Source organism: Pipistrellus kuhlii, unplaced genomic scaffold (assembly GCF_014108245.1).
Source record: "Pipistrellus kuhlii isolate mPipKuh1 unplaced genomic scaffold, mPipKuh1.p scaffold_m20_p_3, whole genome shotgun sequence".
NCBI lineage: Eukaryota > Metazoa > Chordata > Mammalia > Chiroptera > Vespertilionidae > Pipistrellus > Pipistrellus kuhlii.
The window spans coordinates 33,785,671-33,857,759 of NW_023425529.1; the positions used below are offsets into that span (position 1 = coordinate 33,785,671).

At 39.2% G+C, this 72,089-nt stretch overlaps 1 protein-coding gene and 1 pseudogene across 1 annotated transcript; one reads left to right on the plus strand and one right to left on the minus strand.

Moving 5' to 3' along the window:
- Positions 1-42,045: 42,045 nt before the first annotated feature.
- LOC118729429 lies at positions 42,046-44,520 on the minus strand (annotated as a pseudogene).
- An 8,588-nt stretch (positions 44,521-53,108) lies between these two features.
- LOC118729328 (dol-P-Glc:Glc(2)Man(9)GlcNAc(2)-PP-Dol alpha-1,2-glucosyltransferase) lies at positions 53,109-58,266 on the plus strand. The gene is made up of 3 exons (XM_036456781.2): positions 53,109-53,428; positions 55,023-55,220; positions 57,081-58,266. Exons 1-3 carry the CDS (start codon positions 53,246-53,248, stop codon positions 58,134-58,136), a joined length of 1,437 nt encoding a protein of 478 aa, XP_036312674.1. The 5' UTR covers positions 53,109-53,245; the 3' UTR covers positions 58,137-58,266.
- Positions 58,267-72,089: the final 13,823 nt, after the last annotated feature.

A 72,089-nucleotide genomic window follows, 5' to 3' on the forward strand; every position in this document is an offset into this window, starting at 1 on the left:
TAAGAATCAAGGAGGTGATAACCTTACCCCTTCACCTTTTTCTGGTGTTTCTAATACCTATAACATCTAATAAGTTAAGGGGGGTGAGGATCATGACCTGAATTCTGAATTGTACAAACTTTTCCCGCACAAATGGTTGTAAATTGTTTAACAGCATATTCTCTGGATTGTGGCTTCCTGTGAAATCAGAGTCATTGTTCTACTAATAAAACAGAGGCTAATATCTACATTAATAAAAGAGAAACATACAAATGAACCATCACTCTGCTGTGCCCACCAGCCAATCAGGAGGGAATATGCAAATTAGAAGGGGGAAAATGGCATGTCCCTCTCCCCCCCAACTGCTCCAGGTGTGAAATAGCTGGGCGGGGCAGGATGCCTGCTATGAGAGATGGGGCAGCACAAAGGCATCTACAGGAGCAGCACTCCAGTCACAGCGAAGACGAAGATGGCAGACTGGCTGGAGCGAAGGTCTGGGTCTCTGGTGCCAGAGGAAAACCGGTGCTGGAAGCCAAGGGAAGGAATGCCTATTGTAGAAATATCTTTGTGCAATGGGCCTCCAGATTTAAATAAATGTAACAGTTTCCAGAAACTTATAAAAGCCCTCACACTGCAATGCAAGAGAAGACTACCATGGCTGTGATCAGAATACTTAGATTAAAAACATACACATATTAGAAATAGGCAGTTTCAGGGCATATTTTAAACTATATCTGACAATAGAAGGATGGCTATAATGACAATAAAAAAAAACCAAACCTTTAAATGAGTTTTTATTTTCATCTGGAAAGTCCATTTCTCAGAAATCAATAGCATGTGCCCAAATATTTAATTGCAAGAATAGTTGCCACAGTATTATTTATAATAGGAAAAAAATGGAGGTAAATTAAATAGAGGTAACTTAAAGGAGTTTCAAAATGTCCATTCAAGATATAGAAGTTTGTTTATTGAAAAGGAAAAAGATTTGTAATATTTAAGTGAAAAAACAAAGGGTATAAGACAGAATATACATGGCTTTAAGTGTTTATGTATAAGAGATGCATTAAAAATCTACAAACTATATATATAGTATAGTAGACAAATGGATGGTTCTTACCTTCTTTTTGTTTATCAAAAATTTTATGAACATATGCTACTTTCATAATAAACATAAGCTACTTTCATAATAAAGAGGAAAAGTGCATTTATTTTAAAAACAAACCCAGGTTATTAAATACTGTGTTTAAAATTTTACATATAAACCTTTGATCTATTTCAGGTAAAGAGACTGATATCTTTTTAATTTGAATATCAAAAAAATTACCTCGTTATTATCATCAGCAAGATTTTATATGGTAATCACATATAAAAAAATAATTAGAACTTGGATGCTTAAAAAACACAAAAGGAAAAATTGAAAATACATCACTCTTGTTAGTTGGCAAAAAGATTTCACAATTTCTAAGGAAGAGAAATTGACATTATTATCAGAACACATATAATAATTATGTCAAGTTAACTGTACAATAATGTAAATTTAATTACCATTAAATATGTCATTTACTGTCTTAATAAAGTTCTCAGGAATAAAACCCTTTCTTGTTTAATTCCAGCTAGATCAACTCTAGCCAACTTTGTAACCAAGATTCTGTTATCCAGGAAGAAAAATGAAGGTAAGTAATGTTCCTTACAGAAAAGGAACGAATTAGTCAGTCTTAAACCCGGCTGGGTTTAAGGTCTAATATAAAAACAAGTACTAAATGAGAAATTGCAGGAACATTTTAAAGTGGATTATCAACCAGAAAAACAACAACAACAACAAAAAACCCTTAAATTTCAGGAAAATTTTGCTCAAATCCAACTGCTTCCACTTTCAATTCTTTTTATTAAGTGGTAATAGTAATGGATGGACAAAAAAGCCTACTTGTAAATAAATGGAATATTGATCACTAAATATTGATTACGGGTTCAGGAGAAAATCAGTCTTTTCAATGAAGAAGTTCCCTGACTGCTAAAGAAAACAACCCAGGACAATAGGAGCACCTTGTTCTGTCCGGTAAAAGATGGCATTTCGATAATGTTTTGCCCCCTGTGCCTTCCATGAAGCAAGCAGCTCAAGTTCAAAATGTTTCCAGTCCCATTAAAAACTACTCCTCTTGGGTCTCACTGATAGTGGAAGCTATAGAACAGAAAAACCTGACAAACAAAACAGAAACATAGACAGGAATACATGGAACAAACTGATAGCTGTCTGAAGCGGGGGGGGGGGGGGGGGGGGGGGGGTGGGGGGGGGGGGGGGGGGGGTGGTTGGGGGGTGTGGGGGTGTGTGTGGGATGGGATGAAAGAAGGTGAAGGGATCAAGCCAAAAAGCACAGATGTAATACATAGACACAGACAACAGTGATAACCAGAGGGAAGGAGGGGAACGAGAGGTGGCAAAGAGGGGCAAATTGGGGACATCTGTAATAATGTCAACAACACTAAAAACAAAGATCGAAAAGAAACTACCTGTCTTGGGTGAGATGCATTTTAAGATGCTATTCTTTGATAATCTGAGATAGTTTATCTGCCAAATTACAAAAGTTCTAAGAGGCTGCCTCTCAGGTCACAGTGTTACCTCCTAAGGCAAAAATATTTCTTAAGGGTAAGAAATTAAATAATTGATAGATGACTCTAGGACGGATAGGCCAGAATTAATACAATTTTTATGGGGAGAAAACTTGTTCGACCTCAAGATACTTAACGAACCCTTGAATTTATATCACTTCTATGGAGGGTTGATCGTGTTAATAGGTCAGTCCTTTGTCTTCATGAAAGATCCTATGACTTCACCATTCAGGTTTTTGCTTTAGAGAAAATGCACATGAAAACAAGCTTTCTTGTATAATAATAGGCAAGTCCATTAATCCTTGTTAACATCTCTGAAAATAAATGGTGATAAATGAAAACACATGTATTCCTAAGTGTACTGATTTTTTAAAATAAATGTTCAATCTTACCAATATAATTTGGAAAAATTAGGAAAGGAGAAAGGCACATAGACCTTGAAAGCTTCAAGTCAAGGGGATAAAAACACTAAACAGTTCTAAGCACATTTGAGGGAGAAAATGCATTTAATCAGTCCTCCTCACCATGCCACCAAATGTGACTTGACATTTAGTAGTTGTTTTTTTTTTTCTTTTCTTTTTTTTTTCTTTAAACCCTCACATTTTTAAACTTAAATCCAATTTTTTGAGAGGCAAGGCTTTGGTTTGTTTCTGAATAGAAATCTATGATGAATGATTTGCTTTACCTCTTTTCAAAGTCTTTCAGTAACGTCTGTTAAAGATGGACACTTATTTGCTAGATTAAAATATTAAACTAGTTAATAGCAAATAACCATCTTCTTTCTACAAAAGCAAATTCTTTCCACTGTTTTGTATACTTATTACAGTTTATCTTGTGAAATTGGGTTTACTACCAAATTAATGGAGCAGGGAAATGATGAGGTTTTGACTAGTCCAGTGATCAAGAGCCAATTAACTGACAACTTTCCAATGGCCGCCATTGCCCTGGCCCACTCTGACCAGTGTGAAGTGAGTATGTTGACACATTCCCTATTTCTAAGGATAAGGACAGCATCAGGAATACCAATCCTCTAGGATCATTTTGAGGCTTAAATAAGAATTATCCTAAAAAATAAATGTCAGGAGTAAAACTTCTTTAAATGTTGGTTATTATTAGCATTATAGAAAAGCAAATGAGGAAGAAGAAGGGATGAGCTATTGATCGATGAAGATGACATAATATTAATAGGTTACAGGAAGAGACACATTCCCAAATGTGTCTTCTCTAACAGGACAGGCTTAGCATAGAAAGAGAAAAACAACCAATGGGAAAAAGTAACATCAGTTCATTACAGGTAATAATACAGTGAGAAGGACCAGAAAGTTTTAATGTGCTCAAGTATCCATGTCTTGGTTAATTTTATAACAGACAGGAAAAAGAACATTTACATACCATACAAGAACATTTATAATCAAAGAAATCGCATATATTAGGAGAAGAACTGACGACTACTGGTTGGTGACTGTACCAATTTCTAAAAGCTAAAAACAAGTAACTACTGGAAATTACAGACTAGGTCTTGATTTTTGGGAAAATTATAGAATCAATTATTAAATAAATGGTTTGTTTATTAGTATGTGATAAACAAGATGACGTTCAAAAGGCTTCATTGCTTATTCAAAGTAAATTACAGTAAAATACATTTTTTATAGTATTCCTTTATTCATGGATTAGGGAAAGGTCACAAAGAAGCATATCATTGCTGTAACAAAATAGTAATTAAAAGTTTCAGAGTAGTCTTTAATTTAAAGTGATACCAAACACTGAAGTTATTTATTAATGGATATGTAACAATCTTAAAAGATATTCAGTGACCGGCTTATAAGATTCTGTCTTTGGCCATCTAGCTGTTTCATGGTATTATCAATGCCCTGATGGAGATATAAATGCTTCCTAAGATTCATGCAATTTAAATATTTATCCAGTATCTACAAGTGTCAAGCATTGTTATAGAATTGTGAAGTATATGAGTGAACAAAATAAAGACTGCTCTCATGGAGCATACTTTCTGTTTGAGAGAGACAAAGAATATATAAGCTAATTGCATGTAGAATTTATTATGCATAGAGACATTATCATGCACATACAGAGTGATAATTTTTAAGATAATGCAATGCTGCCCTAACTGGTTTGGCTCAGTGGATAGAGCATCGGCCTGCAGACTGAAGGGTCCCAGGTTCGATTCTGGTCAAGGGCATTTACCTTGGTTGTGGGCACATCCCCAGTAGGGGGTATGCAGGAGGCAGCTGATCAATGTTTCTCTCTTATTGATATTTCTATCTTTTATCCCTCTCCCTTCCTCTCTGTAAAAAAATCAATAAAATATATCTTTTTAAAAAAGTATTGTTAAAAAAAAGATAATACAATGTTAAGTTTATAAAGTATGGTCAAAGTTGGAATCTTTGATAAGAAGACATTAAGAAGAGATTGAAATTCCATAAAGCCAAAAGGATACATAATAGATAACAGATTCTAAATTCTAAATTATTGTGGCAGAATGAACTGTTATGTATGACTATAATACATCTGAAATTCTAGATTTTGCATTTTTTAATGTAGTTAGTGAAATGAACTCAGTAAAAATTCTTAAGTAAATGATGGTGAAAATTGCTTGTAACTCATATGATAAAAATATGAGGGAATTGGTCAATCACAGAGGTAATAATAAGTTAATAGCATAATACAGATAGTAAAAAAGGCAGAACATTAGTTTATTTCCAATATAAGAATGGAGTTCTTATTACAGGAATAAGTATTTCAACTGTACTCTGCACCAAAAGCCAAATCAGCTTATTGACTTTTCTTCTGGTCAATATAGTTTTTAAAGGGACAGTAATAAAAACATGGTACTTGTCAGAAAGACATTTAAACTTGCTATGGAAAAGGAAAAAATGTAACATATGAAGGAATTGGGAGTACTTAAGTAAACAAAAGGAAAATGGTAAGACCATCCTTAGATATTTGAACTACTGTCCTTTAGGAGTGGATTCATTATCTGTTGCTTCTAAAGGCAAAATTACAAATGGTCAGGAAGAGGTCAGGAAGAAGTTAAATCTCCTCTCAGCATTAAAAAGAACAATGGTTCCTGTGAGGCGGTGAATTACATCTTTAAGGATGCAATAAAAACTGTTGCATGGCTGAGGATCGGAACTTGTCTTCTCTTTATTGTCCAGCCTCAAGGATGGTGGTAGATCATAGAGGTTGAAAGATTTTGGAGCCAGACTGCCTGGCTTTAATTTCTAGCTTTTCAACATGATTTTGGATAAGCTACTTAATAACACTATACCTCAGTTTCTTCATCTGTAAAATGCAAAAATGCCCAAAAATATGGGCCTCCAGTTCCATATGTACAATTATAAAACCCCAAATTTTTTGAAACTGAAAACTTTAAGTTTTGAGCACACTTATTTGGCAACAAGAACAGATCTGAGCCTTGTTTTCCAATGTAATGTGAGCATTTATAAATTTCTCTAGTGAAATGTTGATGTGTTTGATTTGGAATGCTGCCCTAGCCCTCTCTGTAGGTATTACCTAATCTATAGTGTATGCACTGTATTCTTTGTGAACCTTGAAAATCTCTAATTTTCAAAACACATCTGGCCCCAAGGATATCAGGATAAGAACTGTACTCCTGTAGTACTTATCACTTCACAGGGTGAAACAAATTTATGGATGAAATACATAGTGCAATATCTGGCATGTAGTAAATATATAATATAATAACTACTACCACTACAAAGACTTTAGTTCTTACATTCAAAACAAAGAAGTGAAAAAAACCATTTTTCTTTAACAAACAAACAAAAATTGATACCTTTCACATTGACATTTAAATAAACTGTTTTATAATCAAAAGTTTTCAGTGGTGCTATTATAAAGAGGTCTAATATATCACATATATTATAATTCTTAATTTATAATATTTGAGAAGTGCTAAGAAAACTATTTTCATGGAAAACTCTAAGCCATTTTCTATGAACAGAATCAAATATTAAGGAAATATATTTTCAATGGGTAACTATATAAAATATATTTGTACTAGAGGCCCAGTGCACAAATTCGTGCACCAGTGGGGTCCCTCAGCCTGGCCTGCAGAATTGGGCCAAAACTGGCTCTCCAACATCCCCTGAGAGGTCCTGAATTGCGATAGGGCACAGGCCAGTCTGAGGGACCCCACCTGTGCATGATCATGGCCTGGGAGGGACCATAGGAGGTTTCCAGGGCATGTCCAGCCTGTCTCACTCAGTCCCGATCAGCAGGAACCCAAAAGCAAGTTAACCTACTGGTTGGAGCATCTGCCCCCTGTTGGTCAGTGTACGTCATAGTGGGTGGTTGAGCACTTTAACATATAATTAGCATATTACACTTTGATTGGTTAAGTGGCAGACTGGTTGACTGGAAACTTAGCATATTAGGCTTTTATTATATGGGATTGATTTCAGAGGGGAAGGGACAGGGAGAGAGAGAGAAAAAGAAATCATTTGATTTGCTGCTGCCTGCACACCCCCCACTGGGGACTGAGCACTTAACCTAGGCATGTGCCCTGATGGGGAATTGAATCAGTGACTTCCTGGTTCATAGGTCGGTGCTCAACTACGAACCATGCCAGCTGGGCTTAATAAGTAAATTTTAAAATAGATTTTATTCCAAGATAAAAAGTAAAGTAAGTGATAAAATCTAGTGCATTTCTGTGAATATTGCTATGCTCTTTGCAATTCTAAAAACTGTAATTTCTAGAGAACATGATTTTTTATAAGTGTAAAGAGGTCATATTAACTTTTAGAGCGACCATTTTCATGTTCAGCCTGCAATAAGAACCTGGCATTTAATGTAGGACTGATGCTTTAAAAATAGTCTTTTTCCTTATCTATATATCATCCAATATTTCACAAGGTCTAAAGAAATGTATGCTTTCTACACATATTTTTGAGCATTCCTGTAAATTATAAACACTTTGATATGAACAGGTCAAATGGAAAAATGGAATTCTAAAAAATAGACAGCCAGAAATAAGACTGTAGGATTTAGAGGCACAAGTATCAGATATCACAAAATTCAACTAGCATCATGAAATACAGAGAGGATCAGTTATTTGTAAAAGCGATATTGCTGCCAAAAAGAATGTGTATTTTTCCTTTCTATTTTTAATACTTTAATGATTCATGGAAAACATGCAGGAAAGACAGGAGTTGCATATTTTTATCTCCTTTCTTTATTCTCAGTTATAGGGAAGTGATTGTAATCCCTGAGTTAGTGAGACCAGGAGGAAAAGCAGGCTGAAGTGAGACCGTAAATGAGAGACTGTGATTCTGTTGAATTTGTTGTTCCTTTGGAACATACAATTGGAGACTGCTGGTGAAACCTAATGCTTTCTTTTATAGCTTTAAATTTATTTTTCAATTACGGTTGACATTTAATATTAGTTTCAGCATAGGCAAAGCAGTTAGACATTTACATAATTTACTAAGCGACTCCCCCGATAAGTCTAGTACCCCCTGACACCATACACAGTTATTACAATATTACTAACTATATTCCCTGTGTCATACTTCACATCCCAGTGACTATTTTGTAACTACCAGTTGTACTTTTTAATTCCTTCACCTTTTTTACCTGGCCCCTTAACTCCCGCTCCCATCTGACAAATATTAGTTTGCTTTCTGTATCTACAAATTTTGTTGTTGTTGTTTTGTTTGTATATTGATTTTGTATTTTAGATTCCATATGTAAGTGCAACCATATGGTATTTGGCTTTTTCTATCTGACTTCTAGGTTCTGAGAGATAGATAAGTATCAAAGGGATGCTATTCTGCCCACTTACTACTACCTTCCTCAAACCTCCTTTCTTGTGTATAAAAAAACAAGTTATCTGCTTATCAAGTTAGAGAGTTTGATGTCTGCAAGTGAAAATTCATCTGTTTGCTATCTGCATTTTTGTATCATTGGGTATTAGGTCATAATTTTCCAGTCTAGCCTGAAGACAGAAAGTGTGTGTGTGTGTGTGTGTGTGTGTGTGTGTGTGTGTGTGTGAGAGAGAGAGAGAGAGAGAGAGAAAGAGAGAGAGAGAGAGAGAGAGAGAGAGAGAGAGAGAGAGAGAGAGAGAGTGTGTGTGTAGGAAGTAAGGTTGGCAGGAGAGTGAAAAAGGGGATGGAAGCTTTTCCACATTCTCCAGTTAGAAATTATCAGAAATGTCTAACCTAGGGTCAAAACAAATTTTTTTAAAAAGAGGGAATTATATTACTCCAACCTCAAAGAATTATATCTATTGTAATAAGGCAATGGAAATACAGGTGTATAACCTATAAAAATATACCAGTATATGTAGGTTTGGTAAATAAATAGTCATTGAAACCACAGGAGTGAATTGATCAATTACAGGGTGTGTATCCTATATAATAAAAGCCAAGGTGGTGTCACATCCTTGAGACATAAGAAAAAAATGCTCAAGAACACTAATCATCAAAGATATGCAAATTAAAACAACAATGAAGTACCACCTTACACCTGCCAGAATGGCTATCATCAAGAAATGACAAGTGCTGGCAAGGATGTGGAGAAAAGGGAACCCTAGTACACTGCTGGTGGGAATATAGACTGGTGCAGCCATTATGGAAAACAGTATGGAGTTTCCTAAAAAAATTAAGTATAGAACTGCCATTTGACCCAGTGATCCCACTTTTAGGAATATATCCCAAGAAGCCTGAAACACCAATCTGAAAGAATATATGCACCCTTATCTTCAAAACAGCATTATTTACAATAGCTAAGATCTGGAAACAGTCCAAGTGTCCATCAGTTGATGAGGGGGGGGGGGGGGAAGCTGTGGTGCATATATACATGGAATGCTATGCAGCTGTAAAAAAAAAAAAAAAAAGGATTTCTTACCTTTTTTAACAACAAAGATGGAACTGGAAATTATTATATTAAGTGAAGTGAAATAAGCCAATCAGAGAAAGCCACCTATCATGTGACCTCCTGTATGGAATCTAGTGAACAAAATAAACTGATGACAAAAATAGGTCCATGGATACATGGAACAGATCTCCAAGCGGGAGGAGTGAGGGAATAGGAAGAGATGAACACATGTATGCATAACCCATGGACACAGACAATAATGTGGTGAAGGCCTAGGAAGGGCGCAATAGTGGGGAGCAGGGGGTCAATGGGACATGGGGAGAAAAGGGGACATCTGTAGTATTTTCAACAATAGAGATTATTTTAAAAAAGGATGTGTTATTCTGAAAATCAAAGTCAAAGTGCTCCAAGAAAGGGAGGGTTGTCAAAGGCATCAAATATTGCATAGCACAGGTGAGCACACTTACTGGGTGATTATATACCTGACAAAGGCTGAGGAATCCTATTTCATCCACACTGACTTGGTCGTGAGTGTTTTATTTATATATAGCACAGGTTCCAGCTTCAGAACAAAATGGAATACATACTTGCCTGGGTATGGCCAACTCAATAAAGATAAAGGCTTTCTATAAATCTTTTAAAAATAGGAAACAAAGAGTTTCCTAGATAACAGAGAAAAGAACCAGTCAAGGAATACTTGACCCAGTTTAAAAAAAAAAAAAAGTGGCCTTGGGTTTGGGAGGGGAGATGGAGGAGCAGCTAAAAATGGCACCAAGCAGGAGCTTCTAGATACATTTTTTAAAAATATATTTTTATTGATCTTGGAGAGGAAGGAAGTCGGGGGGAGAGATAGAAACATCAAGGATGAGAGAGAATCATTGACTGGCTGCCTCCTGAATGACCCCCACTGGGGATTGAACCTGCAATCTGGGCATGTGCCCTTGACCAGAATCAAACCTAGGACCATTCAGTCTGCAGGCTGACACTCTATCCACTGAGCCAAATCAGTGAGGACAGGGTAAAACACCAGGAGAACAACAACAACAACAACAACAACAACAAAAACCTTACAAGAGCCAATTAAAGAAGTATTGTCATCACCAGCATGATACTGTTATGCTCATATGTCCCTAGGTCTAGGAAAATTCATGGCTAGTAAGTAAAGTATTTTTTGTTTTTCTCATTAACAACTACATGTATATTGAATTTGTTAAACAGGTTTATAATAACTAAGAACTGTTGTAGTCTTTGATAATATACCTGTATAGACAAAAAGATCCCACCCTGGTAGTTCAGTTGGTTGGAGCCTTGTCCATACATTAAAAGGTTGTAGGTTTGATTCCCAGTTAGGGCACATAGCTAGATTGTAAGTTCTATCCCAGGTCAGGATGCATGCAGGAGGTAATTGATAGATGTTTCTCTCTGACATAGATGTTTCTCTCTCTCTCCCTTCTTCTCTCTCTAAAAATAAATTTTAAAAAATACTCGGGTGAGGATAAAAAAAAATCCCTTTTGCATTTAGTATTATCTTTGCAAATGAGACCAGGTAGAGAAGCATAGTGTTATTCTTACAAATGAGAGACTGAACATACAAATGCACAATGGCTAGATCACATTAAAAAAAAAAAAAATACAACACTGACCCACAATCTGCAGCCCGGGAAGTTCATCCACTATCTACAAGTCAAACTGTGGCAAATCTGACTACTGTCTCCAGCAAACAGTCTAGGAAATCTAACAGTAATTCCTGCAACAAGCTGTTCAAAGATCCAAGACTTGATGAATAAACGGCAGATTCCCCAATTTTTGCCCTCACTTCCAATTTAGGATCAACTAGAAAAGGTCAAATGTGTTCCACCAACCAATCATATAGGATGCTCTACCTTTCGTTAATATAATACTGTTAACCAAAGCATCTCATAACCAACAGCTCTAGTCAGGAAACATCTGAAACCTCCCCTTTTTCTACTGTAAAACTTTCCTTGACTGCCTTTGAGTCTTTGCTATGCATAAGTAATGGTGCCTAACTCTCTTGCTATAGTGAACTCAGAATAAATAGACTTTGTTTATTCTCATATGAGTAGCCTTTGTTTCCACACAGATGAAACTAAAATACATATCTCTGATCTGACAATTCACTGAATGTTATTTATTAATGAATTTATTCTATAAAGAGGCTGTTATAAAATATATTGTGTTCTAGGCAAAAGGGAAAATGTAAAATGACTTTTAGCTCCCTACGGTAACTACATATTTAGTATTTCCTTTTATCCTCATAGTGCACTGTTATCTCCCATTCCAGAAGCAACCATTTTCACATATCTTTTTACTTGAATGCCTTCTGGTAAAAGATGTTGCAAAAAACAACAACAAAATGTCATTTCAAGGCAAGCTTGTAAAATTTACTCCTTATGATAGCTTGGATGGACCTGGAGAACATTATGGTAAATGAAATAAGCCTATCGGAGAGAGACACATAATTTCACTAATATGTGGAATTCAATGAACAAACTGAACTACCAAGCAAAATACAGACTCATAGATAAAGAGCAGACAGATGGCTGATTGGTGGTGGAGGTGGAGGGATTAGGGGGTGGAGGGATTGAGCAAAAAAGAAATGAGAGAGAGAGAGGGGCTTATTTCCCTTATCAAATATTTCCTTGTACTGAAATTGGTATTGTTCTTGGTCTTTCCATCCTAGATCGAGCTCCTTGAGGGCTGTACCACTATCAAGTGCTGGAAATATAATGATAAATAGACAACCCACCAATCTTTGAGGAGCTCACATTCTAATGGGGATGTTATGTATGTGCTGTGCAATTAACAATAGTATCCTCTGACACACTCCCCAGGATCACAAAGGGACTCATTAGTTCTACCTGGCAGGATTCTGAATATGCTTTAAGAGATTAATGCAGGCTTCCTGCCCTATACACTCCCATTTCTATCCCTGCATCCTTCCCTTGGCATCAGAGGGTGGGCCCCTAAAGACATGTTTGAGTACAGACCCCTGCCTCTCCTAGCCAATGTTGGCTTTCTGAGAATAGAAGCCTGGTCCAAGCTAAAGTAATTGATCTGCTTTCCCAAGAAATTTGGAAATAAAAATTCTAGCCCATTATGTTATCAATTAAACTGAAAGGTTATGCAGTCTGTGCTAGCTATTTTCTACCATGTACATTATTATTTTTTTAAGTCCAATCTCTGAGATAGACATTAGAAAGCAGACATTGAAGGAAAGAGAGGAGATGACATTTAGTTTCACAAGGAGAGAGGAAGAGAGTTTTGATTACAGTCCCTTTGCAATTTCTGATTTCAGTTCTCCTGTGGCCTGCCTGCCCTCTTTCCTCAGGTTCTGTGTGATAATTGGTGTGTCCTCCCATTAAATTTACAGACTTCATAAAATCTAGCTTAGGGGAGTCTCTACTATTGCACACAAACAATATTTGACTAAGTCTTAAAAAATGAACAACCATTTGCCAAATATATAAAAGGACAGGGCAGAACACTCCAACAAAGGGAAAAAAATGATCAAAGATATAGAAATGTGAAGTTTATGCTTGAGAAATAGACCAGAGTAGTAGGGGATTGATGAAGTCTTATTAAAAATAAACCTAAAGAGGAAAGATTAACCAAAGGACTTGCATGCATACATATAAGCATAACCAATGGACACAGACACCAGGGGGTGAGGGCACGAAGGGGGGAAGGACACATGTAATACCTTAATCAATAAAAAGGAGAAGTAATAAAACTGAGGCAATGCCATGGCATGGAAAAAAATAAATAAATAAACCTAAACATCTTATTAAAGAATGTGGACTTTATTCCAATACCAGGCTTCTACTTCAAGTTCTCAGTTTTCTAGACAGTTTTGCATGTAAGTTCACATCTTCTACTCTGCACCGTATCTCTCTTTGCCCATACTTTGGAAAAAATCTATACTTATAATAGGATAATATGCAAATTAGTCAGGACACCATCACAGTAACAACCATAAGAGAAGGCAGAAGGGAGAAGGCCAGCACCCTGCAAGAAGGAAGAAGGTGAGAAGGCTGGTGCCACAGGAGAAGGCAGAAGGGAGAAGGCAGTGCTGTGGGAGAAAATGAGAAGGCCAGTGCTGTGCATGTGCATGAGAAGGCAGAAGGGAGAAGGTGGCAGTTAGGCAGTAGGGGGATCAGGCCAGGAGGGGAGAGCAGATAGGCACTTAGGGGGATCAGGCTGGCAGTGGAGAGCAGTTAAGGGGATCAGACAAGCAGGGGAGAGCAGTTAGGCGCATTAGACAGGTAGGCAGGTGAGTGGTTAAGAGCCAGTGGTTCTGGATTGCAAGAGGGATCCTGGATCAGAGAGGGTGCAGGCTGGGCTGAGGGGCCCCAGACCCTGTGCACAAATTTTGTGCACTGGGTCTCTAGTCACTTTATATTACCATTAAAGAATGCCAGTGGAAGACCCTTTAGGAACATACTCAAATCAAGAAGCAGTACACAAAATCTCAAAGGAAGATTTTAAAGTAAAATTAAAAAGAATTAGGTTTAAATTCTTTCTCAAGATATCAAGCCTTTGAATGAATGTTTTAATAATTATTGTTTTAGGCATAGTGTCACTCTCCTATTTTATTTTAATTAGTTCCAAACTAGCAATATGATCTACTTTATGAAACACAAAATGTTATACCAATGTAAGCATTATATATCAAATAAGTACTTTTAATTTTTATTTGGAATTTTTTTATAATAAAAAGAGTAGAAAAAAGTTTTTGATACTCTCTCCTCTGAGAATCGTTTTTGGAGAAAAAACAAGCCCACACAATTAGTTTACATTACATTGTCACAAATCACCAGAGCTCCAAGACACAATTCTTTTTAGAATGTTGATTTTTTTTAATCATTAAATGTATTAACTTTACATTAATAAAAGTTACGAACAGTTACTATTAATGACCTAATAATTAAAGTTAAGCGTTTAATTATTTTCTTCATTTTTTTCTTTTTCAAAAACCATTTCTATAGCATGGTTTGCCAGAATAATTGTTCGCCAAAGATGACCATGCAGTAATCTCCAGGAACTGTGAATATGTTATACTACATAACAAAAAGGACTTTGCTGATGTAATTGAGATAACTGGACCTTGGACCATAGACTTGATGATCCTGATGGGCTCAATCTAATCCCATGAGTCCTTTAGGTAGAAAGCCTGTCTTGCCTGTGTCAGAACATTAAGACAGAGGAGAGATTCAAGTGTGAGAGAAACTTGATCCACTAAACTTAAGAAACTGGCCCTGAAGATGAGGGGGCCACGAGCCAAGGAATGAGGTAGCCTCTAGAAGCTGGTCCTGCCTCCACTTGACAGCCAGGATTGGGTACAGAAGCCTCTCCTTTCCTGTATTAACATTCTTCATCATCAGAATCACAGGATAATTCTCGTTTTTGTCTGACACTTGACTCGTACACATAGACAAGCCTCAGCATTCTGACTATCAGAAATTAGCCTCATGGGACATTTGACACCATTATCTCTGGGAACCTGAACCTCTAGATCATTTATTGCATACAGCCACTGAGATGCATCCGTCACTCGTCACTCTATTTCTACACTGTGTAAAAAGCCACTTGCAAAGCTTGATCACTGCTAACTGTCTCTGCCCAGATTTTTCCGGCCTAAGGAAGATGTTCATGTAAGCTGCCAACACATTTGTTATTTTCACCTAGAGGTGGTAGCATAGCCTCATCCCTAAGTCTGGGCTACAGTGTACCACTTGGTTTCACAGGGTTTGTACCCAGGGTTTCACAAAACTCTCTGACACTCTTATGAACCCATCCTCTGTATATTAATCCTTGCCAAGAATTTCATTAATTTATTTTTTTAAGTTATTTCCTTTCATTTCAATCCTAACACTGGATTAGGGAGACCCCATAACATCTGCATAATCCTCCTCCATTCCATTCATCTCCTTTCTATCACCAAAATGAATTCCTTTCACCCCAATAATCAACAAGCATTCTTACAGATTAGTCCATGCGAACCTCACAGGATACTAAAATGGTGCTCTTCTCATCTCCATTTCAATCAAGGCATAAAGACAATACATACATGTGCAAAATTATATCATTATATTGAGGTCATAAAGTCAATTAAATCAGAAAAGAGTAAAATAACTCATATTGAGGATATAAATGATTTGTGGTGAGGGTTTATGAGAACACTTAATGATGAGGAGTTTTAGAAATGGCTGCTGATGTCTGATAAGTTTTAATCTGCCTACTGCCAAGGTGAAGCAGAAGGATGAGGATTTCATTTCATCATCCCAGTCTAGTGTGAAAGCCATGAGGATGAGCATTGCAAACCTACCATGTCAGGGAGGAAAACTAAGGACCCCAGCGTCTGCATGCTGAAATCTATCATACTACCTCCAGTCAATGGCTGAGCATTCCTGGGGGATATGAACATCCTCTGTTGCTACCTTAGACTTGAGAATGCCCCAACAGCCTTGCCTCACCCTCCTCAGACAGCCCTGCAGTCAATAATCCTTCCAACTTGCCTTTTCTCCTCTATCCCTCAGCAGGAGTCATGCTTTCATTGCCACTTCAGAGCTCTCCTAGGTTTCTCTGACTCCCTCCCAACATGATCTTACAGGCATCTCTCCTAATGAATTAAGCCCCTTTATGTTTAAGCCTGCCTTGTCATCTGCTTCTTGGGGGACTCAAACTAACTTAATGGCAATCATGCAGTAACAGATGGGGGGACTGACTGACCTACTGCCTGGCAGGTAAAATGGATTCTGTCCTGATTGACCTGTGGAGCAGGGAGAGTCCCTGGTACAAGCTGGTAGTCCAATTGCTAAAGCTTTAATTACCAGTGATGACCTGGGAAAATGTCACAGTGGAGGAAAATGCCGTGGCAAGTGCAGTGACTAAAAACTTGAAAAATGGCCCTGACCGGTTTTGCTCAGAGATAGAGCACTGGCCTGTGGACTGAAAGGTCCCTGGTTCGATTCCAGTCAGGGGCATGTACCTTGGTTGTGGGCACATCCCAGTGGGAGGTGTGCAGAAAACAGCTGATCAATGTTTCTCTCTCATCAATGTTTCTAACTCTCAATCCCCCGCCCTTCTCTCTGTAAAAAAAAAAAAAAAAAAAAAAAAAAAAAATGTTCAGGGATAATTCCTACAAAGACAGCAGAGCTGGATGGTTATTATTAAGTTGTATTGATTCCCTGAGGAAGGATAATGACTGAGGGATTTTATCAGTCAGTTTTGTGGTTAAATATAAAAGCCAGAAAGTGTCTCCTGCAGTGGAAGAAAAGACACACTTGAGCAGCTGCCCAAAGGACTAACTGTTGAGTTCTGGAACTTCTGAGATGTTTAAATGCTTACCAAGTCAGGTCTGCTATGCAAAGTTTAGGTCCCTGGTCAGGAAAGACTGGGATAGTGGAACATGGGTCAGATATACCTCAATAGATATCTCAGTGATATTGACACAGCAACTTCTTGGGACCCTCTGGACTTGCAGAGGTATCTCATTTTGCCCTGGTAACAGCTGGCACTTCCACTGTGCTGGAACATTTTCTCACAGAAACCTCTTTCCCACAAGGCAACAGGCACTCCCCATTCAGGAACTGCTCCCACATCCTCTTCTGGCTGCCAGGCTAACAACTTGCAATAAAGCTAAGAATAACCTGGCTAGAGATGTGTTAAGCCTGATGTGGGAGGAAGAGAATATACACCTAAAATGTTTTAAGTTATTTTGACCAAGAAGTGATCACAGAACACTCCTGGCATTGAATTTTGAAGGTTCTTTATTAACGAGGTCCAGAATATAAGACTGAATACACAAGAATTTATTGATTTGGGGGCACTTTCTTATAAAAAGGGACTCAGCGTCCTTTCAAGGACTCAGATCTACTCACTGCTGGGGTAGATCTTAGAAGCATGAACAAAAGTTAATATCCATATGGATAAACAGTCTCCAAATAATAGAGTTTAGGAGTCTACAATTACCATAATAACAACTAAAGCTAGTATGTATCCCCTGAATTTGAGTAGAATGATGTCTTCTTACTCCTAATATGCACCCCTATGTTAGCAGTGCAATTTACAATAGCTAAGATTTGAAAACAGCCCAAGTGCCCATCAGGAAGGGAGTGGATAAAAAAGCTGAGATATATTTATGCAATGGAATACTGCGAAGCTGTACAAAAGATGGAACTCTTATCATTTGCAACAGCATGGATGGACCTGGAGAGCATCATGCTAAGTGAAATAAACCAGTCAAAGAAAGATAAGTATCACATTATCTCACTCGTATGTGGAATCTAATGAAAAAAATTAACAGATGAACAAAATAGATCCAGAGACATGGAAGAATGGAACAGACTGACACATTTCAGAGAAAAGGCAGGGGTGGGGGACTGGAGAGATTAGCTGGGGGACTTATGTGCATACTAGAGGCCCGGTGCATGAAATTTGCACATGGTTGGGGAGTTGTCCTTCAGTTTGGCCTGTACCTTCTCCAATCCGGGACCCATCGGCGGATGTCCAATTGTCTGTTCAGGCTGCGGGATTGGGCCTAAACAGGAAGTCAGACAATCTGGGACTGCTGGCTCCTAACCGTTCACCAGTCTGCCTGCCTGATTGCCCCTACCTACTCTGCCTGCCTGCCTGATCACCCCTAACTGCCTCTGCCTTAGCAGAGGCTTAGTCTGGAAGGACATCTGGAAGATGTTCAGTTTAATTAGCATATTACCCTTTTATTAGTATAGATATGCATAGCCCATGGACACAGACAATAGAGTCAATAGAGTGGTAAAGGCCTGGAAGGGGCAGAAACAGGGTGAAGATGTCAATGGAGAAACAAACAAACAAACAAACAAACGGGGCATCTCTAATACTTTCAACAATAAAGATAAATTTTTTAAAAATCAAAATAACAAAAGAATGGCTGAAGGAGAGGTGACTTTATGGACTGCACAACTAGAGCTTATCATAACAATACACGTGAAAGTTTTTTGTGTTTTTTTAAGGGGATCAATGAAATACTTTATTTATGGAATATAACATAAGCATTCTAGGTTCAATTCATAGAAGTCTAATTTAAATACCAAAACAGGAAGCGATTCCCTCTCAATCAATGCCCAGACATGAACCTGTTTATAGAATTGGAACTCTTTGAACAAATGGGAGGCCAGCTTCCCTTAAGAAAAAAATCCAGCTACACTGCCAAACATTTGTACTGTTTATCTTTCTCCCATTTTTCTTAAAAGTGTTTTATGCCTTCTAGGTTTACTATGGGTTGGGTAAAATGGAAATATTTGGATTTTTTTTTTTAAGGTTATTGGGCATTGGCTTTAAAGTGATACTAATTTCAAGAGATCCATATGTCACTATGGTTTATTACTCAGAGGAAGAGCTTATGAAGGTCAAGTATTCAATGGACACACTTGAAAGTTTTCTGTGAATGAGATGAGAAATACTGTAAGAGACATAGTCAGAATGAGATTGCCTCAGGTCTTGGCTAACAGAGCACAGAGATTTCAGCAGAGAGAAGCTGAGGTATATTTCCACTTGTTTAAAAAATGAGGAAGGAAAAAATGACAGTTCAGGAAAGAAATACATTTACCCAGGGGAAGGGAACTTCAGAAGAATGACTCCTACGGATAAAGGGAAGTCTCTACAGCACATACAATAGAGGCAATTCGGGTTTAACATTTTTTAGAATTCTCTCCTTTAGGAGAACTGAGTTGGAAAAGAAAAAAGGCCTCAATGCATGAGATTGCATATTCTAATTATTCAATCGAGACAGGGTTTTGTGGCCCATAAAGCCATACATTTTTACTTAGGAGCAATGAGTAAAGTGGGAAACCAAATAAACTTGTTTTAAGATTGTGTCACTCCAGACATAATCACCTAAACAAAGAAGATTAAAATAAGATTCTGAAGACTCTGGTTAAACAATATTTTTGCTTTCTTTCGTGGCTGAAATGAATGTAGACTCTATTGCAATGAGACGTTTTGTTAAGGAAAATGATTACCGGTGTCAGTAGGTAGCCTTGCACAAAGGGACTGAACACAGAGCAATGCAAAATAAACAGAAGTTCCCAGGGTTTGGAGCTGAATAAACCACTTCTTGCCTAGAAGATTGTTTCTTATTGCAAACCATCCATTCTTAATATAAGATAACGGTGTTTGAATAAAATAAATTTTTATGGGTTACCTGTCATGCAAGTGCTTGTTTATAACTTAGTTATATCTTACTCTGAATAACATATTTTTTCCTTTCAGTCAAAAGTAAAATCATTAGTTCAATCACAAACATAAAAATTTTATTTTCAAAATGTCACTATAATGTCATTATTTTCAAAATGTCACTATAAGCATATATGTCTGTGGGTGATCCCCCCACATCCCGTATGTTTCAGGGTTCATGTTCAGATTTGGGGTTCTGGAGGAGGGTGCACACAAATGAAAGAGACAAGACAAGAAAATACTAATTTGGGAACTGGGGACCAGGAGGAAGCCCAAGAGAGGACTCTACTTTGCTCTGGCCTTGCCATCCTTTTATTCAGGTTTGGGATACACCCATAGCCCTTAGGCAGGCAATTCCAGTAACAGGCAATTCCAGTATCTTATCAGCAGGGATTTATGTAAGACTAAAAGGTGGAAGTTGCTTCAGCTACCTTTATCTCAACCAGACAGTAGGTGTAAGGCTTTGACCCTGACAGAGCCTCAAGATTGACCAGTCTTCCGGACTCCTTGTCTATTCCTTTCTGCTAGTGAAGGCAATGGGAAACTTCTGACAAATGACACAGTAACCTTCTGAGTTCATGCTGGATCAAAATTGGTATTATTAAACACAAAAGTCTTTAAATAGAACAATGATTGGATTGTTTCTTGCATTTCCAATGTACGGTTAAAACAGTTATCCAGAGATAACTCACTGTGACTCAACTGATCTACCTTTTATGACACCTCTTCGCTTATCAACTTTCTGATGTAGTAAGTTTCACACTTACTGAGAATATATCAGAACGGAAAGTTGCTAAATAAGGTGTTTTTTGTTTTTTTTTTAGTTGAACATTTAATAATTAGAATTTACTTTCACAACTTCAATCTTCACATTAACATCTAAAATAATAATTAGAAATAATAATTCCAGAGTTCACCTTTAAATAAATCATAAAGATTATAAAAGGCTCATTAACTTAATATAAAATATTATATAGTACAGACTTTTTTACTACTTGCTACTGTTCAAATTAAATCATTTTCAGAGAAATAGAGAACATTTCTAAAATATTTTCCTTTGGCATTATGTTAATTCTATCAATTGCAATTTTGAAAAGCCTTGAATAGAAACCTAGAAGAAATTCTTCTCTATTCTATTGCAATCTTTATCTCTTACTTTCAGAAAGATTTGCTTTATTTTGGCACATAATTCCAGTCATGTAGATGGGCATAATAGTAAGACATTGAATGGGCTAATGGGAGAAGTGATGAGTCAAGACATCCTATTCAAAACTATCTTTCCCTCTTAAAAGATAATTTCACTGATAATATGGCACTGCATCTGTGGCTATTTTAGAACTAGAGAATTAGAGAATGTTACGAAGGGAGTCCCCAAGAGATGGACCACCGGAGCCAATTTGATTAAGCATGCTAGAATTTATTACAGATTCGAATCTGGACTCAAACCATGGCTGACGCAACAGCCAGTAAACACCCAGGTAAGAGCCCTGATGGAGGGGCAGTCCCTCCAGAGCGCTCACACAAAAACACAGACAAACACACACCTACGGCGGCCAGTCAGGCTCTTCGGAATGGGGGTCCCTCATGGTCCTGGCTGGGGATTCCAGTCATGATCCCCAAGGACCACCAGGGAGCCGAGTCCGATGCAATAAACAAAAGAGCCATCTCCATGCTAGCATGGGCCCTGTCCCACTCACGCCGGCAGCATGGCGGAAGAGAGCGAAATTTGCCCAGTCCAGGAGTTTTATTCAGGTCGGTGATGTCACTGCCTCGGCTAACCCTGATTGGCCCCTCAGGACAAAGAACTGGCCAATCAGTCGTCTGTTCCTAAATCCTAAAGACTAAATTCTAAAGACTGCGGACAGCCTTCAGGGTTGGTTCCCAGTCACACCCTGCTTGACACTGGAATGTGATCCCATCTTGCCCATAATACAAAAGCAGAACTAAAGGTTATCTACAGTTTCTACCCCTAAAGCTACTGAGTCAGTGGGAGTCAATCTCCTGCAACTACCCTATTGTTCAAGCAAGTAATCGAAGGTCGAAGTCAGATAGCAAGGTTAAAATTCAAACAGCAGTTTTTACCCAAGTATGAGTGCTACCATATTTCAGAGAACATTTCCTCAAAAGGAAAAAATTAAGTTTTTAAAAAATATATTTTATTGATATTTTACGGAGAGGAATTGAAAGGGATAGAGAGTTAGGGACATCGATCAGCTGCCTCCTGCACAACTCCCATTAAGGATGTGCCCGCAACCAAGGTATGAACCCCTGACTGGAATTGAACCCAGGATCCTTGAGTTCACAGGTTGAAGCTCTATCCACTGAGCCAAACCAGTTTTGGCAAGACCAAATTATTTTTAACTCAATTCCCTTTTTTTAAAAGATGGCGAAATCAAATCACAAAGATATTCAATTACTTGGTTAAAAAAGTCACCTGGCTATACAAATAATAACATATACAGGACTAAAGACAGTCTTCTATTCCCTACCAGCACACTTTCACTCCATTAATCTGTTTAGTGTATAGATGCTGAACACAGTTTGAAGAATAATTGAGGAAAGGGCAGGAAGATTTTAAAGGGGCACCAGAGAAAATTTGCAGGGTGATTTTCATTATCTTTATTGTAGTGATGGTTATATGGGTCATATGACATGTCAATACTTATCAAATTACCCCTCATGTATGTGCAGTTGATTGTATATCAGTTATATTCCATAAAGCTGTTTTTTAAAGAAAGAAAAAGACCCAAGCTTCACATATGCCATGATGAAAGTAGATTGAATATGCAGGTTGATCATGAAGGACCAAAAAAGCTCAATAAGTATTTTGTAACTATTATTCCAATGTAGCTTCAATGATTTTAATATATCCTAATTTTAGAAAATGCCACCATTTGACTTTTTTCTTCCAGTAAAAGACTTTTCGGGGGGTAGGGGAAGGTGTTATAACTAGGAAGGTCAAGTTAAATTGAACTGAAACCAAAGGTTTCCATGTCTCTTTACAAACTCAGAATCTACCACGTTATAATTGACCGCATCTATTCTATACAGTGAAGTCAGTTAGACCTTTCTCTGAAGCCTACTGAGATGGAGATTAACAAGCTATTTCCCAGAGAGCTGATCACATTAGTTTCTCAACCTCAAGTGCTTTATTAATAATTTCTTGGGCTGAACCTTCTATGACTCTGAGAATTTAATAGAAAAAAAATGTATAATTCACAAAAGGATTTTAAATTTCTCATATTTTAGTGTCAACTAAGGAAAATGTCATAATACTTAACTCTGGAGTCTCGTATAGATTTAGTATCAAAACAGTATTAATTTGAGAGTAAAAAAATTGATGGGTAAAAAACCATTGAGAATTGTACTGTGCTATTTCTGCACTTCTCTGGTATTTTTCCTATTATTCCTCCATTTGGCTCTATTTATCCTGCCCAACCCTATTCCATTACACTAGGGGTGTCGAACTCAATCAGAGAAGGGGCCAAAATCTAAAATCCAGCCTAAATCGCGGGCCGAATGGTTTACTGAACAGTCATAAACTGTCATTGTGATGGAAACGCAGCGGAGTGCAGTGATGACAGCGCGGTGCGAGCCACATTGCAAGGCCTGGCGGGACGGATTTGGCCCGCGGGCCTTGTGTTTGACACATGTGTATTACACAATTATTTTCTGTGATCACAATCATAGTAAAAAACACTGTGTACTTCACTATCCTCCAAGGTATAGAGGGTCATATCATTCTGAAGATGAAATGTTAGTAAAGATAGAACAAATTGTTAAAGAAAGAATATAGAAAAGCAGGGTTTTTGTAAGATTTGCAAAGATCTAGATAAAATATAATACTTATGATGTTATATAAAGCACCAATATTTGCAAACAAATGGAAGATAGAGTATAATAATTTGTTCTTACATTGTTCAAGCATATCACTCACTTTCAATAAAGTTTTGTGCTATACAAAAAGTAAATCAATAGAAAAAGCAATGCTTATATGATTCAGAATGTCTGTTCATGGGATTTTTATCTCATATTTTATCTAATATTTTAAATCACTTTGTTTCTTCTCTGTGTATTGAGACTCACTACATGTGGTGTGTCTCTCCACAGTCACACATTTTTCTCACTGTAGTGAAAGAGGTTAAGCTATTTGAGGACCTTATTCCTCAGTTTGAATTCCTTTTTAAAATAATAATAATAATAATTATTATTATTATTATTATTACTAATATTGATTTTAGAGAGGGAGGAAAGGAGAGGAAGATAGAGAGAAAAACATTGGTATGAGAAACATATATTGGCTGCCCCCTACTGGTTATTAGGCCTACAACCCAGACATGTGGACTGACCAAGAATTGAGTCAGTGACTTCTTGGTGCACAGGACCATGCTCAACCTACTGAGCCTCACTGAGCAGGGCAGGTTGAATTCTTCATGAGCCTAAATTGAAATCAGACCATTTGAAGCATACTATCTAAGACTGGTGAAAAGTTATATGTTCAAACATTTTAGAACAAACAGATGAAGAGAAAAGAACTCTATATTATTAAACATATTATGTTGGTAGCAAAATCTGAGGAATGTAAGAATGGTGTACTAACTGGTTTCATGTATGACTTCTGCAACATGAATGGGTAAACAAGAAGAATCGAATACCATATAAATATGATTGACATCCCAGGAACTCTTGGGCTTCAGGTGCATATTCTAGAAAGAAGAGCATTCTGAGAGAGAGAAAAAAAGAAATGGGGGAGTGAAGGAATTCCATGCTCATAGCTTGTGTTTTATCCTTTGGCTGAGCTTTCCTCACTGGGTTATCCCATGTGTGAAGATATTCGATAGCCATTGGTATTGGTTTTCTAAGGCTGCCATAACAAAGTAGCACAGACTGAATGGCTTAAACAACAAAAATTTATTTTCTCCCAGTTCTGGAGGCTAGAAGTCCATGAGCAAAGTGTCAGAAGGGTTGATATCTTCCCAGTCCTGGTGCAGGTGACTACCTTCCTTCTGCATCTTTGTTCTATACCTGTTTGTGTCCTAATCTTTTCTTCTGATAAGTGTGCCAGTCATATCAGATTAAGGTCCACCCTAATGATCTTATTTCCCCTTAATTACTACATTAAAGGCCCTATCTCCAAATACAGTCATATTCAGAAGTACTGGGGTCAGAACTTCAACATATAAATTTTGAGGGGGTATCATCTAGCCAATAATACCACTTAATATGATAACCTTCCTACACACACACATACACAAATTTTCTTTTAGTGAGTGCTGGGCTCCAGATTGCCCAATAATCCTTTATTATAACATTAAAAGAATATCATGATCAGGTATCTGTCTACCTGATCCTCCATGTGTATCATAAATTCTAACTATGTTGTTCTATTATCTACTACATAAGGTTTGCTCTCTTTTCTAGGTCTTAGTTTTTAATCAGAGAAAACAGGTCTACTAGCTGTTCTCTGGTCAGAAACTATTGCTGCACAATCTTTGTATATCAGAGTGTGCATGGCATCCAGATCTTAGCTTAAATATTATCTCCTCCATGAGTCTTCAAGTAGTTTTCACATCACTGCCGCCCTTTTAGTTATCTCTACAGCACTTACAATTATCTAATATTTTCTTGTTTATTTGTCTTTAGTTTCTGTCTCTTCTATTTGACTGTATATTTCATGAAAATTTGGACCTTGCCTATTGTGATTAATGTTATCACCCCAAAACATATAACACTACTCAGCATAGAGTAGTACTCAATAAATATTTATTGAATTAAATGACTGGCCAGCTACTGTTCAGAATGATTCTTGAATTTTTAGATGATCATCCAAAATTACCCTACAAATTTATCTCTGTAACTTCTCTGAAGGTTCCCAAGTCACTAAAAGGAATAAACAAGGCCAATTATGTATATATCTTTATTTTTACTTTGAGTCTCTTCTTTGTAACAAACAAGAAGACTATGTTTGATATTTCACCCTCAGGAGCATCTGACTAGTACTCACTATCATCTGATTCATTAACTAAGTCATTAATGACTTTGTGTGACTAAGTCATTAGTTAAGAGTCCTAAAAAGTGAGGAAATTATCTCCTTTGCCCTTGGATATTCATGAGCTGTTCATGCAAGTAACTATTAGCTGCTGAACAGAATGAAAGGAACTTTCTATATAAAATATAGAGAACAACAATAACAATTACAGAATAGAATAAAAAGATTCCACTCTTCTGACGTCCTACATTCATTTCTCCTAGAACTTTAAAAAAAAAAATGTTTTTATTGCTTTTTAGAGGGGAAGGAAGAGGGATAGAGAGAGATAGAAACATTGAAGAGAGAAAAAGGTGGATACATCAATTGGCTGCTTCCTATACACTCCCCACTAGGGATTAGGCCCAAAATCAGGGCATGTGCACCTACTGGGAATCAAAATGGTGATCTCTTGGTTCATGGATTGATGCTCAACCACTGAGCCCCACCTGCTGGGCTCTCCTAGAACTTTCTTAATTAATTAATAAGTTTAAGGTGAATAAGGGGGAACAAAACCTAAACCTTCCAATAACATTGAATTCTGCATAGTTGCATAGATTTACTCTTTAGAAGACTATGAGGAATCAACAGAATTTTTTTTTCCCTAAGGGTAGAATATTATTAACTTAAAAAAGGCAAGAGATAATGGTCATGCTACCCTCTCTCATAATCACTGAGCTCTTCAGAATAGAAGGAGCACTTTGAAGATCAGGCAAGAATTAACCTTTAATGTATTTAAGTAATAAGATCTAAGGTTATTTCAAAATAACAGGATATGAGTTTTGAGGAATAGCAGGTGTTTTTAAATTCAGGCTCATGTTAGAAGTACAGAATTGAATATCCTTAGTTTGACTGGTCCTTTTCCAATTGATAAATTATTTCCTGTTTCTGGTCACTTCATTTGCCTTGTCATGACAAAGGGCAACACGGTGTACTAGTTAACTAGTTACGTTACTCCCAACTAAATCACCCATCTCAAGTAACAAAAATGTTTAAGTTTTTCATTTATTTTTATGCCCAAATTATGACCTTAAACGCTTTGTATTTCCTAAGCCAGTAAGTCATTATTCACTCTCCTGCTGACCTTTTTGGGAATGAATCATGATCTACTTTGGGCTTTCCTGTTCTATTCTTAGTTGCTCTCTGCCTCTACCTTCAAGAGTGGGTTCTTTCTTTTTCTAATTATTCATTTCCCTCCCCTATGGGTGCAGATCGTCTTTCATAAAAAAAAAAAAAAAAAAATGTATGCATTTAGTATTCTTTCACACAACTGCCAAGACAAGAATAGGTATTTATTGAAAAGACAGAAATGTTAAAGTGTCAATTATTTGGAGATTTTTGGATTATAAACCTTAAGAGGTGTGTAAAAAAAAAAAAAGATAATTTGTTTTTCATAAGAGTGATTCACTTAATTTTCTTAGTCAAAGCAAGCAGCATAAAATTTTGGAATGACATTGAATTCCTTTGATCAAGTATCCAGTTAAAAATTTGTTCTCCAGAGAACTCTTCTTCAAGTTGCAATATTAATTGGCTTTCAGTGAGTAATAGTGAATGTGCACAGTTACAAATGTAAGGTAAGAGGTGAGGCAGCTGGAGTCCCTGCTACTTAACAATGACTAGGCCCTGTGCCTCTAATTCAAAAGCCCTACTTGACAGGAAAGACCATACTGTAACAATTGCTCATGGTTGGCAGTGTATTTCTTTTTTTTTTTTTTTTTTTTTTTTTTTACATATTTTAATGATTTTTTTTTGCCCCCCTCCCTCCCTCCCCCATAGCCCCTCCCTCCCCATAGTTTTATGTCCATTGGTTGTACTTATATGCATGTATACAAGTCCTTCGGTTGATCTATTATCTCCCCCAGATCCTCCTCCCCTCCCCGCTGTAATTTGACAATCTGCTTGTTGCTTTACTGTCTCTATATCTATCTTTTGGTTCATCAGTTTATAATGCTCTTTATTATCCACAAATGAGTGAGGTCATGTGGTGTTTCTCTTTCATTGATTGGCTTATTTCACTCAGCATGATGTTCTCCAATTCCATCCAGGTTGCTGCAAATGATGAGAATTCCTTCTTCTTTATGGCAGCATAGTATTCCATTGTGTAGATGTACCATAGTTTTTCGATCCAATCATCTGCTGACGGGCACCTAGGCTGTTTCCAAATTCTGGCTATTGTAGATTGTGCTGCTATGAACATAGGGGTGCATATATCCTTTCTGATTGGTGTTTCTAGTTTCTTGGGATATATTCCTATAAGTGGGATTAGTGGGTCAAATGGGAGTTCCATTTTCAGTTTTTTGAGGAAACTCCACACTGTTCTCCACAGTGGTTGCACCAGTCTGCATTCCCACCAGCAGTGCACGAGGGTTCCTTTTTCTCCGCAACCTCGCCAACACTTGTCGTTTGTCGATTTGTTGATGTTGGCCATTCTGACAGGTGTGAGATGGTACCGCATTGTTGTTTTGATTTGGCAGTGTATTTCTAATGGAGTTAGGTTTTCACCTGAAGGCATCTTATATCACCGGGAAGAAAAGGAAAAATGATGAATGTCCTGAATACCTCTGCCTATTGCTCATATAATTAGCATTTCACTTTAGACATTATTTTATATTTAGATAACATTTGAGCAAGCACTGTTACACAATGTTGAGTAGCCAAAAGGAAGTGGCTTTTTAGAGTCAAACAGTTTGATTGGAAACCCAGTTCTTACATATATTGACAATATGACTTTTGGAAAATTACATAATCTCTTAGTTTTAGTTTCTTCGGTTATAAAACATAGATCATGGTAACTTATTCTATTGGGTTCTCAAGAGGAAAAAATGAAATAATTCTAATAATCCATGTGTGGCACTTAGCTGAGTTTTTAAATAAATTATTATGTCAATAAAGTTTTTGTTACCATTGTTATTTTCTCCAAGAATGTTTACTAATAGTTCAGCAAGCTACTTCATGCTAAAAAAAAAAAAAAAAAAAAAAAAAAAAAAGAGAGAGAGCAAAAACAAAACAAAAAAAATAAAATAAGGGGTTAAATAATTTGCCCTGAGAGTGCTTGCGGTTACAGTAATATTGGATTCTTAGTTTTCTCCATTTGCTGAGGTGATAGAGGCATAACTTAGCTGCAGAACCAGTTTAACAGAGAACCAACTCTAAGATCAACCAGGGCTCTCAAAGTGCTGTGAAATCAGAAGTGAGAATGCTGTTCCCTGGAATTTGGACCCAAGTTTGAAGGCCCAGGTGTGACTGCTTTGGAATTAAGGGATATCAAAACTTAAACTTGGTTTCAGAAGTTGCAGACTGCCAATGCTTTGTGGTACTTAGCAGAAGCAAAGGATATTCTGTGGAGAAAATACCTTCATAATACACCTCAAACTGGTTCACATATAATATTTAATGTACATTAAAAGATAATAGAAAGCACAGGGAACTTTAGTCTATAAGTTAAAACCAGTTGAAAACTGTAAGAAAAGTAGAATCAAAAAGACTTCAGATACCAAAATTATTAAATACAGATGGTAAAACAATCACACATAAAGAAATGAATGTATTTGTTTGCTGGTCTCCAAATTCTTAATAGAGAGAGCTTTATTTTACCAAATTTAGGATAAAAAGAAGAAAAAGAGAGCTTTCATTTACCAAATTTAGGATAAAAAGAAGAAAAAACAGCAACAAACCTAAAAGAGAAATTCATCTTTTCTGCAATAATAGTGTAGAATGTGTTAACATAAACGTTCCAGTGTCCTATTTCTCAACAAATCTTGACATTTAACTCTTATTCAACTAATTAAAATATCCTGCCAGGATATGTAGCTCACTTCAATTAAAAGCCAAAAACAAAAAACAAAAAACAAAAACAAAAGATACCATCAAAACAAACAAACAAAAACAAACAAAAAACAACCCATAAAAGAACCAAAAAGATGGTGAAGGAAATTAGCTTTTATTGAGAACTGATTGTTTTCAGATCTTGTGCTATATTTCCTCTCCCACATATGAATGTTTGATACTCATAATGCCATTTGAAGATGAAAGACCCAACTTCAAAATTAAGATAATTATTCCGATGTCAAATATCTAAGAAATAGTGGAGCTATTACTTCTTCTGTCTCTAAGAGGCAAACTTTACCTACTGTGACCTGCTCTTGGCAAGCAGAACATTGGAGGAGGTAATGAAATGATGTCAGAGAAGTGGTCCAAAAACTTAGAGGAAAGATTAAGGATTAATTTAGTTCACTTATTCTACAGAACATACAACATACTCAGATTCATTTTTATATTGCACTTGGGATCATGTGTACGTCCGGGAGATAGGATGGCAAAGTTGGCACATAGAGACAGCAAGGAGCCTACAGATTACTCACGGTGGGAGTCTGAGAAATGCAAGGAAAAGAGGGCAGTAGCTCCAAAAGCAAACATCTTCACGGTCCTCACAAGTGATCACTTTGAGAACACGTATGCACTTTGCAGATGTGTATGCACTTTGCATGTAGTTAATAGTATTTACAAAAATAGCTACCTTGCCTGGCCATGTTGCTTAGTGGTTAGCGTATCATCCTGTGCACTGAAAAGTTAAAGGTTCGATTCCTGGTCAAGGGCATGTACCTGGGTTGCAGGTTTGATCCTGTTCCCGGCACATAGAGGGGCAACCAATCAATGTGCATCTCTTGCATTAATGTTTCTCTCTCTTTTCCCTCCCTCGCTTTCACTCACTCTAAAAAAAAAAAAATAAATGGAAAAAATATCCTCAGGTGAGGTTTAACAAAAACAAACAAATAAACAAAACAAAACAAAACATAAAAACTATGTTGTCTGTTTTGCTATGAACCCAGGATGGCCTTTAACTAAAACCAGTATGAATTGTTTCCCTTTTCTGCTTCTGGTTGCCACAGAAAACATTTGCGATGTTATATGGTATTTATGTAAAAAACAAACAAAACCAGTTCCTTCTAAGAGACTGAGCCACACACATAATATAGCATTTTGTTTCAGGAATGTCCTTCATCCACTGACCCGAGTTTGCTCGGGACATGCTTCCTCTTGGACTCCTGAGGAGACATGCTGTGCTTGGGTCCCTTTCCTTTGTCCTCAGAGTGGCCTGAGGCTGTGTTCCTTCCTCAGAGGGCACTGGGCACTCCTCATTTCTAGCGAAACCCATGAACTGCAATACGTGTGCCCCCAAACCAAGATCAATGTAGAGATGAGCACATTCTAAGGCCTTGCTATTTTTAAAATGCACATGTAGACATGCCCAATATCCTTGTTAAGAGTTCCCAGAGAGCTTCCTGTAAAATCAAAGACCACCAGCAGGTACAAAGCCCTAGATAAAAACAATAAGCAGAGTACCCAGAGTGTCTTCTAGATGCCTTTCCTGCACTTTTAGCTTCTCAAAAAATGTTTACCAGGGTCTAAAGCTGAGTACGACACTGAATCGTTGTCTCCATATTCATTTATAAAAGTGCATGACTCTCTGTGTGGCGTACTCTGTATTGGAAAACATAATACCATTGAAATGGAATTTCCAAAAACTACAAGATGAATACCAGCATTTTTCATTTCTGTTACATGGCTCTTTGAATCTGACTCTGCCTTATGCATTTTATGACATGCATACTAACCCTCCTAGAATGGTCCAGCAGTATTGAACTATCTTTTCTTCTTTGAATGCTGCAGGCAATTTTACACCTGTCTTTTTTATGCATCTGATACCTTCTGCCTGAAATGTCTTTCTCCATAACTTTTTCTCGGTGAACTCCTATTCATCCCTCAAAATCCAGTTCAAATATCACTTCCTCCTAGTACCTGCTTCTCTCCCAAATATTATTCATTTCATTGGGATCATAATGTTATAACTTCATATGAATTTTTCTTATAATACTGATCATACATTACATTATAGTTGCTGGTCTGCATGTCTGTAAGCAACCATAACTTATTTCTTTTCACCTTGAGTACCTAATATTGCACTCAAATATTTGGGACATCTAAATTGAATTGAAGGACCTAGTAGAAACTTCAGCTGAACTGAGTTCACTGTTGACTAACCACTGCAGAACAGAAAGACTTTTAGCAATCATGTAGTGCAGCAGTCTAATTATACAGAGAAGGAAAATATGGCCTGGGAGGTTTGCTGGCATGAGTGACGGCTGGGGTGGGGGGTGGGGTGGGGGAATGGAGGTATAAGGACACATATATAATACCTTAATCAATAAAGAAAGAAAAAAAGAAAACAAAAACCTCATAGATGGTTAGTGCCATAGTCAGAAATAGACTCTAGTTCTAGGGTATTCCAGCACTGACACAATATTTTGAGCATATAAATAAATGCAGGATAACCTAGCTTTTGAAGTGCCACACATTTTCAAGAATTTGGCACTGTAATTAGTATTTTTTTTATATCCAATGTTTTCCCCATGTAACAAGAAGGTTGTGACATTGATTTCAGCTTTATCTTGAATACAGTGTGCCAGGAAGGATATTCTATTGTACACAATGCCCCTGCTTCTGTTCAAAGTGGCAAACCCTAAAGACATGCATCTCTTTATTACAGGCAACATCTCCCGCTCTCTTTTCCAGTGCCATGGGATTTGTCAATTTCATTTGTCATAAGGCAGCAGAAATTGCCCACATGCTATTTCACCAACAGTGGTGATCTACAGTAATGTCCTTCTGACTGTCACTGACTTGGCATAGGCAGAACATAAAGAGATGGATGATGCTAACAGGTGAGAGTCAGCGAGATTTCCCCTCTCCCTAAAGAACCAGGCATACAGAAGAGAGTAAAAAGGAAGAAAAGAAGCTGGCAGCACACTTCCATTTATTGTGAACCCACCTTGAGCATGGAACAATGCTTAGTTACAGCAGGCTGAAAATCTATGGAAATCAGAAATCAGTGCCTAGCCCTGAAATCTCTAGTCATGTGCAGAAGGCAGCTCCATGATTTTTCAATTTTCCTCACATATAAGAGAGAAAAGATGGACAACAATAATTTTAAAATGCAGTGGAGTATGTAAGAAGCATTATGCTAGGTGCTTTATGTATATTATTTCATTTGAAAGTATAACAACCACCAGAAGTTCATATTATTGTCTCCATTTTACTCATGGATGTTGAAGAAATGCTAGGGATAGGATTCAAGCTCAGATTTGTTATATCAATTTGTTACATACAGTCTTAACCATTATGCTCTTCTAGCTCCAAAATGTGTAATTTAATAGAACCCTGCAATCAGCCTGAATGAATGTTGTGAGTGACCTAATGAAGAACAGCATTCTTCTGGGGAGGTAGCCACCTTCCACTCAGTACACAATCCTTGCACAAATAACATCAAGCAAACATGTTAAGTACAGTGCAGGACTGTGCAAAGCCTATAGCTCCATTTAACAGTATCTAACTACTGAGACATGGAAGTGAGCTCCCAGTCTCCAGCATAAAGCCACATACTGTGGAAGTGCAGTTTGACATGTCCACTTTACCTCCGGTCAATTCCAATTTCATTTCAAAAATCAACACCATCAGCAGCTCCTGAACAATGGATGAATGGATTACTCCGACACAATGTTTGCTGTGAAACAGAGGGCTAAGGGACAGCCTGGACAAAGGGACCAGGCAGCCTGGATTGCCTGCCTGGTTAGGCTTTTATTGATGCAACATTTTAAGATAAAGTTTATCTTTTAGATACAATCAGCAGGGTAAGTAATATTGGGAGGACACATGAGTGTGTAGTGTCCCTCAAGCAAGGACACCCAAAAGAGTAAGCATAAGGATTCCAGTAAACACCTGGGGGTCTGTCTGCATGTGCACAAACTTGTTTGGAAAGGTTAAGGGGTTATTAGGACTGCTGCCTGCAACACTCCCCTAAGTCTCCCCTAAGTCAGAATTCAGATGAACAGGGAAGGTGGCCTTCCACACACTTCCCTTTTCTCAGAATGTCCTCCTCACAAACTTTCCAACTGAGTCTCATACGCTCCCCAACAACCATCTACATTGTCCCCCTCCATTACAAAAAGGAAAGAGTAAGCACAACTGTGGGTAATCTCAGGGCATCCCCATATATAAAATGTAATATCTAAATGAAGGTGCATATAGACAGAAGGGAATTAGAAGTCATTGAGCCTTAGCTTTAGAAGAATGAAAGTGCAAATTGAGATTGGCTTGAGTGAGTTTTAAATGTTTATAGTGGAACTAGTTTCTGTCTTCTTTTTTTTAAATATATTTTATTGATTTTGTACAGAGAGGAAGGGAGAGAGATAGAGAGTTAGAAACATCGATGAGAGAGAGTCATCGATCAGCTGCCTCTTGCACACCCCCTACCGGGGATATGCCCGCAATCAAGGTACATGCCCTTAACCGGAATCGAACCCGGGACCTTCAGTCCCCAAGCCGACGCTCTATCCATTGAGCCAAACCGGTTTTGGCTAGTTTCTGTCTTTTCTAGAAATACCCTTTAACTAATTTATAGATGTTGCCCATATATAATAGGTAAAAATAAAGAAAAAGAAAGAGGAAGAGGAAGGAAGAAAGGAAGGAAGAAAGAAAAAAAGGATGGATAGAGGGAGGGAGGGAGGAATGGAAGGAAGGAAGAACCCTGAATTGGAGCTTAGATTTTTTTCTCTATTTCTGCCTAGGTTTCTGGTTTCTGTGTACCTTTGGTTAAACCTATTTTTTTCTCTGGCCCTCATTTTAGTCTGTAAAATTAGGTTAGATTAGATCATGCCCAAAGCCTTTCTTATTTGTGCTAAAAGTAAGTGCTACTTTTATGAGCTAAACAAATGCACTGGGAAGTTTGCAATACTGAAGGTTGCCCATATATGTGATTTATTGATCCATTCACTCAACAAATACTTAATGAGAGCCTTCAGCATGCCAGAAACCATTCACTGTGATCGGAATACATCAGAGAACAGACACTCGGTGCTTCACTTTATGGGACTGTAACCTTTACCTTCAAGCAGTGCACAGAAATAAGAATCCATGTACATTCCTTTTGAGAATCAAAATATAAAAAGTAAATGAGAGAAATCCTGATAAACAAAGTATCTAGAACATTCTATTTTAGAAAGCAGTTTTCTTCAGTCAGAGCTACCATTAGGAAAGTCATGTTTAATGTGTACCTTCCTCAGGGACAAAACTCTGTTTCCCAGTTCCCCTGTGTTGGTAGTGCCTGAGCGGGGCTAACCTAGTCTGCTGTCTTGTTCGCAGTGGTGCTCTTGTTCATCGGCTGGCTCTGGGGCCATCTCTACCTGCGTCACCTAAGGTCCTTCCTTTGTCCAGTGTTATGGCTTTGGCCAGAGGTTTCCCTAGAACGTTGGCAGTTTTCCTTTAAGATGCTTTGTCATTACCACTTCTATCACTTGGAGGCATCATTCATTTCAGTCACTAGCTATCACTTGGGAAAGGGACCTTTTATAGAAGAGAAATGCCTGCCCCCTCCAAGGGATCCTCTTTGACTTGATTGGCAGAGACCTGGCTTCAAAAAGGAGAGTCGGTGTTTTTTTTTTGGTTGTTTTTATTGATTTTTGGAGGGGAAGAGAGAGGTAGAAACATCAATGATGAGAGAGAATCATACTGGGGATTGAGACCACAACCCAGGCATGTGCCCTGACCAGGAATCGAACCATGGTTTTCTCATTCACAGGTTGATGATCAACCACTGAGCCACGCAGGCCAGACTAAAAAGGAGAGTCAGTAACTCACTTCAAATTCAGTGCAAGGCTGTATGATGTTGGAAAGAGGGGCTGTGGGATGGCCACTTCCTCAGTGTATAAACATGGCAGAGCACTCGATCTCTGATGGATTCTAGTGGGAAAATACTGTGCAACTTAGTGCTGCTGTGAAGATTACATTAGATAATATGCAAATGCATAGCACCTAAAATCAAGCATTGCATAGCCAATACATCCATCACCAATAGCCAGGAAGGACACCAAAACATGCACATGAATAGCCCATTGCAACTTGTATTGTATATAAGAAAGTTCAAATGTGAGATTTTTTTAATGATGGAGAAAAAAACTAAGAAACGAATGATCAACTCACTCACTTACTATTTATATCTATGGCCTCTGAGTTCTAGCACAATAAACTAGATTTTTAGATTTCTAGAAGAGATAGAAACTAGTTCCCATATAAATCTTTAAAACTCAAGCTAATGTCCTTCCTTAATATCCTATCCAAGGTTCTATAATGAAATCAGCTGTTTCTCCAGATGAACGAGTCTCATTTCCTAGGAGTTAGGATCACTTATTTCATTTACTGACTTGCTCACTAATAAATCAAAAGAGCAATCAGGGTGAAGGAATGTGGGCTTAAGTTGTAGATTTACCACTTCTGTCTGCATGTAGACCTTTCTAGGCCCAAATGTTTTCAGCTATAAAATGATAATGTAGAGCTGCTTGACCAATCTTTGCAGGTTTTATGTAAAGATCAAAAACTCATACTCTTTAACTTCCTAAATTTGGGACTAAAATATAAGTGATATTATTATTATTTCCCTAGTATATTTGAATACATTCAAGTAAAGTAAATGTATATGTATATGTATTCCAGATTGATTCTTCTGTTCTTACAAACTGTACCTAGAGAGAAATGAAAGCTTGTAACCTGTGAAAAAGCAGTTAGCATCTTCTCTCTCAGGAACCTGTAGAAACAGGAAACAGCACTGTCAATGAGACAAGTGGAGAGCTCACATCATTTGCTGAACTAAGAGTATGCGATGTGAAGAAGATGCCACTCCCCCACCCACAGTAAAGTGTGAAATATAATAGCAAGTTTGATTTACAGAGCACTTTATTTTTTGGTATTGAAAGTTATTTTATTTTTTCAACTATCTTTGGTACTTATATCAACATTAAAATTCTCCAACAATTGCCAAAATTGGTTTGGCTTAGTGGATAGAGCATCAGTCTGTGAACTGAAAGGTCCCAGGTTCGATTCCAGTCAAGGGCATGTACCTTGGTTGCAGGCACATCCCCGGTACAGAGTGTGCAGGAGGCAGCTGATTGATGTTTCTATCTTATCGATGTTTCTAGCTCTCTGTTCCTCTCCCTTCCTCTCTGTAAAAAATTAATAAAATATATTTAAGAAATTATTCACCAACCTATGAGAGGTACAAACAATTTTATTGGATATATTTAAGGTGTACAATATGATGCTTTGATATACACATACATTGTTAAGCGATTAGCATAATCAAGCTAATTAGTATACCATCACCTTATATAGTTACAATTTTTTGTGATAGTGAGAACATTTAAGGTCAATTTTCTTAGCAAATTTCAGGTATAAAATACGTATTATTAACTGGCAGTCACCATTTTATACATTAGATCTCTAGAACAGCTATTTTAAACCGGTGTGTTACAAGAATTGTTAAAACATGCAATAGTTGACTATTTAGTCAAGGGCACTGACCTCTTTTCCCTTAGATTGTCAAATAAAAAAACTGCAATGGCCAACACAATTGTAGTCATCTGATGTGAATAAATCAAAATTATACCTTTCTTTTTTTTTTGTCATCAGATCAGCAAATATAATACATGTTTGGTGTGCTGCAGAATTATAGTAATTAGTTTATGTGTGCCATAAGGTGAAAAAGATAAAAAAAAAATCACTGCTCTGGAACTTATTTATCCTGTATGACTAAACGTTTGAATCCTTTAACCAACATCTTCACATTTCCCCTACTCTCCCAGCCCCTAGCACCAACATTTTACTCTATATTTTTATGAATTCAACCTTTTTATATTCCTCATATATGATATCATTCATTATGTCTTTTTATGTTTGACTTATCTCAGCATAATGTTCTCCAGATTCATCCATGTTCTCACAAATGTCAAGATTTCTTTCTTTTTTTAAAGCTCCAGAATCTTCCACTGTATATGTATACATTTTCTTTATCTATTCACCTTTAAATGGACACTCAAGTTATTTTTTCTATATTTTTATGTTAAAAAATAAGTTGCAATAAATATAGGGTACAGATATATTCAACATACTGATTTTATTTCCTTTGGACATATATACTCAGAAGTGTTATTGCTGAACCATATGATAGTTCTATTATTATTATTTTTGTGTGTGTGTGTGGAACCTCTGTACTATTTTCCATAGCAGCTGCACAATTTTACATTTCCACCAACAGTTCTAAGGGTTCCCAATTCTTCACATCCTCACCAACACTTGTTATCTTTTCTCTTTTTTATAATAACCATTCTAATAGGTGTGAGGTAGGTATCCCGCTGTGATTTTGATTTGCTTTTCCTTGATGATTAGTGAGGTTAACACCTTTTCATGTACCTGTTGGCCATTTGGATATCTTCTTTTGAGAAATATCTATTCAGGTCCTTAGCCAATTTTAAAAATAATGTTATTTTTTTTGGGGGGGGGGAAGGAGAGGGGGGAGCTATGATGTTATTTGAGTTCCTTGGATATAAACCCATTATTATATAAACTAGAGGTCCAGTGCACAAAATTCATACACTCAGGGGAGGCAGGGGGCTCTCAGCCAGGCCTGCACCCTCTCACAGTCTGAGATCCTTCAGGGGATGTCCGACTGATGGGAAGCCGGCCTAAGTCCTCAGCTGGACATCCTTAGCGCTGCCAGGGAGGTGGGAGAGGCTCCTGCCACCGCTGCTGTGCTCGCCAGCCATGAACCATGAGGCTTCTGACTGAGGGGCTCTCCTGCGGGAGCGCACTGATCACCAGGGGGCAGCTCCTGTGTTGAGCAGGATTGGGCCGAAACTGTCTCTCTGACATCCCCCAAGGGGTCCTGGATTGCGAAGGTGCAGGCCAGGTCAAGGGACCCCAATGGTGCACGATTGGGGCCAGAGAGATGCAAGAGGTTGGCCAGGTGGGGAGGGACTGCATGAAGGCTCTAGAGTGTGTCTGGCCCATCTTAGTTACCATTGGCCGGATCCCAGCAGCAAGCTAACCTACTGGTTGGAGCATCTCCCCCTGGGTGATTATTGCACTTCATAGAGAGCAGTTGAGTGGCCTTAGCATATCATAGCATATTATGCTTTGATTGGTTAAACGGATGACCAGATGACCAGACACTTAGCATAATAGGCTTTTATTATATAAGATAATTTGCAAACATTTTCTCCTATTCCATAGGTGGACTTTTCATTTTGTTGATTATTTCCTCTGCCTTGCAGAAGCTTCTTAGTTTGATGCAATCCCACTTGTCTGTTTTTGCTTTTGTTGCCTGCATTTTTTGGGGTCATATTCAAAAAATCATTGGCCAGATGAATGTCAAAAAGCTTTTCCTTATGTCTTCTTCTTCACAAAACTGTACTTTTGCAGTTTTTGGTATTACAATTAAGTCTTTAATACATTTTAAGTGTATTTTTATGTTTGGTGTTAGATAAAGAAAAAAATTCATTCTTCTACATATGGATCTCCAGTTTTCCTAGCACCATTTATTAAAGTGACTACCCTTTCTCCATTATATGCTCTTGGTAGCTTTATCAAAATCATTTGGATTTATTTCTGGGTTCTCAATTCTGTTCCATTGGTCTACATATCTGTGTCTATGCCCATCATACTTTATGCTACTGTAGGCAGCATATTTTTTATATCCCCATGTTGTTTGTGTTGTAAAGTCATGCTTTCTAAACTGTTATTCCTAAAATATGGTGTCTATCTATAGATAAGTAGATTTTAAGAAGCTGTGGTACATTTATGCCATGGATTACTGTGCATCTGTGAAAAAGAAGAATCCCTTATCCTTTGAGACAGCATGGAGGGACCTAGAAAGTATTGTGCTAAGCAAAATAAATCTCAGAGAAAGACAAATATCACATGATCTCACTCACGTGGAATCTAATGAACAAAATAAACTGACAAACAAACAGGTGGAGAGACATGGAAGCATGGAACAGACTGACAAATCTCAGAGGGAAGAAGGGGGGAGGGGAATTAACCAAAGAACAGGTATGCATATATGCATAACCCATAGACATGGACAATAGTGTTGGGAAGGGCTGGGGTGGGGTGGGAACCAGCTAGATGGGGGGTAATTGGGGGGCATATGTAATGCTCTAAACCACATGTGTCAAACACAAGGCCCGCGGGCCAAATCGGTCCCGCCAGGCCTTGCAATGTGGCCCGCACCACGCTGTCATCACTGCACTCCGCTGCGTTTCCATCACAATGACAGCTTATGACTGTTCAGTAAACCATTCGGCCCGAGATTTAGGCTGGATTTTAGATTTTGGCCCCTTCTCTGATTGAGTTCGACACCCCTACCTAAACAATAAAGATAAATTGAAAAGAATAACATTTTTAAAAAGACTATGTTGACAATATTCTAAATATTTCGTCTGTTAGCTTATTGCATAAGCTTCACATGCTGGTACTGAAAAAATCCTCCTGTAACACAAACAACTCTGATAGATTATTGATGTCCTTGCAGGAAAAAATGAAATGAGCCTATCAATGATGACACATATGCATGCATTCTACTTTATGGGAGATAAGGCATTTCGTTACTTCATTCTTTGATTTATAAAAATTACAGATTTTATTGGAAGTCCCATGAATGTGCCTGGTGAAATATAATGGAATAGTTATATTTCATTAAATCTGTATTTCTCTGAATTTGAAGGAAACAGTCTAAAATCGTGTGCTATCAAAATGCAAATGTAACATCATACTGCCAGGTACCTACTCTCTCTAGCAAAAAACTAGCACAATAATTTAATTCATGCTGGAAAATTATTCTATTAGCACAGATTTACTGTCACAAACAGAATAAAGTGTTGACTTGGAGGTGATTTCAGTCCACATCTTTTAAAAGATTCAACTTTTCTTATTTAGGATGCAACCACTGCCAAAAAAGTATATAAGAAATAGCTATATTTCTCTTAACCACATCATTTTCAGTTTGATGTGAATTATCTTGAGAGATCAGTAAAGTGGGCCTAGTTGTGGACAATAAACATGGAATGCATAAGTACTTTTGAGAACCAATGACCCTTAAAGAGCTGGTATGCCTCTCACTTATCGTGGAACCTGAAATAATGTTGATGCCATTGCACAAAATGATATATTAAAATACTGACTGCCATGGGAATTGAAAGAGGTAAAGAGAAAGGAAAGAGAGAGAGAGAAAGAGAGAGAGAGAGAGAGAGAGAGAGAGAGAGAGAGAGAGAGAGAGAACAAAAGAATAAATGTATATTTATATTTATTTACCTACTCTATAGTTTTCTTCTGAAAATAGAATTTGAGTAAATTTCTTTAAACCCTTCAGACATCCTTACTTTACCATATGCCACTATCTCTAAATAGAATGTTCTCTCACTTTTCTTATTCTTTTTCCTTCTTGATATCTAACTAAATTATATTCTTTATTGTACTCCTGAGCATCTTTGGAAAGTTTCCTCTAACACTAAAACTAAGTGAATCTGGTTTCTGAGTGTTTTTTAGGTGTATCTATTTTCTCTAAAATATGTGAGACAAATGTTTTTGTCTTCTGAGCTAATACATCAATCAACTATTTTATTGAATGATTATGTATCAAAGACATAACAATTTGCATGAAGCTTTTAAATATATATATATTTTTATAGTACTAGCATGAATAATTAAAGCTTGGACTCTATTTTATATTTTCCTTAATTTATTGTTTTGGAGAGCAAATATTGTAATGTTTTAAAATTTTGTTAATTAGCAGATCAAAATAAAACTTAGAAAAACATTTTTAGGAAGACCAAAATGGAGTTACATGGTCTCTTTATAAGAATAGTTCAGTTTGGCCTATTGTACAAGTTATTTTAGGCTTGGGACAACTATAGCATCTAAGACAATCTTCTAAGATATGAATAAAATATGTCATGCTACATTTTATTAGTCTTCCAAAACTTCATCTATAGTTTGAAATAATTGACATATTATCTGCTTGCAATACTGAAAAAGAGAAAATGGTAGTAGTCCCAAGGAGACTGATTTTACATCAACTTTAACTTTTCTAGATGTAAATGACTCATCATTTTTAAAGTTGCTAAGAGAGAAAGTCAGTTATTTGAACTAAGCTATTAGTGCTCCCCTTTTCACTGTGTACTTTCCGATTTATCTTTACAGATTAATAACATTAATATCTCCCACAGCAGAGATTTAATTATACATTCCAAACAAGGCAATAAATTTGTGAGCACACTTAAAGCTATCATAAATAATTAAAGGTAAAATTTATTCTTCAAAATAAATGAATGAAGTAAATTTGTGTTGCTGTGACCTTGATTTAGTCAGCTGGAATTTCTTAATCACTCATTTTTTGATCAAAGAAATGTTATAATCTTTGATGGATTATCCTTGGGTTTTAGTTTATTTCCTTATTTTAATAAGGCAGGATACCTTTTTTCATGAAATGTTTTTTTTTTTTAAAGCATTGCAATAAACAGATATTTATTAAATATTTACTGGCAGAACGTCAAGCACAAGATTTATTACTCAGGCTGCTTCACCAAACTGTTTTCTAGACTGAATTAGTTACAGGTTCTTAGGCAAACAGCATTGCACAGATGCAGGCAAATGGCTTCTTGATGTTTCCTAGGGCTCAATCTTTTCCAATCACTGGAGTAGTCCTGGATGTCTTTATTTATTTATTTATTTATTTTGGCTAGTGTACTTTATTGATGGAACAGGATAAGGTAGGGCTCCCTAAGTCCCTCCCCTTCTTCTGGGGGCCTGGGATGGAAATTGTTGAGGATGTGAAATTCTCAGTGTGGTGGGTGATTCCTCAGCAGCTGAGGTCCTCTCTCTTCCTGCCTCGCCTTTTCTAAGGCTGGTGGCCCAGGAGGCTCTTATTCCTTGGAGGCTATGTGGACCATAAGGCTACAACCCTGTTACCATAGCACAATTCATTGTTGTCATACCAGAAAATGAGCTTGGCAAAGTGGTCATTGAGGGCAGTGCCAACCCTACATCGAAGGTGGAGGAGTGGGTGTCACTGTTAAAGTCACAGGAGATGAGCTGGTCTTCCAGGTGCTCAGAATGCCCTGTAGGTGGCCCTCCATGCCTGCTTCATCTCCAGACAGCAGATCAGATCCATCACTGACATCAGATCCATCTGTGGTGGTAACACAGATGGCCAGACCAGCGAATTTCTTTTTCATCTCAGAAATCACCTTGCCCACAACCTTGGCAACCAACACCAGTAGAAGCATGGATGATGCTCTAGGCAGCTCCACGGCTAACATGCCACAGCTTGCTAGAGGGTCCATTCACAATCTTCTAAGTGATAGTGGTGGTATAGACTGTGGTTATGAGCTCCCCCTCAATGCTGAAGTTATCACAGATTACCTTGACCAAGGGGGCCAAGCTATTGGTGGTCCAGGAGGCATTGATGACAATCTTTTTAAAAATATATATTTTATTGATTTTTTACAGAGAGGAAGAGAGAGAGATAGAAACGTCGATAAGAGAGAAACATCGACCAGCTGCTTCTTGCACACCCCCTACCGGGGATATACCCGCAACCAACGAACATGCCCCTGACCGAAATCGAACCTGGGACCTTTCAGTCCACAGACTGACGCTCTACCACTGAGCCAAACCAGTTTCGGCGATGATAATCTTTTTTAAAATACATTTTTATTGATTTCAGAAAGGAAGGGAGAGGAAGAGATAGAAACATCAATGATGAGAGAGAATCATTGATTGACTGCCTCCTGCACACCCCACACTGGCACATCGACCCCATGTGCCCTGACTGTAATTGAATCATGACCTCCTGGTATAGGTCTATGCTCCATCACAGAGTCATTCTGCCTGGGCCACTGCTTACAATTTTGAGGGAGTTGTCATACCTCATATGGTTAACACTAATCAGGAGCATGGGGGAGACCGAAAAAGGGGCAGAGATGATGATCATTTTGGCTCCACCCTTCAAGCGAGCCCTAACCTTCTCCAAGGTAGCAAAGGCACCAGTGGGCTTAACAACACATTTAGTACCAGCATCATGCCATTGGACGATGGTGGGACCTTGCTCCTAGAAGGTGGAGATGAGTTTTCCATTGATGACGGCTTCCAGTTCTCAACCTTGACTGTGCCACTGAACGTGCTATGATAGAATGATACTGGAACATTTCCTCACCCTGGGTTAGCATGCTTTTTAACAAGCAGTCCCCAGTTGGGGAAAGTATACCTACAGATAAATAAGCCAGGAAAAGTGGTCCAAAATCCCTATTTCTTACAAGTAACAGCTCTGCCTTTCTCTCTCAGTAAAAATATCCAGAGATTCAGTGACCTGGAGAAGCATCCTCGTTAATGTATCAATAGAAGTGTAGCTGGAAAATGAATGAATTGATGAATTGCTGTTGCCCTTAAATTATCTCTCACTAGATTCACTGTCCTAAGGTATCACTAGCTATGAGGTCTGGCTAGGGTGGAGGGAAGAATATATGTGTTTATGTGACTCCAGGTTATAAATAGTAGTTAATTTTAGTGGAAATAATACTGTTGATATTCACAAGATGCATGGGCTTTTGAATGCTTCTCTGGTAAACTCATTTTGTTAATATAACTGTGCTAAGTTTTTTTGAGATCTAAGCCAATAGTGAAGTGGAAACTATGAGGTTTATTAATGTCTGCTAATACCAGGGATTGGCAAACTGTAATCTGTGGGGCAAATCCTGTCTGCCACTCTTTGTGTAATAAACTTTTGTTGGAGTGCAGCCATGTTTCTTTGTTTATGTATTGTCTATAAAGGCTTTCACACAACAACAGAGCTCAGTAGTTGCAACAAAGACCATATGGCCCACAATGCTGAAAACATTTACTCGTTGGATCTTTCCAGAAAATGTCTGTCAACTTTGGCCTTAAAATACATGTAAAATAAAAGAAAATTAACAGTGAAATCTTATATAATAAAGAGATAATATACTAATTAAACCAAACAGCCAAACGACCTTCTGGACATCCTTCCAGATAACCTTCTGGATGAAGCCAGGGCTTTGAGGGTTGGCTGAAGCTGTGAGGGCTGAGCCCCTTGCAAGAATTTCATGCACTGGGCCTCTAGTTATGAAGAACAAATGTAAAAACTAATATCACTCCTCAGAAGTTCTCATACTCCCAGAGCTTCCTGCTTAGATCAGTGAAATTGAATGTAAGCCAATTCCAAAGCGGAATATGCTATTTCTGTATCTATGTCTTTATTTTGTTTGTTTATGTTCAGCTGTTAGAGGGAAGAGGAGGTTGGGGGGCTTGGAGAAAATGTGAAGGGATTAAGAAAATAAAACAACTCACAGATACAGACAATAGTATGTTGATTACAAGAGGAAAACAGGAATGAGGGGAGGTAGAAGGAAAAGGTGATGGAAGGAGACTTGACTTGGGATGATGAACACACAATACAATATACAGTGGATGTATTATAGACTTGTACACGTGAAACCTATATAATCTTATTAACTAATGTCATTCCAATAAATTCAATAAATAATAAATTAAAATAAAAAATTTAAGAAACAAAGTGTGCATTTGCAATGGGTGCTAATGTATTAATGGTAACAGCATTCTACACTAATGAAAGCATGTGATATTTTAGTAAAGCTCTTATATTTTATATTAGACTGATAAATAATGAAAGGTGGGGCAAAAGTAGATTTACAGCTGTTCATAAGGAAAATAACTCAATAATTGGTAAATAATTTTGCATACTCACAACTGTCTACCTACTTTTGCCCCATTCTGTATATTTATGAAAAGGTTAAACTAAATAAAAATATTTGATCAATTATTTAGCATATTAATTATCCTTGAGTCAACCATTTGAGTTTGACTAATTAGCACATGAAAAGACAATATGGGGAACTTGTACTATGCTCATGAAGCATTATGCACAGAACTGTAGTGTTAAAAAGAGTGAATTTTATTGTGCATAGATTATATCTCAATCAAAGTAATTAATTTTTAAAAGATTCTATATCTCTATTTTAAGTTGCATTAATTAACTTAAGTTTTATGAAACATTTTTTATTGCAAATATTATTGCTTTTTAAGTTATGTGTATAGTTAACAGGATAACAGGATCCACTACAGTAGGGGTCTAGAAATAATGATTTTTTTTTTTCTACTAGAAAGAAAGAAAGAAAAAAAGAAAGAAAGGAAGGAAGGAAGGAAGGAAGGAAGGAAGGAAGGAAGGAAGGAAGGAAGGAAGGAAGGAAGAAAGAAAGAAAGAAAGAAAGAAAGAAAGAAAGAAAGAAAGAAAGAAAGAAAGAGAGAAAGAAAGAAAACCTGCCTCGTGAGCTGATTTCAAGGTTTGCCAATTGTACTATAAGAATGTCACCAAATCACTTGGAAAGGAGACATGCCTGAAAGTCCTGGCCAGGATTCCCAACAAACAGCAGAGGAGAGGAACTCCTCCTACCTGAAACAGACTTTATGGCTGCTTTGGCCTTATTAGAGCTAATAAATGTCCATTTTCTGAGGAATTAGCTCAGGCTTTACTTATTCCGCAAAGAGCCATGTGATAATGAGTTTGCAAAGGTGGAGAACTGGAAGCCTCGCCTGCGCGTCCCTGTAATTGCAGAGTACTCATGTTCTTGAGAGAAGATAATTCTGCCACTTACCAAAAAGCCAAATTAGTGTAGGCCAGCTGGAGGGGTAATCTTTAGTCACAGAGCAAAGATTTTACTCAAAAACAACAAAAATATGAGCAAATTTGAAATGGAATATTGAGCATTATATTAAATGATATTAGAAATGGAAGCAGTATGCTTAGATATTTATTATATTTCATTTCTTAAATTACCAGGTTAAAAATAAAGTCACCTTATACATCTCTGGCTATAGTACAAAGCTTTTGTTCTTATTTGGGGGGTTAAATTTGCCTATATCACAAGGTAATACAGTTTCTCAAACTACATATGGTAAAGAACATTATTCTTCCTACATCCTCCAAGTAGAGGTCTATCAGGCTTCTTAAAATTTTTTAAATTTTAATTTTTTTATTTAAGGCTGATGCACTGGAAAAGAGGAAATACAACTTACCAATGTCAAAAACAAAAAGGGTAACTGAAATAATATTTTTGGTACAGATTTCAATTCTCTCCCCAAATAATTACACATATTTAATTCAATATGAATAAAAATATCAATTTTTTGGGGGGTGGAAGTTACTCTCAAAGATACTCTCAAAGAGGAATTACATAATAAAGAGACATGCCTTACCAGACATGCTCTACAATAAAACAATGTGATGTTGTAACAATGACAAACACAGCAATGGGGTAGAATAGAAGGTTTAGAAATGGACACATGCAAATATTGACCCAAGATTTCTTCCTCTGATATGAGCAGCACTGCAGAGCAGTTGCAATAAAATTTTCTTTTAAAAATGTTGCTTATCCCTATCTGGTTTGGCTCAGTGGATAGAACATTGGCCCATGGATTGAAAGGTCCTGGATTCTATTCTGGTCAAAGGCATGCACCCCTGTTGCAGGTTGGATCCCTGGCCTTAGTCAGGGCACATATGGGAAAAAGCCAGTCGATGTGTCTCTCACATATCAATGTTTCTCTCTCTCTGTCTCTCCCCCTCCCTCCCTCTCTCCCTAAAATTCAATGGAAAAATATCCTGAGAATTAACAATAACAACAAATATTGCTTATATTTATGGAAAACAATTGACTAGGTTTATATCTCACAGGATGCACTACCATCCATTATTGGTGAATTGCAGATAAAATTTGAGGGGAAACAAATAAGATTCTATAAAATACTATAGAAGAGTATCACCTCAGAGTATGAGGGATTTCATAAATAAAAATTACTATAAAGAAAAAGACTGATAAATCAGAATACATAAATTTAGTAGTGGTCACATGTTTTTTTTAAAGTCATGGAGAGTGAAAATGACATTTTCAAAGCAACAAAGGGCTCCTATCAGGAATATAATAAGAATTTCTATAAATCAAAAAGTAAAAGACAACTTTATGGAAAAATGGAATTCCACTTAAGAGCTTCAGAAATGAGAATATTCAAATAATCAAAAAACACATGAAAACATGCTCACCTCCATTAGTCATCAGGGGTTTACAAACTAAAGCTACAATGAGATACCATTACATATGTGGCAGAATGGGTAAAATAAAAAACTGACAATACCAAGTGTTGACAAAATCATGAAATAAGTAATATATTCATTCATTGCTTGAAGAAGTGTTAGTTGGTACAACCACTTCAGAAAACCTCTTTTCAATTTCAGCTAGAAAATGCATAAATTTATGAAAAAGCAATTACTGTCCTACATATATATTGTGTAGAAATCCATGCTTATGTTACATAACCAAGATACACACACACACACACACACACACACACACACACACACATTTATACATGTATGTACATCTAGGCTCACCATGGACGTCAATTTCTAGGAGAGGTTTGCTTTTACTTTGGGTTTAAGGATGGATGGGCCGTCCGTGCTAAATGTTTTTTCTCAGTGTATCTGTCCCACTCCCAGCAGTCCCCATTAGCCTACACCGCTGAGGGTCCCTCCCTCTGCTCTTGCCACATCACAGCAGTAGACGGCTTGCCGCTCAGTTCCAACTCACAGTGAGCAGTGAGAAGGGAGGTTCAGTGCCCCTGGTCCTTCTTCTGGGTTACGGAGGCCCCGTTGTCTGGGCCTTGGAGGTGGGCTTTCACATGGTCCCTGTTCCTGCCGGCTGAGGTAGTCACCCTCTGCCTTGTAGTTTGTGGCAGGTTTAGCGTGAGGGGGTGGGTTTCTTTCTCTCCCTTAGTGGCAGCAGGTCTCTGCTTTGAGTTGGTGCAGGACACCGGGCCCCAAAGCTTTCTTGTCGCTCCATCAGGGGCAGGAGGTTCTGACTTTTGTCCTCGCCTTGCCCCCTAGCATCCATGGACCTTGGCCTGGGTCCTGCGGAGAAAGCACCTCACCTTTGCCAGGTGACTGAGGCTTTCCCATTGACTGGGGGAAAGTGTGCAGCGTTTTGTTTGTTTGTCCCCCAGTGGCAGCCAATCACCCTCTGCTCCCCTGTCTCGCTCAGGCTCTCTCCAGTCTCCCACTTGCCCCAACACTTCTTGCGTGATGACATGGTTATTAGCAGGCATCTTCAATATAAAAAAAAAAAAAAAAGTAATGAATTATTATAAGTATTGAAAGAAATGAACTTTTAAAACCACAAACACAGCCATCCTGAGTGGAGGCTTGTTAAGCAATATTTGAGTGCTGATTAGTAAGCGGGCTAAAACTTTTCTGAAATCAGTTTTAGGAAAGGAAGCACATTGGTCCCGGCTCTGCTGAAGTTGTCAGCACCCTCTAGTGGAAATATGTTTTTGAAAAATCACTTCCTTAACCCAGATCAACCTTAGATACAGTATCAGTCATCTAAACGTGGCCGTTAACAGAAAATAAAATTTTGAGACAGTAATAAACAATGTAGTGTTCATATTAATATATTAAGTAATAGCAAGTGACTTAATATTATGTTTGTAGTCTTATCCAGAAAAGCAATACAAAAAAAAAAAAAAAAACAATAAGAAGGGAAATTCAGACTATCTCTGCTCTCACTAAATTAATACCATAGAAATAATTAAAGAATAATATTCTCAACGCATGCCAAACTTTCCCCTGGTGCAGAGCACTGCATGGTCAGCACCAGGATGTCCTCATGGCTTTCCCTGGCTCTGCCTAAAAACCCAAACGGGGAATGAGCAAGCTGAAATCTTCTTCAGTATTTCACATTAACTTGGATGAGCATCTCTTTAGCAATAACAATTGTGTCATAAATCTCAGTCCAAACTCTGAAATTTTTAAATTAGTAAAATCATATTGCTACTTATTAAAAATGTAATTTTAGAGCTCAGACCGGTTTTCTCAGTGTTAGAGCGTTGGCCGGGGCTCCTGTGGGAGGCAACCAATCCACGTGTCTCTCTCCCATTGATGATTCTCTCTCTCTCCCTCCATAGCCCTCCCTCCTTGCACCCTCTCTAAAACAATCAAAGGGAAAAAATATCCTCAGGTGAAGATTAGCAAAATAACAACAGCAAAAACAAAACAAAAACAAAACCCTTATTATAAACTAGAGGCCAGGTGCATGAAATTCGTGCACTGAAGCGTGTGTGTGTGTGTGTGTGTGTGTGTGTGGGGGGGGGGGGGGCCGGCTGGCCTGTGCCCTTTTGCAATCTGGGACCCCCGGAGGATTGGGCCTAAGCCGGCAGTTAGATATCCTTACCACCTGCCTGCAGCAGAGACTGGAGAGACCACTGTCACTGCTGCTGCACTTGCCAGCTGTGAGCCCAGCTTCTGGCTGCTTCTTAATGCTGCCATGGAGGGGCTTCTGGCTGAGTGGCACTCTCCCTGTGGGAGCACCAGGCTTGCTGCTCCTTAGTGCTGCTGCAGAGGTAGGAGAGGCTCCCACTGCCTCCACCACTGTGCTCACCAGCAGGGAGCCTGGCTTCCTGCTCAGTGGTGCTCCCCCTGTGGAAGTGCACTGATCACCAGGGGGCAGCTCCTGCACTGAGTGTCTGCCCCCTGGTGGTCATCACCCATCATAGCGACCAGTCATTCCACCATTGGGTCGATTTTCATATTAGGGTTTTATTATATAGGATTGTCACTATCTTCCTTTCTAAATTTTTACTTTGGTTGATTTAAGGTTCTTACAATTTTATCAGTATAATAGCCCAACTCATTTAATAATCAATTTTCTGATTCTCTTAAATTTTATATAGTGTAAGGGCAAAGGTCTTAGTGAAGGTTCTTTTCCCCAGAATTTTTCTCATTTAGCTGTCAATAACTTTAGCACTATTGCTCCAGATACTCATTTTTTCCCCGAAAAGCACAGTTCCTTTCACATGGATATTATTTAAAAGAAAAACTAGATTTGTCTGAATATGAATACATATGCTAGAAAAGCACTAATCTTGTAAATATTTAAATTACACCTCTCCACCTGCTGAGGATGAAGGAATTTCTGTGTTGCTTGGTGATGAGCTTTGTGGTTTCAGTCGTGTAAAGCCTGGAATTAAAGAAGCCAGAAAAGATGAAAAAATTCAAAGAAAAGATTGTAAAGAGGGGACAAAGCAGCATGCGTGGCCAGGAAAGCAAGGGCAATGTATGTGCCCTGGTGGGGGATCGAACCCACACCCGAGGTATGTGCCCTGACCAGAAGCTGAATCCACAACCTTTCGGTGTACAGGACATCGCTCCAACCAACTGAGCATCTGGCCAGGGCTAGTGGGCTCATTTTATTACTCTTGGCCTCACATTCTAATTTTTACCCACAGCACTGCCACTAATTTCCTATGTGATTTCAGGAAAAACACTTTAGCTTCAGCTTCCTCTGAGAAACGAAGTCAAGTAGATTATTAATGAAGTTCTCAGACAGTCTTAAAGCCCCATCATATTTCCTCGAAACTTCCTAATGACCTCACATGGTGGTGCTATGTAGAGGACAGATGTTTAAGATAGGCTCTTGGTGGCAATTACTGAAGAAACGTCTGGCCTCGATCCACTACCTTTAAACAATGCACAGTATTTCTCAGGAAGGCCAGTAACCTCCGGGGCATTGACTGACGGGGGTGAGAGAGAGGGGATGTCCAGGACACGCTATTTGATTGGCATGTCTAATATTTTTGAAGCTGAAGGGATTTGAGAAGTGGCATGTGCAGGAAGGATTTCCTGGCCCTCCCCTGACGTAGGCCACAAAATCTTCACACGGAGGTGCCCTATCTTCACCCAGAGGAAAGATGCATCCTTATCTCCAGAGTCAAGGAGGGATGGAGGAGTATGAATAAACAGGCCTTGCTAAGTTTCCTCCAGTTTACAACACTTTTCTCGCACCATTTGTCCTACTGTATTCTTCCACAACTTTCCAATGTTCATCAAACCTAGCACAGAAATGCTCAGGTTTACCCATTTCTTTGGTACTTTATTTCTTATGAAATCTTGTGTGTCTCATAAAACCAATGTTAAGTAAATTCGTGTACCTTTCTGTTGTTGACCTGTCTTTGTCCTAGAGATCCCAGTTGAAAATTTAGACCGGAAGAGGAAAAAGATATCCCTTCTCCCTCCAATTCATATGTCACAACTGAACAAGTCATGGGACCTGGGGCCAATTACTCATAAATCGTATCAACCTTTTGAAAACTGGATCATCCTGACGTAATCTCATACAGTACAGTACAGCATGTCCTCAATAATAAAATGGGGGCTAATAGGGAAAACACAGCTAAGCATCACATCAAAGTAGGATCCTGACGTGATTTTATTCCACTATTTTCAATCAATTCCCATCCCACCCCCAATTCACCTCTTAACCCTCTGATTAACGAGGAAATAGCAGATACGGAATAGAGGGGCAGTAGGTTTAATTTGACAAATTGGGAGAGTCTGAATTAGCTTTGACCCAGGGAAAGAGCTGATGTTTGCAACTCTAAACAAATCCTGACTCCTTTGTGAAGTATCCTTGACAAACACAATCTGATCATTTTTTTTTCTACAAAACCTTGCTAACTATGCTCAAGGCAAAATTCCAAGATCTATTTATCTTCAGCGTTCTTCAAATACATTCTGTCCCCTCCTGCTCCCAAGCTCCAATACAAGAAATATGTGAAGTCTGCGTAGCCTGTAAAAAGTCTATAAATTAAGGTGCATAATATGTGAAAGCCATTGTGGGGACTACAAAGGCAAGCCATACATAGTGCTACCCAATGGGATGCTTACATTCATTACATAGCAGGGAAAATGGAATGCTTCAATAGAGATTAACAAGAACAGTCACTCTCACACACACAAAGCCTTCCTTATCGAAAACACCCTAAATTCTAAAATGATTGCTTTCCCCAAATCCCATAGAGCACTGTAACCTGGCTGTCAGAGTGTATTGTGAATGCAGATTTAACTAATCCCCTTGGAGAGTATGGACCTTTTCAAAGACTTCTCTTTTAATTGAAACAATCCTCTAATTAGTGAAGTTCGTTCAGCAGTGAATGGTCACTCCGGACCCCCAGATTAGCAGCTTCCACAACCTGCGCTCCCCTCCCATTCTCCAGAGTTGATGAAATCAAGTGCCTTGGAATTGCAAGTTTTAATGATTCAGATTAAGAGAATACAGAAATCACTGGGAAGAGGGGTGAGGGGGGAAATGAGCCAATTTTTAGCGCTTGGCATTGCAAACGTGGGGCGTTGACGCCCCCTCCTGGTGAGAAACGGGAACGAGCAGGAAAAACAAGCCGGCTGACTTGTAGGATCAGCAGCTTCTAGCCTTTCAACGCCTGCAGCCCCGGACCCGCCCCTCCTGGCGGCTCCGACCACTCAGCGAGCCCCGCTCCACGTGATTGACAGGGCAACAGCCCGGGTCCGTCCCTTAAATTCGTCCCTCCGGAAACAAGGACCGGGTGTTTTCCGGAAGTTCAGCATCCGCTCTCTCCCAGCATGCTTTGCCTTCCGGCGGAGTTCAGTCCCCTCCGGCCAGTCCCGCCTTGCGCGCCCATTTCGATCCGGGGTTCCCAGCCCGACGCTCCAGGCGCGGGAAGGCCGGCCCGGCTCGCGCAGGACTGCGGCCTCGGGCGGCGGCCATGGGGGCGGGCGCGGCGCCGCTGGAGGGCTACTACTTCGCGGCGGCCCTGAGCTGCACCTTCCTGGTGTCCTGCCTCCTCTTCTCCGCCTTCAGCCGCGCGCTGCGGGAGCCCTACATGGACGAGGTCTTCCACCTGCCGCAGGCGCAGCGCTACTGCGAGGGCCGCTTCTCCCTGGCGCAGGTGGGTCCCCGAGCGGCCCCGGGCGGCCCCCGCCGGCCTCTCCCGCCCGGATCCGCGGCCCTCCCCGCCCTCCCGGCCCCCAGACCGGAGAGGAACTGGGCGATCTTTGTTCCTGTTCCTGGAACCTGTGCCGTGTGTGTTAAGGGATGCCTGCGCCGCGGGTCTGTCCCCCTGGGGAGCCGTGTAAGGACATGAGCGGATGCTGAGCCCTGCGGTCCCGCTTTCTCCGCTCGCTCATCCCGGGAGGAGGCGGGGCGGCGCCCGGGAGATGGCAGGAAAGTTCACTTTCCCCGCGTCCGTCCGGCCAGCCCCTCCGCGCTGTGGTTTGGGGACCGGCCGGGGGGTGAGGGGGGTGTTAGGGGAGTGCCTGGCTGAGGTTTGGGGAGGGGATTGGGGGGACCTCGCTGTGGTTTGGGGACGGGACTGGGGGGACATAGCTGTGGTTTGGGGATAGGATTGGGGGGGACCTCGCTGTGGTTTGGGGATAGGATTGGGGGGACCTCGCTGTGGTTTGGGGACGGGACTGGGGGGACCTCGCTGTGGTTTGGGGACGGGACTGGGGGGACCTGGCTGTGGTTTGGGGATGGGATTGGGGGGACCTCGCTGTGGTTTGGGGATGGGATTGGGGGGACCTCGCTGTGGTTTGGGGAGGGGACGGGGGACCTCGCTGTGGTTTGGGGAGGGGACAGGGACGGGGTGGGAAGCGGGTGTCTCCAGCCACCAAGAAGTTGCCAGGAACCTTTATTCCATCCCTGGTGTTTTGGATGGAGACTCTTGTTAACTGGATCAAGTGGCAACCAGTGAAGTGGCATCCTGTTTGCCTATATAATTGGCTTTGTGGCACTGCAGGCCCCGGAATAACTCCTTTGCTCAAGCACTTTTCCTGAGAACCTGGCTGAGATGTGGTGGGAACTGGACCCCTGTTAATAGCGGCGGGTTTCCTCACCTGATTCCGTTAAAGTCGCTGTACAGGGAGGACTCACTCACGGGGGGGCCTGTGATTCACCCGTGTCTGCTGAGACAATGTGGGGCAATGGTCAGAAATACAAAGTCTAGTTAGAGAAAGGCCCTATTTTAAATGCTGGGGTTTATTTCCTAGTTATGTGGCCTGGTACATTTCTGAGTTTCAGGTTACTTATCTGAAAACGACAAATCTGTGGCATGTTGCAGGACTCACTAGGGAGAGTTTAGCACATTACACGTTAGCGTTCATTATGGAGCCCATGGTTTAATCTCTCTAAACGCTTCTTTCCCTCCAAACTCACCAGAGTTCCAGCTGGTGTTTCCACACTTTTAAAAACGGGAGCATTTGTGATTTAATCACCAGGCTTTTGGAAGAGTAAGTACCAGTAGGTCTCTCTGAGGAGCAGATGCTGATTTTAAGTTGCTGCCTGCTGGTTGGTGATGGCTTAATAATCACAGAGCAGGGCAGGGGCAGGTTACAAGCAGCACATCTGATCTGCCGAGGGCTTATGGAGTTGTGTCACGGAAAAGCTTCTAAGCATGCCTGCTTGTTGGTGAGGATGCCTTCGAGCCTGGCGTGTTTGTGGTAGGCCTCCTGCTTTGGCCTCACTGGCGGCCTTTCGTTTTGCAGTGGGACCCCATGATTACCACGTTGCCTGGCCTCTACCTGCTGTCCGTCGGGGTCGTCAAACCTGCCCGTTGGATCTTCGGATGGTCGGAACACGTCGTCTGCTCCATTGGAATGCTCAGATTTGTCAATCTTCTCTTCAGTGTTGGCAACTTCTACTTACTCTACTTGCTTTTTCGCAAGGTACAACCCAGACACAAGGTATGCTTTCAAAATATTTTACTATAAGTTTATATGTACTCAGCTCCACAGTTAGGATGAATTGGTTTTATGAGGTTTGGTGGAAAATGTCTTTGACACTTAGTTTTTTGTGTTTATTTTGTAAAGATAAACTAAGACCCCACCTCCATTTTAGAATAAATTTTTATTTAAATATTTAATAACTTGTCCTACGTATATAATGAAAGGGTAATATACAAATTGACCCTAATGGTGAATGACCCATTGTTATGACATGCACTGACCAGAGGGGGCAGATACTCAACACAGGAGCTGCCCCCTGGTGGTCATTGCACCTACAAGGGGAGTTCTGCTCGGTCACAAGCTGGGCTGAGGGCTGCAAACACATCGGTGGTGGCAGGAGCCCCTCCTGCTGCCTCTGAGGCAGTGCTAAGGATGTCTGGCTGTGGCTTAGGCCTAAGCTGGCAGACAGACATCCCCCCAAGGATTCCCTGGCTGCCAAAGGGATGTCTGACTGCCAGCTTAAGCCTGATTCCCCCGCAGAACGGGCCTGAGCTGGCAGGTGGACATCACCGAGGGGTCCCAGACTGAGAGGGCATAGGCAGGGCTGAGGGGACCCCTTTCCCCCAATTCAGTGCATGAATTTTCATGCACTGGGCCATAGTTGATTTATAAAAACTAAATGTGTTTTTTTTGTTGTTGTTGTTTGTTTTTTTTCACAAATCAAACCATTTCAGTTAATATTTACTGAACTTACTCCATGTGCTTGTCATTGAAACTGCAGAGGTAAATGAGGTGATCATTTTCTTAAGAAAGCTGTATTTTCGTTAGGAGAAACAGACTTTATCTGAGGAATTTTTATGTGATTTAATGCAGGCCCTGGAGGTGAAATGGCTGGGTTTGAATTCGACCACTTACCAATTATGTTAATTAAACCAGGTTACCACTCCGTGACTCCAACTCTTCATCTGTTAAATGGGGATAATATACAATCTACCTTATAGGGCTGTTTTGAAGAATAAAGGAGATTAATAGTGGAAGATGCTTAGAATAGTGCCTGATGTAATGTTAAGGACTCAATAAACATTGATTACAACAGTTAATTTTAACTTACATTATTTCAATCGTTTAAGTTATTAGCAGGGGATAAGTGTAAGACACTTCAGATACAGAGAAGGAGCGGAGATTACAGCAGCCCTGGGAAGGGAGGGTGTGGTGGTGCTGGGTAAGGCTTCAGAGAGAAGATGGTACCAAAGCTGAACCTTGATGCACAGATAGGGCTTTAGGGTTGGGAATGAATCCTGGCAGGAGGAGCATAAGCACAGTAGAAGGCATGAGCAACAGATGCAGGGAGTTGGTGTTTGGAATTAGAGAATTACAATAGTGTGGACCTCTGAGGCTGGAGAAGTAGATAGGGTGAAGTCATGAAAGTCCTTAAAAGGCATGGGAAGGAATTTGAACGTCAATAGGTGATGGAGAGCCCTTCATTTTAATCAAGGCACTGGCGTGGTTTGGCTTCGTGATGTAGAGTAGATGAAGGCCATGCCCTGACCAGGTGGCCTAGTTGGTCAGTTGATTGGAGCATTGTCCCCTGCTCTGCAAGACTGCAGGTTCGATTCCCAGTCAGTGCCCATATGAGAGGAACCTATTGAGGTTTCTCTCTCATCAGTGTTTCTCTCTCTCCCTTTTCTCTCTCTGAAAATTAATATAAACATATTTAAATGTTTATTGTGCCAACCCAGAAATAATATTGAATGATTTTATTTAAATATGAGTCATGTAGTTTTGTATTTTTTAAGAAGTCTCTTCATTATCTCCACAGAAAAAGCATATTTGTTTTCTCATGAAGATAAGTTTAACTGTGATTTCTCTTTCTCCTAGGCCGGCTCCAGTGCCCAGAGAATCTTGTCAACATTAACCCTCGCAGTATTTCCTACGCTCTATTTCTTTAACTTCCTTTACTACACAGAAGCAGGATCCATGTTTTTCACTCTTTTTGCCTATTTGATGTGTCTTTATGGGAATCATAAAACGTCCGCCTTGCTCGGGTTTTGTGGCTTCATGTTTCGTCAGACGAATATTGTCTGGGCTGTCTTCTGCGCCGGGAACGTCATTGCACAGAAGTTAACGGAAGCTTGGAAGACGGAGATGCAAAAGAAGAAGGAAGAGAGGCTTCCCCCAATCAAAGGACCGTTTTCAGAATTCAGGAAAATTCTGCAGTTTCTCCTGGTTTATTCCATGTCCTTTAAGAACCTGAGTGCGCTTTTCATCTTGACGTGGCCGTACACCCTCCTCCTGTTTCTGTTTTGTGCTTTCGTGGTGGTTAACGGTGGGATCGTTGTTGGCGATCGGAGCAGCCATGAAGCTTGCCTGCATTTCCCCCAGCTCTTCTATTTTTTCTCTTTCACTCTCTTTTTTTCCTTTCCTCACTTGCTGTCTCCAGGCAAGGTGAAAGCTTTTCTCTGCCTAGTTTGGAAACGTAGAATTCAGTTTTTTGTGCTCACTCTAGTCTCTGTATTTTTAATTTGGAAATTCACTTACGTTCACAAATACTTATTAGCAGATAACAGGCACTACACATTCTATGTGTGGAGAAGAGTTATCCAAAGATATGAAATTGTGAAATATTTGCTAGTTCCCGTCTATATATTTGCTGGCTGGAGTATAACTGACTCACTGAAGTCAAAGTCCGTTTTCTGGAACTTAATGTTTTTCATATGTTTATTTGCTGTTATAGTACCTCAGAAACTGCTCGAATTTCGTTACTTTATTTTACCTTACGTTATTTATAGGCTTAACATACCTCTGCCCCCAATATCTAGACTTGTTTGTGAACTAGGTTGCTATGCAGTTGTTAATTTCATAACTTTTTACATCTTTCTGAACAAGACTTTTCAGTGGCCAGATAGTCAGGACACTCAGAGGTTTATGTGGTAAGATCACAGACACCTTGAACTCTAAATAGATTTCCACATTTCCACAGGAGCAACTGAACAGGTGAAAATTATGAACTTTCTTTTAGGCACAGTGGTGATCCTCCGATCACTTCAGATGTTTTATTTTTAAACATCGGCTATATGTGTTTTAAACATGTAACAAATCCAAGGGAATTAAGTGGTAAAAAACTTAGGAACATTTAAGACTTGCTCCATAAGCCTGAGCAATACTGGGATAATAAAATTGTTTACAATTATCTCATGATATCACTTTTGTACTGCTGGCCACTCAGAAAGCTTGGGTACTTTTTATAGATACAAGTTTTAAGAAAATTGGACATGCATTGTAATACTGGAACCCTATGTATTAGTTCTCAAAAAGCAATAGTAGACAGAATATTTGAAAACTGTTTGCAAATGATTAGGTAATATTCTTGATTGAAAAGTTGCTTAACATTTCAGTAAATATAATTTTAATCATAAAGCAAAATAGACTTACATCGATAGTGTTAGACATTCCAGGCTCATCTTTTTCTACCCATGATTTAAGTTACTGGTTTTGGTTAAAAATCTAGGAGTGATAAAGCTCTTTCCCTAATTTTTAAAAAAATATATTTTATTGATTTTTTACAGAGAGGAAGGGAGAAAGAGAGAGCTAGAAACGTGATGAGAGAGAAACATCGACCAGCTGCTTCCTGCACACCCCCTACCAGGGATGTGCCCACAACCAATGTACATGCCCTTGACCGGAATCGAACCTGGGACCCTTCAGTCTGCAGACCGACGCTCTATCCACTGAGCCAAACCGGCTTTGGCTTTCCATAATTTCTAATGTGAACTATGTGATGGCCACAGATATATTGTGTTGATGACAATAGCTTCAAAATGGGGTTTTCTTTTTGAAATACGTTACTGTACTAGTTTTCTGTGGTTGCCATAACAAATTACCACAAACTTGGTTGCTTAAAAATACTTCTCACAGTTCTGGGGGCCATAAATCTCAAATGATGGTGTCGGCAGTCATGGTTCCGTCTGGAGGCTCTGGGAGAACCATTCCCGTGGCTTCCAGTGGCTCTCTGCAGTCCTTGCTGTCCTCGGTCATAGATGTCCTCTCTCTGCCCTTGTCTTAACACAACTTTCCCAACTGTTGTCCCTTCTTTATCCTACAGGGACAATGCCGATGGCCTCATGATGACAGTATTAATTCAGTTTTACCAACAGAGACCTTTTTTCCAAATAAGATCACGTTTACAGGTTCCAAGCAGACATGTCTTTTTGAGGGGCACTTGAACCCACTAAAGTTACCAAAGGAGATTTTAAGATAAATTTCATAAAAGTGTAGGATGTCATTTCTTTGCTGAGATAGTTGAAATAAAATGTTAATCTTTACTGAGAGGTTAAAAACACTAACTTTCAAGGTCAAACATAAAACTAAAGGTAATTGGTATTTAATTCCATTATATAAGAAAAGTTAGAATTGAAAGGAAGTTTAGAAATTATTTTATCTAATCTTATTTCATAGATTGGGGAACCACTGATCTAATCTTGTGTTTTGGTTTTTGGATTCTGTGTCTGCTATCATATTTTGAGTACATTCATTTTAATATCATTCCATTACAGAAAAGTGTTTGAACATGTTAACTCACATGTATACTTAGAACTGTGAATAGAATTCATCTTTTAACTCATGTTTGAAAACATTTTTAAATAGCTGTGTGAACCTATTTGTCTTAAGTGATGATCAATGCTTTCTCTGGGTTTTAAAGACTGAGTGGAATTGGAAAGTATTCTGTGTTTGCAAATATAAAACTATACAGGTGAAAATGACAAGTGTGCTGGAGCAATAAATAAAGAGCAGTCTTGTACTCTACTTAGGAAGTAGATCTACTTTTTAGTTGTAACAGTGATTGCAGTACAGATGTTCTTACCCAAACTTTTTTTTTTTTAACTAGATAAGAAAGCACACTCAAAGAAATTATTTATAATGACAATCTGAATTCCAAGAAGTGAAAATTAAAAAAGATATGTGTAATTTAGGAAAAATAGCTTTCTTGTCTGATACTATATATGAATGTGTTAAGGAATATTTCTGAGGCTGAAAAACGTTTCCTCTCTAATCTAGTCTGGAAAAAATGAGGAAACCATTCCACCCCATAAACTGGGGGAATCACTGTTCCAGTTAATTTTTAAGTTCCTATTCTGTTAAAAGATGTTTTGGATAAAATCTATATTCAGAGAAAACAGGTTAATCTTAGTTTGTTTTTTGTTTTTTTTCTATAAAGTACAGAAGTTTAGTACTTAACATTTTAGAAAAGAATGCTGTGAATTAGAAGGTGTTATAGAGCATTGCTTTTAGGAATATCCTAATTTATCTTTGTGTTCTGAACATTTTTCAGGAGATATCAAATAGATCTTTTTGACATGAAGTTTTAAAAAATTGGACTTAATTTCTTGATTAAAAGGTAATAAAAAAAGAGCCTGTGGAGACTTGCAATTATTGGTATTAAAGTATATAAGTAGGATTATGTTAAAGAATGTCAAATGGATTCAGTACCTGATATGCTTAGCCCCAGTAATAAATGTGTGAACTTTTTTCCTTCTGTGAAATTTCATAGCTGAGTATTATCTTTATATATCATATAGCATTAGTAAGGTTCCAGTATGCTGTTTCCTCACAGATTATGTGTTTTCTATTAGTGGATACCCAGAAGTCTTTTCTATTGCACCTGACTGTGTATTTAAATTCTTTGGAACTGTGGTTCCTGAGGTCAAACATAGCATGTCATTTGGCAAGAGAAGTTTTGTTAGCTCTCTGGCCTCTTCCTCCTCTTCTTAAAGATATTTCTGAAATATGCTTAGTCTATTATAAGGTATCTTAATACAAAGAGTTTAATGCAATCTATTTTTATAAAGAAGTAGCTTACTATAGTACATTTCTAATTTGAGTTAACTGCCATGAGAAGAGATCCTCAGTTTTTATTTATACCCCCAATTAGATGATTATATTAGGTACTTTTTTTTATTTTTTAATTTTTAAATTACAGTTGACATAGAATATTACTAGTTTCAGATGTACAACCCCCTATTTAGACATTCATGTAACTTACAAAGTGATCACTATAATAAATCTAGTATCCATCTGAACACACATATGCTTGTTACAATGTTATTGACTATATTCCCTATGCTGTAATTTACATCCTTGTGACCGTCTAACAGTTTGTACATTTTAAATCCCTTCACCTATTTCACCCAGCTTCCAACCCCCACTTCCTCTCTGCAACCATCAAAATGTTCTCTGTATCTGTGTAGACTCACTTCTAAAATAAAATGTTCATATAAAGAAATTCATGTTCATTAAATTAGCATTTGTTATCTTTAAAGCAATTAGCATTTCATTAAAAAGTGTAACAGAAAGTACGAAAATAATACGAAACATTTTTTGTAACAGAAAATTAAACATGATTTAGGAACCATAGGCTTGTAGAAAGAGCATTTAGCATGGCAGTTGAGATTTTTATATTCAACTGTGGTTTTGGAATCAATGAAGCAAGTGGTTTAACCTTTGGTTCTCATTTCAAGTGAGTGGAGTATTTGTCCTAACTCAGTGGTCGGCAAACTCAACAGCCAAATATCAACAGTACAACGATTGAAATTTCTTTTGATAGTCAAATTTTTTAAACTTAAACTTCTAACGTTACTTCTTCAAAATAGACTCCCCCAGGTCATGGTATTTTGTGGAAGAGCCACACTCAAGGGACCAAAGAGCCATATGTGGCTTGCGAACTGCAGTTTGTTAACTGGTCAGTGCCTGGCCCATGTCTAGCCTTATTTCAAAAAGAACTCAGCCTCTGCCATATATCCAAAAAGTTCATAAGTTAATATAATAAATATTGAGTAAATGAATACTGAATGAGGTTTTTAGTAAAGTGAATATCATGGAAAAAAATTACAACATTAGTTAATTTTGGGAAACGAATCACATTTCACAATGAGAGTCAACTTACATTTTTTCTGCCTAAATTTTCCGACTTAGTTTGAAATTTTTTCTTTACCATAGTGCCTCATACTTACATTTACTTGTAAATATACTAGAAGCCCACACAAGCACTTCCTACCTGCCCGCCCGCTGGCTGCCAGCCTTGCTGCCAATGGAGCCTGTGGGCCACGCTATAGCTGCATGAACTGCAAGCCCTGCCCTGCTGCTGTGAGTGGCTCACAGGCGGGGAGGAGGCACCAAGAGGTGCTCACGCACCTGGTGACTGGTCTTTGGTCACCAGCATTACAGCCGTAGTCCTTTTATAATATAGATAAATATTTCAAAATTATTGCTATTTAAAGAAAAATAACTTTCAACCATTAAATTAGTAGAACATGTTTATTAGACTTTTAAGGAAAAAGAATTTTCAATCAGGACTACTAGATGTTTTAGGCTTAATTTTACTACTTTAGGGATAATTTTATTTAAGGTACGTTTTCTGTATTGACAATACAAACATTTTAAATATGCTAAAACTTGTATAGCTTAGAAAATTCTAATAAAAAGGGATATATTGAAGTTACGTTTTCAAAAATTTATCCATGAATCCAACACTAAATTCTTTAACGTTTGGAAATCACTTCTAGGGTAAGAAATTTTGTCACAATTAAGTAATCTTATCTAATAAAAGTAATATGCAAATTGACCATGCCTCCACTATACCCACAAGCCACACCAACAGCCAATCAGAGTGAGCATGCAAATTAACCCCAACCAAGATGGCTGTGGTCACAGAGAGCAGGAGGGAGGCTTGGGTTTCCCAAGCAATGGAGGAAGCCAAACTTCCCACCTGCCCTAGCTGGCCTAAGCCTTGATTCAAGGCTACAAAGTTTCAATTATAGAAGGTAAACAAATCCAAACAGAAATGGCACAGCCACAGAGCAAGCAGAAGGCTTGGCTCTGCTTCAGGCTACAAAGTTTCAATTGTAGAAGATAAATAAATTTCAGATACCAGGGCTGCTGCTTGGGTTGCCAGGGGACATGGCTGGCCTGCAAACCACCACAGGCCCTTTGCCCAGGCTGCCCCATGCCCCAAGGGAACCCTCACTCTGATCTGGGGCACCCTTCAGGGCAAACCACCTGGCTCCCACCCATGCACCAGGCCTCTAACCTATCTAATAAAAGAGTAATATGCAGATTGACCATCACTCCAACACACAAGATTGCTGCCCCCATGTGGTCAAAGATCCTGCCCCCATGTGGACACAAGATGGCCACCACAAGATGGCCATCAGGGGAGGGAAGATGGGAGGGACCAGGACTACAAGGAAGGGCAGTTGTGGGTGATCAGGCAAGCAAGGGAGGGCATTTGGGAAGCACCAGGCTTGCAAGAGAGGGCAGCTGGGGGGAATCAAGCCTTCAGGAGAGGGCAGTTAGGGGTGACCAAACTAGCAGAGGAGGGAAGTTGGGGGCAAACAGGCTGGCAGGGGAGCAGTTAGACATTAATCAGGCTGGCATGGGAGTGGTTAAGGGGGTGATCAGGCTGGCAGGCAGATGCAGTTAGAGGCAATGAGGAAGGCAGACAGGTGAGCAGTTGGGAGCCAGCAGTCCTGGATTGTGAGAGGGATGTCTGACTGCCCTCAAGGGATCCCACATTGGAGAAGGTGCAGGCTAGGCTGAGGGATACCACCATCCCCTAAACTCCCCCCTCCCTGCACAAATTTCGTGCACTGGGCCTCTAGTTCAATAATACCTTTGCATTGGGCTTTATAAAAAAAAAAAAAAATGAGCATTGGTTAATTTAGTATTCATTTGAAGTCAATGTTTTACCATTAGAACGGAAGAGACATGGTATTTTCCTGACAAGAGAAAATATTAAATCCAATATTGATTTTTCACACTATTTACGAACCTTAGTATCAGTTAAATTTACCATATATGTGTGTGTATGGCACATCCAAAATAATTGCTATAGTTTACTGAGCACCTACAATGTTCTGGGTATAATAGTACTAGCTGATTTACAATTTCTGTCACATCTGATCCTCCTATTCATATTCCTGGGAGGCAGATGTTGATTTCTGTTTGATTGCTGGAGGAACTGTAGATCAAGCAGAAAGGTGGCTCTCTAGAAGTCCACACTGTCCTTGAAGAGCATAGATTGGTCTGATTCCCAAGGCTGTTTTTGACTGCTACTGTGAACGTTTTTTTTTGTTTTTTTTGTTTTTTTTTTATAAGAGAAGTAGAACATGGAAAGAGAGAGAGGTGATAACCTACCTTTGCATTAGCCAAGCCATTCATGGCATACCTAGTATCTTTGTATTGGTTATAGTCATTTTTAGAAATGCTAGAAACTTTAAAGAAGCATGAACAGATAATTGTTTATAATTATGTTGCAAGAGAAATGGCTAAAAGAATATATGAGATGTTTAACTCAGAGAAGCAGAGATCCTATAACTTGATATGCTCTCATAATTGAATTATTATTTGAAAGGCGAATTGGAATATTCTACATTCCCTGAAGTATAAATCAAGGATCAGCAGACTTCCACTCATGAAAAACATACATTTTCTAATTGTGCAGTCTCTGCAGGGCAATGAACCCAGAGAAGAGTAAGTTTGCTTGCTTGCTGAAGGCAAGATTCCTATTTGTCAGGGATGCTTCTGAAGAGATTCAGGTAGCAAGTAGGTAGAGTAAATGGCTTTTTCAGATGCTTCACAATTCTATGATTTTAAATTTATGTTTGTTACAGCTAATATTTTTTGCTTCAATTGGGAGGTCATTGTGAAATAGCTGGTGACTTGTATGCGGTTTTCCACATACTTGAAATTTCTGAACTAAAACTGTTACCTTGTTTTAGAAACAATTTTGAGAGTCATAACTTGGACAGTATTTTTAGCTACAGTGTTTAAGAGAATTGCTAATATAGCATTTAATTTTTTCCTATTATTTTAATTTCCTTAACATTAGTGAAGTGAAGGTGCTTCTTTTTGAAAAGGTTTTCCCCCCAATAACTATAAAACAGCTTATGCACAATCTACAAAATTGTTTAAAATGCAATACCCACTAGGTGGCGATATTGTGCTATTTTCCCAAGTGTTCTTGTCCTAACTTTCTTACTAGTCTGAATTAACTTTCATAGTTTTAAGTTTTGAATTATAAAGTAGTTTATAGCTTCCATGTTTTTTAAAATTATTATTACATCATTCAAAATATTTTATGGATTCTATGAAGCTAAGGTAGAGGTTAAAAAATCATTTTTGTGTTTTGCAATCATACTTTGTGTAATTTAACATATCTTCCAATAGCTATTCTTTCCTTCATATGGCATAGTCAAGATCTTTTGCCACAAACACCGATGATGATGACAAATTTTGAAAACCCATTAGCATTGTGTCAGCCACTGTTTTAAGTGGCTGCTTTACCCATGTTATTTATGCTTCATAACAACCTTATAGGGTCAATACCACTGTTAATATTTCCACTCTGTGTAGCCATGAGTATACTGAGTATAGAGAGATTAAGTATTTTGCCAGAGCTGGTATTTAAACCTAGGCAGATGTTGATTTCTGTTTGATTGCTGGAGAAACTGAAAATCAGGCAGAAAGGTGGCTCTCTAGAAGTCCACGCTGTCCTTGAAGAACATAGATTGGTCTGATTCCCAAGGCTGTTTTTGACTGCTACTGTGGAAGTTTTTTGTTTGTTTGTTTTTTTGTTTTTGTTTTTTTTATAAGAGAAGTAGAACATGGAGAGAGAGAGGTGATAACCTATCTTTGCATTAGCCAAGCCATTCATGGCACACCTAGTATCTTTGTATTGGCCGACTCAGAATCCATGTTAACCGCTGTCAGTTTGGTGGGGGGAGGGCTGGAAGTAGGGAGATGTCTACCTTCAAGTTTGCAACATTTTAGGAAGAAATCTGATTTGGAAAATGTGGTTACACTGCTTATGTGCATGGGTTAGGAAGTGAGGCCCACACTAGCGCTGGCTCTTCCAGAGGCAGGAAATTGTCCATTTGCCATTGTGTCTTCCATTTGTGTCTTTATGATGGCATCTCAAAGTGATGTTTATGTACATATGGAAATAAGGGAGAAATATTATAGCTAAAATAAATAATATAGCTAAAAACTCAGGGCTTGAGTTTTTAGCTATATTAATTTGCATTGTAATAAGGACTGTGTTTTAATGAGAATGATTCCAGCTACCAAATAGAGGAGCATGGTTGTTTGGAAATTAACAGCTTCTCCAGAGACTCCTATTTGGAGGTGAACTCTCAATTAAATATGACATACTTTGAAATTAAAAAAGTATATATTTTTAACTGGAAAAGCTTAATCTTTGCATTTTGCATTTTATTAGATACTATTCTGGAAAGTAGAGAGGCTTATTTGACTTCTAAAATTATGTTGTGGGTTCATGTAATTTCCATTTGATTTTTAAGTTTATCTATTCTTTATACGGATAAAAGACTTTCCTTATTGAAAAGTCTGTTCAAATACCATGGTTTCATTTCATTTGTAAATAAATTCATGTTTTGCTATATTTTATAATGTGTCATGTCTAACATTCTCTTATTCTGAACTGGGTGCTAGTGGCTTTTTTCTTTCCTTCACTCTGGATTAGTAGCCACTGTCCCTGCCTCCCACCCACAAATCCTATGCTTGATTAGTCTTCTTGAAATAATATGACTGAATCCTATTTTTTAAGCACCCATCACTAGCCTGTATGGCTCTATTTTATTCTCACAGTAGGGGAAGACAGTTAGATTACCGACTGATCACTTGGAACTTGTGAAGGCTTAGGCTTCTTCGTTATAGAAAGGTCTATAGAAAGTCCGAAGAGCTTTCTAAATACCTTTAGCTAGGAGGGACTCCAAGCCCAGAGGCTGACCCTGTGGTAAGGAGAGAGATCCCTGCTTGGAGTTTTCAGACTTGTAGCTCCTGCTGTCCACTGGGCTCCAGCCCAGAGAGCAGCTGGGAACTGACACGACTGACCCACAGACACAGGGCTTCCTCCGCCGTGACCTTCCCTTCTGGGATTCCCCTTCTTAATTTAGCCACTCTGGCGTCTTAAACTCCATCCTCCCTCTCAAGCCAACAATATTGCAGCTCTCCAACTGGGGTGTGTCAGAGGAAAGTCCCCCCTTGAGGTCTTTCGATGATCAAATCCCATCTAGCTCCTGCCTCAGTTTGCTCTTCAAAGCCTTCAAATCGATTTTTACCTAGGACTCCTTTGCAGCCAATCTGCTGAAGAGTTAAAGTGATTAAAGTTCCTTGCCATGACCTGGCTAGGAGGAAGCTGGTGTTGATTATAGTTGTCACTTTCTATTTATATATAAGGAAGTTGGGGTTGTCAGTTTTGCTTTAAAGAACTAAGTAGGAGAGTCCTGAAAAAAGTTCAGGCGGGGTCCATAAGTTTTTGGAATTTACACTTCTAACATGGCCCCCTAATATAGTAAATCACTAGAGGCCCGGTGCATAAAATCCGTGCATTAGGGGGTGTCTCTCAGCCCCGCCTACACCCTTTCCAATCTGGGATCCCTTGGGGGATGTTCAACTGCCGGTTTGAGCCTGACCCCTGCAGGATGGGGCCTAAACGGGCAGTTGGATATCCCTCTCACAATCCAGGACTGCTGGCTCCTAACTGCTCGCCTGCCTGCCTGCCTGATTGCTCCTAACCACTTTTGCTTGCCAGCCTGATTACCTTATAACCGCTTCCCTACTGGCCTGATTGATGCCTAACTGCTCCCCTGCAGGCCTGATCACCTCCAACTGCCTCCCCTGCCTACCTGATCTTGCCTTCAACTGCTCTCCACTGATGGCTCCCAACTGCCTTCCCCTGCCAGCTGGTCATTCCTGTGGAAGCTGCACAGAGCAGCAGTTGGGACCCGCTCTTCCCCCCCCCCCCTCCACCCCTGCCCTGTGGGGCTGAGGGAACTCTGGGGAAGCTGTGGGGAGCAGCAGCGGGGAACTGCCCCCTGAGGGGGCTGAGGAAACCAAGGCAGCAGGCCCGGACCTCCCACCCCCCTGCGGGGCCTTGGGAAATGTGGCTGCAGGCACGTGGAGTAGCCGGCCCTGCCCCTACTGTGCGTGCCACCATCTTATGATGGCATTATGGCTTGAGGATTAATATACATATTACCTCTTTATTAAATGGGGATAATATTTGTAATTTAATGATTTTTTGAAGGTCCCTTATGTGAAAATGTTACAAGAAACAAAAGTGACTGGGACCTTCAGGCAGAAGGAGTGCACCTTCTAATTGGGGCGCTCAATATGCAAAGTGTAGAATGATAAGGAGGCCTAAAGAGCTAAGGAGGTTACACGGAAATAGAAATCATATCTGGCTGAAGGGACAAAGAGGTGTTTTGTGGGGAGAATGGCGCCTGAGATTACACTTGCTGGAGATCTGTGCAGACACTGTGAAATACGTTCCAGGCAGAGCCCAGGGGCATTGCACGGGCAGTAAAACTACGGCACCGCTTACCCGGTTGGTAGCAAGAACAGCAGCCACATTATGGAGCACTTTGCCACAGGCTAGAGAGGCACTTTATCTAAATAATAAATATGAGTTCATTAAGCTTCACTATCTCTGTAAGGAAAATACTATGATTCCCATTGTATCGATGAGGGAAATAAAACACGTGAATTTTGAAACCATTTGCAGAGACTTAGGAAGCGTGGCTCTAGGACCTGCCCTCTAAACCTGTATCATCTCACAGCCTGCGCTTCAAAGGAGCTGAGCTGATTTCCTTGTAGAAAAGTAAAAAGCACCCCAAAAGACACAATGTTCTGGTACAAACGGTGAAAAGCAAGAACGCATAGCCCACACACAGGCCCTGGGGCAGGTGGGGTTGGAGAACAGTAGCTAACACCTGGGAGAGGGTGGCCAGGTTTCCATGAGAACACAAAGATGAACGGAACTGCTCTGTGCCCATCCCCACCTTCAATCCTGTTGGTGGTGCCGGGACCAGGGAGAAGGGCGTTTCTAATAAGAAGCATTAGGGTTGTTTTTTTGTTTTTTTGAGGGCGGGTGGTGGGGTGGGGGGAGGTTCCTACAACATTTGGCCTGAAAGCTGTGGACACCAGGAGGAGAGATGCCTTCTTCTCAGGAGAAACTTTTCTTGAGAAGGAAGCAGGTGGCTTATCAGTCTTTCTCAATAGATGCTGTTCTCTATCATTTTTATAGTTTCTTCTACAACCTGCCAGTTTCTAAATTTAGAAGAACAAACGTGGCCTGACGTGGAAAGGATAGCTCAGAGTGATGCTTCTGTGCGCATTTGGTCTTGTGGCCAGATGACCACATATATTGCAACGTTTCAGAGCTGGAAGGAGGCCCCAGTCTAGGGGGCGGGGGGGGGGGGAACCTCTCTGATCTAAGAGTGTAATTTTAATGAACCTCATCTTGAAATCTATGAATTGGTCATAGGATTTTGTCCCTTTTGGAATGCAGGGGAAAATTAACACATGCAGACTCATCAGGCATTTTCATTTTAGAAGCAGATGAGAAAACCTGTGTGTCCCTTCAACCCTCCAACCCCCTGCCTACCCCAGCCCACCCACCACTGCCTACAGTGCAGTGCAAGTACTCCTGGAGATGAGGAGCTGAGAACTCAGGAACAATGCTCAGAAAAGGAGAAAAGAGCAGTGGGGAGACTGCAGGCAGGGTCTGTGAGAAGGGCGGCCTGGAGAGAGACTTTCCTCATGCATTAGTCACTCTCACACATACTCTCTCTTCACTCAGGAAGCTAATTTCCTATGGAACGTGTACGGAATACACATTGAATGTGAAAAGAAAGAGAAATACAATAGTAAGTGAGGCGAAAAGCATGCTGATCTCTCTGCTTGCACAATAAAAATTCAGAATGATGTGAACTTTTTAGTGAGGATAACTGTGCTGGGCAAATTTTAAATGTTTTCTGCTAATCTTATTTTCAAAATGCATTATCTTAAATTTTGCTCAAGGTGGCAATCTTAGACACCTCTCCTGTTGTTACTCTGATAGGAAATTTGTACCATTTTATTTATGTCATAATGTCACAAATACTAATGATTTTTTCATTGTCTTCTTTTTGAAATACATTCTTTGAACGTGTTAGCTTTGAACAAATAGATTGGCTTATTTTTGTCACAGAGCATTTTGAAAACATGGCCAGTGGAAACTTGAGTCAGATAATTACAACTGCCTTTCATTCCTCATTATTAAGAACTAGAAGCCTGGTCCACGAAATTCGTGCATTAGGGGTCTGAGGATGGTCCCTCAGCCTAGCCTGCACCCTCCAAAATTGGGCCCAAAAGGCCAGTCGGACATCCCTCTCACAATCCAGGACTTCTGGCTTCCAACTGCTCACCTGTCTGCCTTCCTGATTGTCCCTAACTGCTTCTGCCTGCCAGCCTGATCATCCCCTAACCACTCCCATGCCAGCCTGATTGATGTCTAACTGCTCCCCTACCAGCCTGTTTGTCCCCAACTTCCCTCCTCTGCTGGTTTGGTCACTCCTAACTGCCCTCTCCTGAAGGCTTGATTGCCCCCAATTGCCCTCTCTTGCAGGCCTGGTCCCTCCCAACTGCCCTCTCCTGCTGGCCATCTTGTGTCCACATGGGGGAAGAATCTTTGACCACATGAGGGCAGCCATCTTGTGTGTTGGAGTGATGGTCAATCTGCATATTACTCTTTTATTAGATAGGATAGAGGCCTGGTACATGAGTGGGGGCCAGCTGGTTTGTCCTGAAGAGTATCCCATATCAGGGTGGGGGTCCCTTGGAGCATGGGGTGGCCTGGGAAAGGGGCCTGTGGTGGTTTGCAGGCCAGCCATGAACCCTGGTGACCCAAGTGGAGGCCCTGGTATCTGAGATTTATTTATCTTCTACAATACAATTGAAACTTTGTAGCCTTAAGCGGAGGCCTGAGCTGGCCAGGGTGAGCCGAAAGCTTGGCATCCTCAAACATCAGGGTAAACCCTAGCCTCCTGCTCTTTCCAGCTCTGTGGCTGCCACCATTTCTGTTGGGATTTATGTATCTTTTATAATTGAAACTTTGTAGCCTTGAGTGGAGGCCTAGGCTGGCAAGGGCAGTTGGGAAGCTTGGCTTTCTCCATTGCTGGGGAAACCCAAGCCTCCCTCCTACTCTCTGTGGCCATAGTCATCTTGGCTGGGTTTATTTGCATATTCACTCCTGATTGGCAGGTGGGCATGGTTTGTGGGTATAGCAGAGTGATGGTTAATTTGCACATTATTCTTTTATTAGATAGGATATGTGAAAACATTTATATTTCTCCCCAGTTGAAATACCAGTTAAACATGAAATTAATAAATACAACACACACACACACACACACACACACACACACACACATGTTCTGAAAAGCTTCAGTTAATGGGAAATTCTTGTTAGACAAGAAGTCAACTATTCTCCAACAGCTATGCAATAGAGTTGTTTACTTGATAAAGAAAGCAATTTTATTTGTAGTGCTGTTTGAGTGATCTAGAAAGTAATTTTTAAAAATAGTCATTCATTTTATCTAAAATAAATGCAATTTGGAAGTTTCTGCATGTCTCCAACTGTTTTCCAGTTATATACAGAAGTGTACAAAAGTAGGTAGAATGGAAAAAGACATGCAGGCTATGATCATTACAATAGCTTTATTAACTCTGCTTCATATACTCACAACTGGCAAACTCACAACTGTAAACCCACTTTTACCATTCACCTTGCCTTCATTATGTGACTTGCCATATAGCTTTTGCTATGTTTGACTTCTGTATAGCTAGGAAATCAAAAGCGGATAGAGTGTTATGGGTCTTTTGTCCTTTATAATGTTTGATATTACAGTGCCTCTTTCCTTGTGTTAGTGTATTACTCAGTTTAGGAAACCATAAATGTATTAGCATGTAATCTATGAATCTCTAGAGTCACTTTGTTATTTTCTTCATAAATTCTTCATTAAAATTTATCATTAAAATATAAGGGATTAG

Excerpts from the sequence above, each read along its gene's own strand:
- LOC118729328 (XM_036456781.2), top strand. The coding sequence starts at position 53,246 with ATGGGGGCGGGCGCGGCGCCGCTGGAGGGCTACTACTTCGCGGCGGCC. Across the intron at positions 53,429-55,022 it reads GCCGCTTCTCCCTGGCGCAG|TGGGACCCCATGATTACCAC; the intron begins GTGGGTCCCCGA and ends TTCGTTTTGCAG. Across the intron at positions 55,221-57,080 it reads AGGTACAACCCAGACACAAG|GCCGGCTCCAGTGCCCAGAG; the intron begins GTATGCTTTCAA and ends TCTTTCTCCTAG.